A 72,089-nucleotide genomic window follows, 5' to 3' on the forward strand; every position below is an offset into this window, starting at 1 on the left:
CCGGGTCTTCAAAGCGCTGCTGGTCCTTCTCTTCTCGGCGCTGCTGCGGGAGGAAGTGTGTGTGCCCCTGCAGCAGTGCCTCCTCCTTCCTCCTCCTCTCCTCTCGCAGAATTATAGAGGGGAGGTCAGGTGAGGGGGGTGGGGGGGGTGGGGAGTAAGATCCCAGATACACACATTGAATGAGTAACGTCAGTTGAATCCAGGATGTTGGCATTCAAGATGGCCGTCATATTGGTGGCATAGCCTAACAGCTTTCCCTCTTCCACTACAGCTTGTATGTAAAAATGAATTGCTTTTTCAGGCAATGTCTATGGAGGACCTGTGCTCAGGATAGACCATCAATAGCTAATTGGCTGGGGTCTGCCATTGGGGACACCGACCAATCCACTTTCACGTGCAAAACACAAAGGGTATGGAATGGAAGCAGATTTCTCTAAAACCCTGATGCACGAGTAGCTAATTGTTTGGGATCTGAAGCGGCAGACAGCTGTGCACGGGCCGCAATATCTGCATCATCACCCAGCGACGGAGCTGCGTTTTCGGTACGGTGAACTGGATGGATTCCATTGACTCCAATAGAAGCCGTCAATGTAGAATTCATGCTAGAACAAACATGCTGCGATTTCCCTCCACGAGTGGAAAATTGCAATAGATTTCTGATCATGAACAGGAAAAAGTGATTACGCATAGCATGTCTATGGACAGTATTGCTGCGGAATCCGAAAGTGGACGTCCACTCTGGATTCCGCAATGTAAATACTCCCGTGTACATTGGGCCTCAGTCACTTTAGACAATGCTGCACTTACTGCTACAACAATTCTTATTTCCACATTTCAGTAGTTATTGTCGGTTTCCCGGATATTAAACAGTAAGGTCCCCTATACACAGGTGTTGCGGTATCCCACCGCCGGGGAGCAGGAGCCGGCAGATGGATCTCTGCCGTCAGCCTATCTAACAGATAGGCTGACCGCGAGAATCACGGCAATTCACAGCATGCTGCAAATTGCTGTCCGCAAGCAGAGAATCGCAATAATTATCTGCTTGTGGACAGGAGGCCGGCGCTTTCCATAGCAACGCTATGAAAAGCTTCAGACGGCGTGATTCGCCGGTGATTTACCACCGGCGAAATCACGCCCCTAGACAGGGGGCCTTACTTTCCTGCCTTGCGCACTTGTTTGGTTTGCAGTAATGTGACCTTGTTTCCAGATCCTACATGTTTATTTAAGACTTTTTACTAGCAATTTCAGACTTGGTAGCTGAAGAAAGGCTCAACAATGAGGAGAGGAATCAGTGGCCAAGAAAGAGTAAGCCATCATAGAAGAGAGCGGCCACTTTAATCACAGAATCATAGAATGGTACAGTTGGAAGGGACCTCCAGGGTCATCGGGTCCAACCCCCTGCTCAGCGCAGGATCACTAAATCATCCCAGACAGATATTTGTCCAGCCTTTGTTTGAACACTTCCATTGAAGGAGAACTCACCACCTCCCGTGGTAACCTGTTCCACTCATTGATCACCCTCACTGTCAGAAAGTTTTTTCTAATATCTAATCTGTGTCCGCTCCCTTTCAGTTTCATCGCATTGCTTCTAGTCTTTCCTTGTACAAATGAGAATAGGGCTGGTCCCTTTGCAGTTTGACAGCCATTCAGATATTTGTAGACAGCTATTAAGTCTGTCTACAAATATCTGTAGAGTTGTCACACTGCAGAGGGATCAGCCCTCTGCAGCTGTGCCGTAGAACATGATGAGGCAGCACGTTTGTGAACGCATGGAATAAAGGAAAATGTCCTCAAAAAGAGCACAAAGCACCTCAATCCGAATGTTGTGGCTATATGTTTCAACATATAATAAAGAATTTTCACCTCATTTATCGGGTGTTATGTCTCCTTATATTTGAGGTTGTTTATATATGATGTCCTTGATAATTGGGGTCGTCATCTATAGGAACCCATTTTCTTCCAAATGTTGTACAATTGTGAATATTAATGGGGTACCCAGAAATGAAACGCCATGCTGCTTCATCCAAAACGAGACCTAAGAAAGACCATCTGGGAGACAAGAACCTAGAGAAAAAATATAGAGCCAGGGCGTGGCGGGAAGAAGACCTGATATTGGGACGACAGGCACGTGGTAAGTACATATGTGCTCAGAGGAAGCTACAACAGATTCAACTGCTTTTTGGTCTATTAAAACTTTTAGGCCGCTTTCACATACACCGCCAGCAAAAGACTGCGATTTCGATTGTGGCGTTTTGTCGAGATTTCACTATCATTTTTGACAGTCGGTTTTAACGCAAGCATGTCATTGTGATGGGTGATGAGGTTGCCTAAGCGTTGAAAAATAGCTCTGCCCCTGGTTACCCATGTGAATAAGGGATTAACCCACTCCTAGTGTACTATGACTAAAAGAAGTGTCATTTCTGCATGTGCACTGTATATATTATGGCAGCCTATAAAGGACTGTGACTTGCTGGGCTGAACAGAATACAGGATCACCTATATTGCAATGGAGCTATTCATAACACTTTTCTCCAATAACTAGTGAATTTGGGATATATGGAATGACCATCACTTTCTCTGTAGTAGGAAACACACTGTAGGCCTATACAAAAATTAGAAAGAGTGACTGGCAGGAAAAAGGCAAGGGAAGAGAGGAATGATTATCAGTCTCCCTGAGAGAGAAAAATCACCCAAGCAGTCAGTACCATAAGTCAATACTGCTGTCCATGAGTGACTAAATGCGTGGCAGGAAGGCCCCGCCCATTTATAAAGGCTGGAGCGGGCCGCAAACACCAAGACAACTGGGGAGCATGCAGAATCATACACATAAATGAATGATACCAGACATACCGATCACACATACTGTGGCATTGTGAAAATGTGCATGAATAAACTACTGTATTTTTAAGCTAGACATATATATATAGTGAATGAATAAATTAATTATGCATAAAAGACTTTGCATTTGTATGAGAGCATCAGACAATGAGAGCAGTTTGTACCTCCCTTTACTTTACCACCAGCACATTACTTGAACATGTAAATGTTGCATAAACTTTTACAATAATAAACTTTCACTATATTATGAAAAGAGAAAATAAATTACTGTAGAATCTTCTGGGATAACCGGGAAAACACAAAACAGTTCAGTAAATGTCTCTGGCATAGAGAGTCATTATGGGGGAACGCTAACCTTCCCATCTCATACCATGGGTTACTCCCACCATCTGCACGAGATGTAGACGGTTCCTCATCATCCTCAAGCCGTGAGGGACTTGTAGACGGGGACGCTAACAATGTACTTCCTTCTGACATTGGCATATGGAAGAGGAGATATGGCAGGACTCATCAGAGGGGGCTGCAGAAACATTCCCAGTGCGGCTTGTCTCTACCTCATAGAATGGAAGCTGACATTGGCATTCCCATAAGTTAATACAAATAGCTGCAATAGCTCCGGAATGTACTCCCGGATGACTCCATTACCCCGGTGTATCAAAATCCAGACCGGGTTTCTCGCTTGGGCCATCACTCCAACTTTTTTGAAGAAATAAGAGTGCTGCGCAAGCCTTGCAATGTCCTCTGGCATTGGACTAGTAGGCAGCCAAGTGATTTGTGGGTCTTCCTCCCGGTATATTGGCAGCCTCCTAGGAGTCAGCCCCACAACTGGGACTTGGCGTAGCCTCTGTCACCTCCGCGTAACATCCATTTTCTCCATAGGGCAGTTTAATATATTATGGCCTAAGGAGTCTATTGCTATATGGGACTCTGACCCTTTTGGGTCAGTCCAACTTAGTCTATTGGGGGGTCCTCCCCCCTACTTTGAGTTAGTCCTTTTGGCGCAAATTGTTTGGTGGGAGTGAGCAGCTTGGAAAAGAGCATAAACATTTAGGCGCCATCTTGATTCACCCCACTGAAAATACACATCAACATGATACATTGTTCTTTTGATAATAATGGTGTGACAGTCTCTATCTTATTCTTAGTGATGCCAGGAAAAGCTGGGTTAGGGCTCACACGCACTTGCGTTTTTTTAACGCTTTCTAAAGTTAAAAACGCATCCCAAGTTGGTGCTTTGCGATTTTTGTGTGAAGCGTTTTTAACATTAGAAAGTCCCATTGCAATCGCATGAAAAAAATGCAGTGATATCAAGTGAAAAAAATGCACAAGAAAAACGCAAGTGTGCAGGAGCCCTTACTGCAGCGTCCCAGAGGGAGACCCATGATACCTGATTTACGTGGGGAGCTGGGAGGGTATAGTGCTGGTCAGTCACAGTGGCACTTACTAGACTCCACATCCCGGAGGGACACATGTAGCCAAGGCCTGAGCATCGCTGGCCCCATGCCATGGACCGCCCTAAGATAGGAATGGCCAATAAAGGTGCAATCCATACACCCTTGTTGTCACACATGACGTCATCCAATCCAATATGTATCCTGGTTTTCCTAGGGGGCTTACTCTTTTTCTGCCATTATACAATGGCGCTATCTGCTGGCTAAAACCAGTACTGCATGAGCTGACACATTGAATAGGCTCAGCAGAGAGGCTGGCAATATACAGTAAGAGAACCCCGACGGATGTCTTCCAACATCGGAGCTGTACAGCCTTAAATCATAATGTCTTCAGAGGTCAGACAGTGGATTGAAAAGGGTTAACTTTTAACTATTAATAACATGAAAATATATGAAAGTTACAAATGAAACTAAAAAATGACAGATGAGACATATAAATAAAATGAGGTGTATGAAAAGAGGTTGTTTATCATTGGCCCCAATAATCGTTATCTAATGAGCCAAGAAGTATTAATTAGCTCGCATGCTCTCCCTTCACAATGCTCCTTTGAGCAGACATGACCGGGAGTGCAGAAAGATGATTGGAGGTGAACACACTGAAGCAAGGTCCTGCCAGCTGCAAGGAAACCAGAAGCTGGCCGCTGGACCTGACGGATGTGAGCGTGATCTCTGTGTGTTTGTGGGGCTGCGTGTCCTGCATTTTTTCAAGTTGCCGCTGAAGGACCAACGGTCTCCATGGCAACTTGTAAACAATGCAGGGCCTTTTAACGCGAACGCAGTGCCCCGAACACAATTGTAATTGCGTTAGATGGGTCTCCTATCTTTTCTATGGGCCCTGCGTTCACGTTAGACGCTGAATGCCAACATGTCGCTTCTCCTTTTCTGTGCACAACTTTCGTGCATTCAGTGCAGCCCTCCATCTGCATGAGGAAATGCTTTCATTTAGAAAGCATTGTCCACAGCCATCGCGTTAGATGCAAGTGTTCAGAGCCTCGTCTAACACAATGAACAAACACATGTGGAGAAGGGGCCTAAGATCCCACTTTTTGTGAGAGTTGTTTTCCCTGGAGCAAACCTTATTGGTGACAAAGAGTCAAAGTATCGCCAAAGCATTAGCGATATATCGATATTTCGATATATCGGCTTTCAATGTCCCAACCTTACACTACAGGCATCTATGAGTGACGGTTGTGGATTTATCAGTGTTATAATCACTAGAAATGACTATAACATTACACTCTATAGAAATCAGGACATTATTGTCCATTGAACAAAGTTTTGGGGGCTGGGGGTAAATTTAGAGACCATTTTATCTATATGGAATTTGATTGGCTGCTCGGCCTCATCTGGTGGCTAACAGCTGCAGCATGTGATGTCACGGAATGTTGCAGTTGCTGGCTCCTCCCCCTCTTGTTATGAGATCATCCAGGTTATATAAGGAGCTGCAGCGCCAACATTCCGCAGAGCGTTGTAGTTGGAGTTGGAGGTAAGGACGCTGCTTTGTCCCCTCGCTATCCTCTATCATGTCTCCTGCTCTTCAGTTCTGATCTCTTCTTTACTCCTGCAGTAATATGTGATGTAAATGTATAATGTGATGTGATGGGGTGCTGGTACAAGATGGTTGTAGGGATGGCACAAGTGGCATCATGTCACCTGGCAGCACAGTACTGGGGCTTCTAGTTTAGGTGACATGGAGTCCCGGGAGCCTTTTTTCATACTTACCCATTCCCCCTCTGTGATGGGTGATGGGGTGCATTAACCCCTTAAGGACATGGCCTATTTTGGGCTTTAGGATGCAACGATTTTTGGCGGATTTTCATCTCCATTTTTCAAAAGCCATAACTTTTTTACCTTTCTGTCAACCGGGCCGTATAAGGGCTTGTTTTTTGCGTGGCGAACTGTAGTTTTTGATGATGCCATATTTTGATGCATAGACTATATTTTAGAACTTTTAGTATTTTTTATGATAACAGGGAGAGAAAACACATCAATTCTGCCATAGATTTGTTTTTTTTTTACAGAGTTAATCATGCAGAATAAATGACACAATCTATTTTTTCTGCGGGCCGTTACAATTACAACGATACCAAAATTCTTATTTTTTTAGGTTTTTCCACTTTTCTGCAATAAAAACCCTTTTTTTGGAAATTTCTTTTTTCTAAATCGCTGCATTCAAAATCCTGTAACATTTTTATTTTTCTATGTATGGAGCTCTGTGCGAGCTTATTTTTTGCAAGATGAGTTGTACTTTTTATTGTTAGCATTTTGGGGTACATTTGGCATTTTTGATCACTTTTATTGCGTTTTTAGAGAGGCAAAATGCTAAAAATTAGCAGTTTGCCCCAGCTTTTTAGTGCTTTTTTTAACGCTTTTTTCCAAGCAGTATAAAAAGCATGTGCATCTTATTGTACACATCATTACGGACACGCCGATACCAAATATGTGGGATTTAAATTTTTTTTTACCTTTTTTATGCTAATATGGGAAAAAGCACAAAAAAGGTTTTTTAAATTTTTCTTTTTTGTACATTTTTATTGTCTTTTTTGTGATGTGATATGAGCTTTAGCGGCCATCTCCAACCGAGAGAGACCCGGACAGATATATTTGTATATCTTTGTCAAGCTCACTATACATCACATTTTCCGCCATTATATAGCAACATGCAGCTATCACAGAACATAACAAACAATTAAAAACATAAGACACCCGTGTCAATGTCTCTCTCCTCCTCCGGTCTGGACTGCTTTCCTCCTTCTCCTCATGCCACCATGCATCCGGTGACTCAGCATCCAAAGTGACCCAATGTACATGCATGATAGTGTAATTTACCTAGGCTGGTGTGTAAATTCTTTGCTGTGCTGCGCAGGCGTCAAACTGCGGGATAGGTAGCGAGATAACACACCGCTGTCCATTGACCTCTACAAGGGAACAGTGAGGGTCTTGTATAAGGCTATTCTCATCTACCGCGCATGCGTGGGATCACGGACTTCACACAAAAGTTCGTGAAATCCTCCCTTACTATTTAAAACATATCCTGAGCGTCAGAGCTCCATAGTAACCATAGAGGAACCCCTCCCAGAGGTGCATCGGTAATGACCAGATATCAAACATTATGAATGGGTAGATGGTATATATCCAAAATGAATGGACCAGTCAAATTTGCGGTCCATAACAGCATACTGATGCAATCCATATGTGTCACTCCATATGTTGATCTCTATTGAGGATGATCATGCAAAGAAATAAAGAAAGACCTACATGTATCCATATGTACTAAATGATCGCTCCACCACTGTTTCTATCCTATGTTTGACTCATATAGATGTATTAAACACCTTTTACCCCCTTCACTTAAAATTATATATATTCAATGGAAACATTTACACATACAAATATGCATATAAATATATATACACATAGAGAGGGGTAAACATATATATCTAAAAATGTCCAATGGTCGTTCAGCTATATATAGCGCAGGGCTGTAACCATCCAGGTCCCTGCGCTGTAAAGAGGAGAGAAAGAAAACAGGGGAGAGATAGTGTAGAAGGTTTACTTATTAATCAAGGATACAGATCTACCTAGATGGTCACAGGCTCTTCTGTAAGCAAAGTCTGAGATGAGAGGCATCAAATTCATTAAAAGACGATTCAGCAGACATCGATGTCAAACATCATATTTAACCTTTATTCAGATATAAATATGTAAAAAACATTTCCATCACTTTGTGTCTCTTCTCAGTAATATACACAGCCGAAAGAACATATGTACCATCTGATAAGGGAGAGTCAAATATGTCAATATCCACAGTTTACAGCATATCGCATGGGATAACAGGAGAGCAATCCATCCGAATTCATACCGACCTATAGAGACATCACAAAAATATCAATCAGTAAAAATTGTACATGACTCTAGAACATACAATAACTCCTAGAATAAAATGGACATGAACAATGGGGTTTCACAGAGACTGAAGATAACAGAATCCTATATGTATGGAAGGATGTTGTACTCAATATTAAGGCTATTGGGAGTCAACATATCTAGATCGTATATCCACCTAGCTTCCTTCTTTTTCAGCAGGTGCACACGATCGTCCCCCCTGATGTCAGTAGGCACATGATCAATTACCCTGTAATTAGGTTGGCATATACTGTGTCCCTTCTCTACAAAATGTTTGGGAATAGGGAGGTCTGTTTTACGTGTCCTCATTGTGCATTTATTATTCGTAATTCTGGAAGTATCTCCATTGTGGTCTCCCCCACATAGAGGAGACCACAAGGGCACAAGATTACATAGATCACAAAGCTGGGTTTACAAGTGTATCTTGCCCTAACTTTGAAGAGGAAAAGTTTGATATGGTTTGCAACATGGAAGAGCTGTCTAGTTGGGCGAGGGGTACTCACGAAAGTTTTATACAGACCTAGTACCCCTGGCGAAAACTGAGACAAAGACCTTAAGTGTCCGTACTGGGCTGGTGGAAAATCTATCTATTTTGCCAGAGACTAATGTGCTGTAATGCTTGGGCTATGGGACAGTCTCTCCTGGAGCGACTGGGACTAAAGCACACTAGGCATTGGACCGAGGCATGCTTGGTGGCATCTGGGACAAACTGGATGAGGGTGTGAATCGTGATGGCATAGTCTGGTTAAGCGGCTTCTCGTCCCCCTTCCCTCCCCTCCTCCGTGCCCCACCACCCTTGCCTTTACCCCCTCCTTTTCCATCCCCCCTCCTCGTTTTACACTTCTTCTTGACTATCAGAAGGCTGGAGAAGGTCGAACTCTCGCTTGGAGATGTGATATGTGCTTTAGCAGCCATTTCCAACCGAGAGAGACCCCGATAGATATATATTGAACCTATTTTTTGCTTGTTGAAGATTTAAGACTCTAACTTCTTTAATATGTTTTGTATGGAAAAAAAAAATTTTTTAATTTTTTAATTAAATTTTTTAAAAATTGTCAATAAAAAGCTGATTTTTTTTTTAAAAAAAGGGAAAATGCTGAAAAATAAGACCGACAGCACTTAAAAATCTTAGTGTTACAATGCTGTGTACAAGCGCAGGTCTGAGAGAATTCCCACTTTTACCATGCGGTAAAGAGCGGTGTGTGTGAGAGCGGCTTTAGGTTAAGTTTGAGCGCGGCAGATTTAGTGCTAATTTTCCACACCATCCACATCAAAATCTATGTCAGAATCCATTCTTTATGGCGGATCGGAGATCTGCAGCAGATTTCATCCCTTGAACTGGATGGAATTGAAGGGGCTGAACTGCACTAAATTGGCCAGATTGCGATGTGGATTGTGATGCAGATTTCCTGCTAAACCTCGCTGTATAAGGCAAAACAATGGCTTCATTTTAGCTGATAGAACTGAATGAAGCCTCAATGGAAGCAACAGGTTTAATTTTGTAGTTATTAACATATCACATATTAATGATCATATGCAACATTTGTCTTCAGCATCTCTAATGCTCACTACCCAGTGGGTAATTACACGACTCATCAGTCCACTTGGTTATTAGGTTTTCATATATAAAGTGAGTTACGATGACCAAATATAAGAAAAACAGATAGACTTGATCCCTTATTGCCGGAACCCATAAAAACAAATGCTTTCTTCTCCTTGATTACTGTTTAGTTGATGGTAATCTATAGTTGGACTGTAGGACGAGCATTTGACTCCATCTGCTATTGTGGTGGAAGTGGGATATCACACCTGATTAGAGATGAGCGAGCATACTCGCTATGGACAATTGCTCGATCGAGCACTGTCCTTAGCGAGTATCTCCCCGCTCGGCAGAGAAAGTTCGGCTGCCGGCGCGGGTGACAGGTGAGTTGCGGCGGTGAGCAACAGGGAGCTGGGGGAGAGAGATCTCCCCTCTGATCCTTCCCGCTCTCCTCCGCCGCTCCCTGCCCGCCGCTGGCAGCCGAAGCTTTTCTCTCGAGCGGGCAGGTACTCGCTAAGGGCAATGCTTGATCGAGCAATTGTCCATAGCGAGTATGCTCGCTCATCACTACACCTCATCCATTCTTTTTAATGCATTGTGATATTTTCCCTTACTGAGTCTGAGCGTCGGGTTAATATGTTAAGTCAAGTATGTTAATGCTTGCGCTATCTGTGTTTGGGGACTATAAAGGTCCTCAACATCTGGAAGGGGCAACACAAAAACGATTAGAGACCAACATGAATGAGTATACAATAGTATTATGTATATTGTCCAGTTCTGTATATAATAATGGCTGACCCAGACACTAGAGTCTCACTAACCTATTTACTCTTTAATAGTGCGGAGAGTGATTTCACGAAATACAAAAGATTTTACTATGGCAGTGTTTGAGGCTGTGATGTAAGTATCCTTTTATATGACCCCTGATAATATTTAGATAGTTAGAAGGATATCATGGAAAGAAATGTAACAAGGAGAAACCAACTTATTTCAAATAATAGGATAATGGAGCCCAAAGCACAGAGTCCATGAGGATGATCCTGTCACTCAAAAGTGACAGACATAACAAAAGTTATGAGTCATACAGAATTAACAGAAAAATGGTATTTAGACATGTTGGACTGGAGCACCTCGGGCCCTCCAGTGAGATTGATTCTAAGGGCCTACCCATAGCTACATGGAGATAATAACACATAGGTAGTGCAAAGTATTGTAGAAATGATCAAATGCTCTGCAAGTCCCTATTTGGGATTATCCGAGAGGATTTAAAAAAATAGGTAGAGGGTAGAAAAATCCCATCTGGTTACGGTGCCACTCTTTAATCATTACTCAAACTACCAAAGAAAGGAAAAAGAAGTTATCCACAGGGGCTCAAACCGACATTTAAAAAATACATTTTAATAATCTAAGATTAAAAGCTCCTATGGGATATCTTGAAAAATTATGTCACCACAGAACACACAAAATATTACATATATCCCTGGTAATGTGCAATGTGTCCTTGAATTCTACATCTTATAATAGACAATGTCCTAGATTGTAACTGTCTTCTTTACTCTCTGTTAGGACTTGGGAGGACATCCCACAGTTTAAATATGAGCATGAAGAACATGTATATTTCTTGCAGAGCATGTAAGTATCTGACTGCAGGACCTCCATAATAGTGACTGTTACCCCAACATCTGGTGCTAGTCCTCACAGACATGACTCCCACAATCATCAGGAGACTAGACCTCAGGGACAAGGGGACATATATAACACCACAGTAACGGTGGGAATGCAGAAGGCAATAGAATACAAATATTCCTGACCCCCAGCAGGCCCTATTATTAAGGGACTCACCGTCATTACCCTCTTAGACAGGGGTGGGCAATTAATTTTCCCATGGGGCCACATGAGAAATTGGAATGGTTTTAGAGGGCCAGACACACAAATTCCCCGCTATGTCTTCGACCCGTCTCGTTATAGTTCGCCTGGAGAGGGGCACATTTGCGAATGCTTCTTTTTTCTCAGGACAAATTAGCGCTGCAGAGTCCACCAAACATTCTTTGACAAACTCCCCATCAGAGAATGGCTTACTGTTTCTTGCAATTTTGTAGGATACTACAAAGCAGGTCTTTACGGCTGCATCCCTGGATGAGTGAAGCTTTTTAAAAAATCCTTGCTGACTTTGCAGTTTTGCTAGCAAATCTTCAGATACCCGTGCCCGCTCTGCCTCCGTCAAGTTCTTGTATTTCTCTCCGTGTTTAGTCTCATAATGGCGATGCAAATTGTAATCTTTAAATACAGCTATCTGCTCTCCACAAACTAAACACACAGCTTTACCTTTGGTTTCAGTAAATAGATATTTAGAAGTCCATTCTTTGTTAAAAACTCGGCATTCTGCATCAATTTTTCTTTTTTTAATGTTAGCCGCCATATTTAAGGGTTAACAGCTAACCTTGGAAAATAGATTTTTTTAATACACAGTAGTATGCTCCTAGGAGAGGGCACAGAGAGCTGCCCCAAGAAGAGAGATTAAAAAGTGAATATTATTAGTATTATTATTCTAATTACAATGCAAAGGGAAAAGTCCTGACACTTACCAATGACGAGCGTGGAACGATTGTCCTGGCACTCCCCAAGGTCCGCAACGAGCATCCTGGCACTCAGAAGTTACAGTGGCATCACTTACTCAGCATCGGGAAGCAGTGAAACTACAAACTCCGAAGCCTTGTCCATTTTGTTAACTTATGTGCTGTTTAATAAAGTTATTCAAGCCTACGTCATTGGTAGAGGTGCTTGAATAAGTAAGGCCTGAATAACTATTAGCACAGCACAGAAGTGAACAAAATGGACAAGGCTTCGGAGTGCATAGTTTCGCTGCTTCCCGTTGCTGACACCGGACTCATTGGTGAGTCACCAGGACACTCTTTGCGGGCCGGTCCGAGCTATTCAGCGGGCCGGATGTGGCCCGCGGGCCGTGCTTTGCCCAGGTCTGCTCTTAGAGGTTGAGAGAAGCCAACAGCCGTCTCCGGCCAGGACAGGCAAAGAATACAAAGAAACCCTTCATATAATTAGCAGAATTTCTTAGCTACAATCTCATTGGTTATTGCAGGAAATTCCTTGTTTGGTCTGTTCTAGATTTATACAAATATCGTTTTTCTGACCATTTTATAACCTGTAAATTTCATATTTATAATTCTTTCTTCTTTTCCTCCTTCCGCAGGTGGCATCAGACTACTGACTGGGGCAACTGCTGCTATTACCAGTAATTATCTTCCAGTATAATCACCTATTTCTCTATATTTTGTATGTAGGTAGTGCAGAGTATTGCAGAAATGATCGAATGGTCTGCAGGTCCCTATTTGGGATTATCCAAGAGGATTAAAAAAGTCCTTCTGGTTATGGTGCCACCCTTCAATCATTACTCAAACTACCAAAAGAAAGAAAAAAGAAGGTATCCCCAGGGGCTCAAACGGACATTTAAAAAATACATTTTAATATTCTAAGGTTAAAAGCTCCTATGGGATATCCTGAATTATGATGTCACCATAGAACACCCAAAATATTACATATATCCCTGGTAATATGTGATCTGTCCCTGAATTCTACATTTTATAATTAAGAGAGACAATGTCTTAGATTCTAACCATCTTCTTTACTCTTTGTTAGGACCTTGGAGGACGTCCCACAGTCTAGGGATGAGCAGGAAGAACATCTATACGTCTTGCAGAGCATGTAAGTATCTGACTGCGGGACCTTTATGATAGTGACTGTTACCCCAATATCTGGTGACCCCTGTGTCCCTATTTGGTCTGCAAGTCACTATTTGGGATTAGCCAAGAGGATTAAAAAAGGTTAAGGGAAAAAAGTCCCTTCTGGTTACGATGCCACCTTTAATCATTACTCAAACTACCAAAAGAATGGAAAAAGAAGGTATCCACAGGAGCTCAAACCGACATTTAAAAAATACATTTTAATAATCTAAGATTAAAAGCCTCTGTAATATATCAAGAACACCCAAAATATTACATATATCCCTGGTAATATGCGATGTGTCCCTGAATTCTACATCTTATAATAGAGAGACAATGTCCTAGATTGTAACCATCTTTTTTACTCCCTGTTAGGACTTGGGAGGACGTCCCACAGTTTAGCAATGAGAGTGAAGAACATCTATTCTTCTTGCAGAGCATGTAAGTATCTGACTGCAGGACCTCCATAATAGTGATTGTTACTCCAATATCTGGTGCTAGCCCTCACAGACATGACCCCACACTCATCAGGAGACTAGACTTCAGGGACAAAGGGAAGTATATAGCATTATAGTAATAGTAGGAATGTAAAAGAAGATAGAATACAAATATCCCTGACCCCAGCAGGCCCTATTATTAGGTGACTCATTCGCATTACCCTCTTAGAGGTCGAGAGAAGCCGATAGCCGATTCTAGCCATGACAGGCAAAGAATACAAAATAACCCTTCATATAATAAGCAGAAATTCTCAGCTGCAATCTGATTGGTTATTGCAGGAAATTCCTTGTTTTGTCTGTTCTAGATTTTTGTATACAAATATCGTTTTTCTGACCATTTTATAACCTGTAAATGTCATATTTATAATTCTTTCTTCTTTTCCTTCTTCCGCAGGTGGCATCAGACTACTGATTGGAGCGATTGCTTCTATTACCAGTAATTATCTTCTAGTATAATCGCCTATTTCTCTATATGTTATGTGTAGGTAGTGCTGAGTATTGTAGAAATGATCAAATGGTCTGCAAACCCCTATTTGGGATTATCTAAGAGGATTAAAAAAGAGGTAGAGGGAAGAAAAATTCCTTCTGGCTATGGTGCCACCCTTCAATCATTACTCAAACTCCCAAAAGAAAGGAAAAAGAACATATCAACAGGGGCTCAAACCGACATTTAAAAAATACATTTTAATATTCTAAGATTAAAAGCTCCTATGGGATATCCTGAATAATGATGTCACCACAGAACACACAAAATATTACATATATCTCTGGTAATAAGTGATGTGTCCCTGAATTCTACATCTTATAATTGAGAGAGACAATGTCTTAGATTCTAACCATCTTCTTTACTCTCTGTTAGGACCTTGGAGGACGTCCCACAGTCTAGGGATGAGCAGGAAGAACATCTATACGTCTTGCAGAGCATGTAAGTATCTGACTGCGGGACCTTTATGATAGTGACTGTTACCCCAATATCTGGTGACCCCTGTGTCCCTATTTGGTCTGCAAGTCACTATTTGGGATTAGCCAAGAGGATTAAAAAAGATTAAGGGAAAAAAGTCCCTTCTGGTTACGATGCCACCTTTAATCATTACTCAAACTACCAAAAGAATGGAAAAAGAAGGTATTCACAGGAGCTCAAACCGACATTTAAAAAATACATTTTAATAATCTAAGATTAAAAGCCTCTGTAACATAGCAAGAACACCCAAAATATTACATATATCCCTGGTAATATGCGATGTGTCCCTGAATTCTACATCTTATAATAGAGAGACAATGTCCTAGATTGTAACCATCTTTTTTACTCCCTGTTAGGACTTGGGAAGACGTCCCACAGTTTAGCAATGAGAGTGAAGAACATCTATTCTTCTTGCAGAGCATGTAAGTATCTGACTGCAGGACCTCCATAATAGTGATTGTTACTCCAATATCTGGTGCTAGCCCTCACAGACATGACCCCACACTCATCAGGAGACTAGACTTCAGGGACAAAGGGAAGTATATAACATTATAGTAATAGTAGGAATGTAAAAGAAGATAGAATACAAATATCCCTGACCCCAGCAGGCACTATTATTAGGTGACTCATTCGCATTACCCTCTTAGAGGTCGAGAGAAGCCGATAGCCGATTCTAGCCATGACAGGCAAAGAATACAAAATAACCCTTCATATAATAAGCAGAAATTCTCAGCTGCAATCTGATTGGTTATTGCAGGAAATTCCTTGTTTTGTCTGTTCTAGATTTTTGTATACAAATATTGTTTTTCTTACCATTTTATAACCTGTAAATGTCATATTTATAATTCTTTCTTCTTTTCCTTCTTCCGCAGGTGGCATCAGACTACTGATTGGAGTGATTGCTTCTATTACCAGTAATTATCTTCTAGTATAATCGCCTATTTCTCTATATGTTATGTGTAGGTAGTGCCGAGTATTGTAGAAATGATCAAATGGTCTGCAAACCCCTATTTGGGATTATCTAAGAGGATTTAAAAAGAGGTAGAGGGAAGAAAAATCCCTTCTGGTTACGGTGCCACCCTTCAATCATTACTCAAACTCCCAAAAGAAAGGAAAAAGAACATATCCACAGGGGCTCAAACCGACATTTAAAAAATACATTTTAATATTCTAAGATTAAAAGCTCCTATGGGATATCCTGAATAATGATGTCACCACAGAACACACAAAATATTTCATATATCTCTGGTAATATGGGATGTGTCCCTGAATTCTACATCTTATAATTGAGAGAGACAATGTCTTAGATTCTAACCATCTTATTTACTCTCTGTTAGGACCTGGGAGGACGTCCCACAGTCTTGGGATGAGGATGAAGAACATCTATACGTCTTGCAGAGCATGTAAGTATCTGACTGTGGGACCTCTATGATAGTGACTATTACCCGAATATCTGGTGACCCTCTTGTCCCTATTTGGTCTGCAAGTCCGTTTTTGGGATTAGCCAAGAGGATTAAAAAATGGTCGAGGGAAGAAAAGTCCCTTCTGGTTATGATGCCACCCTTTAATCATTACTAAAACTACCAAAAGAATGGGAAAAGAAGGTATCCACAGGGGCTCAAACCAGCATTTAAAAATACATTTTAATAATCTAAGATTAAAAGCCTCTGTAACATATCAAGAACACCCAAAATATTACATATATCTCTGGTAATATGTGATGTGTCCCTGAATTCTACATCTTATAATAGACAGACAATGTCCTAGATTGTAATCATTTTCTTTACTCCCTGTTAGGACCTGGGAGGACATCCCACTGTTTAGGGATGAGTATGAAGAACATCTATTCTTCTTGCAGAGCATGTAAGTATCTGACTGCAAGATCTCCAAAAAAAGTTACTATTACCCCAATATCTGGTGCTAGCCCTCACAGACATGACCCCCACACTCATCAGGAGACTAGACCTCAGGGACAAGGGGGCATATTTAACACCACAGTAACAGTGGGAATGTAGAAGAAGATAGAATACAAATGTCCCCAGCCCCAGCAGGCCCTATTATTAAGTGACTCTTCCGCATTACCCTCTTAGAGGTGGATAGAGGCTCGAGATGAGCGAGCATACTCGCTAAGGACAATTACTCGATCGAGCATTTACCTTAGCGAGTACCTGCCCGCTCGGAAGAAAAGGTTCGACTGCCAGCGCAAGTGAGAGGTGAGTTGCGGCAGTGAGCAGGGGGGAGCGGGGGGGAGAGAGGGAGAGAGAGATCTCCCTTCCGTTCCTCCCCGCTCTCCTCCGCCGCTCCCCACCTGCCGCCGGCAGCCGAACCGTTTCTTCCTCGCTAAGGGAAATGCTCGATCGAGTAATTGCCCTTAGCGAGTAAGCTCGCTCATCTCTATTAGAAGACAATAGCTATCTCCGGCCATGACAGGAAAAGAATACAATGTAACCCCTTCATCTAATTAGCAGAAATTCTCAGCTGCAATCTCATTGGTTATTGCAAGAAATTCCTTGTTTTGTCTGTTCTAGATTTTTGTATACAAATATCGTTTTTCTGACCATTTTATAACCTGTAAATGTCATATTTATAATTCTTTCCTCTTTTCCTTCTTCCGCAGGTGGCATCAGACTACTGACTGGAGCGATTGCTTCTATTACCAGTAATTATCTTCTAGTATAATCACCTATTTCTCTACTGTTTTTACAATTGCTGTTTCTATTGTTACTTCTCTTCCTATAAAAGTAAACCCCCATCTACCCCAAAATGGTGCACACAAAAACAAAATTATCCCACAAAACTCTGCCCTCATATGGTGCCGCTGATGGCAAAATCAGAAAGTTATAGTTATTAGAACATGGAGATGCAAAAATATAAAGTATTGTTGCATCTTTAAAGCCAAAAAAAGACAGGGTTCTTAAAGGGTTAACCCGACCACCTATAGGTTTTTATTTTTAAACTTCTATATAACATATATTATCCTTTGGTTACATTAGCTGTCAACAGTAAATTTCTATATATGTGATGTTTTGCTTCACAGAGAGGAAGATAAAGATGGAGGTGCCAATGCACCAACTGATGTTGGCACCGAGACCGGACACATCAGAGAGTCTATCAAGAACGAATCCGATAACATCAATGTGTAAGTACAGAATCACCTACAATGTGCTTATTGTTTACGTACACCATATATTACACTGCATAAGGACTTAGTCACATGTGCGTTTTTTTGCGCGATTTTTTGTGTGCAAAACTGATGCGCACAAAAAATCGTGTGACATAAGCCAGCGTCACGGCTTAAAAAAATGCTGCTAGCAGCGTTTATCAGTCCAAAGGGCTTGGTTACACGGGCGCTGCCCGCTATCCTCTGCCACAGCTGTGCCACAGCTGTGGCAGAGGAGAACGATGTTCGCCCATTAAATTCAATGGAGCTGGCAATATAGCATTGAAAGCAATGGGCTGCCGGCAAGCACCGTATTAATTTTCGAGGAATGGCTTCAAATATAAGCCCTTCCCTGTAAAGCATCCAAAAAAAGTGTAAAAAAATATATATATTCACCTTTTTGCAGCTGCCGGAGATCAGCCACATCCAGCCGGCTCTTCTCCTGAACTGCTTTCCGTAGTATTCAGCAGGCGGGGATTAAAAATCCCCGCCTGCTGAATGGGCTGCCTCTGAATGGTCCCAGCCCTCAGCCAATCAGAGGCAGCACTGACTCACCCATTCATGAATTAATACAGCGCTTGCCGGCAGCTCATTGCTTTCAATGGGAGAACATCGTTCTCCTCTGTCACAGCTGGAGAACAATCTTTAGTATATGTTCTCAATGGGGTTGGCGCTGCTGCCGATGACCCCATTGAGCACATATATGAGAACAATGATTTGCGCAGAACGCAATCACATACGTTCTGCGAATCGTTGTGTCATATAATTTTCGGCACATCCTCATAAAAAACAGACACGTGACCGATCCCATTGCAAAGCATTGGGTATATATAGACGCAGATAGCAAGCGCATCTGCAAATCAGTCAAAAAAACGCCTGTGTGACTGAGCCCTTATAGATATTTATAACTGTAATATATATGTTATGTGTAGGAAGTGCTGAGCGGGGAGCAAGAAGCAAACAGTAAATTTCTATATATGTGATGTTTTGCTTCACAGAGAGGAAGATAAGGATGGAGGTGCCAATGCACCAACTGATGTTGGCACCGAGACTGGACATATCAGTGAGTCCATCAAGACTGAATCCAGTACTATCATTATGTAAGTACAGAATGACCTACAATGTGCTTATTGTTTACCTACACCATATATTACACTGCATAAGGACTTAGTCACATGTGCGTTTTTTTGCGCGATTTTTTGTGTGCAAAACTGATGCGCACAAAAAATCGTGTGACATAAGCCAGCGTCACGGCTTAAAAAAATGCTGCTAGCAGCGTTTATCAGTCCAAAGGGCTTGGTTACACGGGCGCTGCCCGCTATCCTCTGCCACAGCTGTGCCACAGCTGTGGCAGAGGAGAACGATGTTCGCCCATTAAATTCAATGGAGCTGGCAATATAGCATTGAAAGCAATGGGCTGCCGGCAAGCACCGTATTAATTTTCGAGGAATGGCTTCAAATATAAGCCCTTCCCTGTAAAGCATCCAAAAAAAGTGTAAAAAAATATATATATTCACCTTTTTGCAGCTGCCGGAGATCAGCCACATCCAGCCGGCTCTTCTCCTGAACTGCTTTCCGTAGTATTCAGCAGGCGGGGATTAAAAATCCCCGCCTGCTGAATGGGCTGCCTCTGAGTGGTCCCAGCCCTCAGCCAATCAGAGGCAGCACTGACTCACCCATTCATGAATTAATACAGCGCTTGCCGGCAGCTCATTGCTTTCAATGGGAGAACATCGTTCTCCTCTGTCACAGCTGGAGAACAATCTTTAGTATATGTTCTCAATGGGGTTGGCGCTGCTGCCGATGACCCCATTGAGCACATATATGAGAACAATGATTTGCGCAGAACGCAGTCACATACGTTCTGCGAATCGTTGTGTCATATAATTTTCGGCACATCCTCATAAAAAACAGACATGTGACCGATCCCATTGCAAAGCATTGGGTATATATAGACGCAGATAGCAAGCGCATCTGCAAATCGGTCTAAAAAACGCCTGTGTGACTGAGCCCTTATAGATATTTATAACTGTAATATATATGTTATGTGTAGGAAGTGCTGAGCGGGGAGCAAGAAGCAAACAGTAAATTTCTATATATGTGATGTTTTGCTTCACAGAGAGGAAAATAAGGATGGAGGTGCCAATGCACCAACTGATGTTGGTACCGAGACTGGACATATCAGTGAGTCTATCAAGACTGGATCCAGTACTATCATTGTGTAAGTACAGAATGACCTACAATGTGCTTATTGTTTACGTACACCATATATTACACTGCATAAGGACTTAGTCACATGGGCATTTTTTTTGCGCGATTTTTTGTGCGCAAAACTGATGCGCACAAAAAATCGTGTGACATAAGCCAGCGTCACGGCTTAAAAAAATGCTGCTAGCAGTGTTTATCAGCCCAAAGGGCTTGGTTACACGGGCGCTGCCCGCTATCCTCTGCCACAGCATCCTTAAAAGCATCCAAAAAAAGTGTAAAAAATAATATATACTCACCTTTTTGCAGCTGCCGGAGATCAGCCACGTCCAGCCGACTCTTCTCCTGAACTGCTTTCCGTAGTATTCAGCAGGCGGGGATTAAAAATCCTCGCCTGCTGAATGGGCTGCCTCTGAATGGTCCCAGCCCTCAGCCAATCAGAGGCAGCACTGACTCACCCATTCATGAATTAATACAGCGCTTGCTGGCAGCTCATTGCTTTCAATGGGAGAACATCGTTCTCCTCTGTCACAGTTGTGACAGCTGTGGCAGAGGAGAACAATCTTTAGTATAAGTTATCAATGGGGTTGGCGCTGCTGCCGATGGCCCCATTGAGCACATATATGAGAACAATGATTTGCGCAGAACGCAGTTACATGCGTTCTGCGAATCGTTGTGTCATATAATTTTCGGCACATCCTCATAAAAAACAGACATGTGACCGATCCCATTGCAAAGCATTGGGTATATATAGAAGCAGATAGCAAGCGCATCTGCAAATCGGTCAAAAAAACACCTGTGTGACTGAGCCCTTATAGATATTTATAACTGTAATATATATGTTATGTGTAGGAAGTGCTGAGCGGGGAGCAAGAAGCAAACAGTAACTTTCTATATATGTGATGTTTTGCTTCACAGAGAGGAAGATAAGGATGGAGGTGCCAATGCACCAACTGATGTTGGCACCGAGACTGGACATATCAGTGAGTCCATCAAGACTGGATCCAGTACTATCATTGTGTAAGTACAGAATCACCTACAATGTGCTTATTGTTTACGTACACCATATATTACACTGCATAAGGACTTAGTCACATGGGCATTTTTTTGCGCGATTTTTTGTGCGCAAAACTGATGTGCACAAAAAATCGTGTGACATAAGCCAGCGTCACGGCTTAAAAGACGCTGCTAGCAGCGTTTATCAGCCCAAAGGGCTTAAATTCAATGGAGCTGGCAATATAGCATTGAAAGCAATGGGCTGCCGGCAAGCACTGTATTAATTTTCGAGGAATGGCTTCAAATATAAGCCCTTCCCTGTAAAGCATCCAAAAAAAGTGTAAAAAATAATATATACTCACCTTTTTGCAGCTGCCGGAGATCAGCCACATCCAGCCGACTCTTCTCCTGAACTGCTTTCCGTAGTATTCAGCAGGCGGGGATTAAAAATCCTCGCCTGCTGAATGGGCTGCCTCTGAATGGTCCCAGCCCTCAGCCAATCAGAGGCAGCACTGACTCACCCATTCATGAATTAATACAGCGCTTACCGGCAGCTCATTGCTTTCAATGGGAGAACATCGTTCTCCTCTGTCACAGCTGTGACAGCTGTGGCAGAGGAGAACAATCTTTAGTATAAGTTCTCAATGGGGTTGGCACTGACTCACCCATTCATACAGCGCTTGCCGGCAGCCCATTGCTTTCAATGGGAGAACATCGTTCTCCTCTGTCACAGCTGTGACAGCTGTGGCAGAGGAGAACAATCCTTAGTATATGTTCTCAATGGGGTTGGCGCTGCTGCCGCTGGCCCCATTGAGCACATATATGAGAACAACGATTTGTGCAGAATGCAGTTACATGCGTTCTGCGAATCGTTGTGTCATATAATTTTCGGCACATCCTCATAAAAAACAGACATGTGACCGATCCCATTGCAAAGCATTGGGTACATATAGACGCAGATAGCAAGCGCATCTGCAAATCGGTCAAAAAAACGCCTGTGTGACTGAGCCCTTATAGATATTTATAACTGTAATATATATGTTATGTGTAGGAAGTGCTGAGCGGGGAGCAAGAAGCAAACAGTAAATTTCTATATATGTGATGTTTTGCTTCACAGAGAGGAAGATAAGGATGGAGGTGCCAATGCACCAACTGATGTTGGCACCGAGACTGGACATATCAGTGAGTCCATCAAGACTGAATCCAGTACTATCATTGTGTAAGTACAGAATGACCTACAATGTGCTTATTGTTTACGTACACCATATATTACACTGCATAAGGACTTAGTCATATGGGCATTTTTTTGCGCGATTTTTTGTGCGCAAAACTGATGTGCACAAAAAATCGTGTGACATAAGCCAGTGTCACGGCTTAAAAAAACGCTGCTAGCAGCGTTTATCAGCCCAAAGGGCTTAAATTCAATGGAGCTGGCAATATAGCATTGAAAGCAATGGGCTGCCGGCAAGCACTGTATTAATTTTCGAGGAATGGCTTCAAATATAAGCCCTTCCCTGTAAAGCATCCAAAAAAAGTGTAAAAAATAATATATACTCACCTTTCTGCAGCTGCCGGAGATCAGCCACATCCAGCCAGCTCTTCTCCTGAACTGCTTTCCGTTATATTCAGCAGGCGGGGATTAAAAATCCCCGCCTGCTGAATGGGCTGCCTCTGAATGGTCCCAGCCCTCAGCCAATCAGAGGCAGCACTGACTCACCCATTCATGAATTAATACAGCGCTTGCCGGCAGCTCATTGCTTTCAATGGGAGAACATCGTTCTCCTCTGTCACAGCTGGAGAACAATCTTTAGTATATGTTCTCAATGGGGTTGGCGCTGCTGCCGATGACCCCATTGAGCACATATATGAGAACAATGATTTGCGCAGAACGCAATCACATACGTTCTGCGAATCGTTGTGTCATATAATTTTCGGCACATCCTCATAAAAAACAGACACGTGACCGATCCCATTGCAAAGCATTGGGTATATATAGACGCAGATAGCAAGCGCATCTGCAAATCAGTCAAAAAAACGCCTGTGTGACTGAGCCCTTATAGATATTTATAACTGTAATATATATGTTATGTGTAGGAAGTGCTGAGCGGGGAGCAAGAAGCAAACAGTAAATTTCTATATATGTGATGTTTTGCTTCACAGAGAGGAAGATAAGGATGGAGGTGCCAATGCACCAACTGATGTTGGCACCGAGACTGGACATATCAGTGAGTCCATCAAGACTGAATCCAGTACTATCATTATGTAAGTACAGAATGACCTACAATGTGCTTATTGTTTACCTACACCATATATTACACTGCATAAGGACTTAGTCACATGGGCATTTTTTTTGCGCGATTTTTTGTGCGCAAAACTGATGCGCACAAAAAATCGTGTGACATAAGCCAGCGTCACGGCTTAAAAAAATGCTGCTAGCAGCGTTTATCAGCCCAAAGGGCTTGGTTACACGGGCGCTGCCCGCTATCCTCTGCCACAGCATCCTTAAAAGCATCCAAAAAAAGTGTAAAAAATAATATATACTCACCTTTTTGCAGCTGCCGGAGATCAGCCACGTCCAGCCGACTCTTCTCCTGAACTGCTTTCCGTAGTATTCAGCAGGCGGGGATTAAAAATCCTCGCCTGCTGAATGGGCTGCCTCTGAATGGTCCCAGCCCTCAGCCAATCAGAGGCAGCACTGACTCACCCATTCATGAATTAATACAGCGCTTGCTGGCAGCTCATTGCTTTCAATGGGAGAACATCGTTCTCCTCTGTCACAGCTGTGACAGCTGTGGCAGAGGAAAACAATCTTTAGTATAAGTTATCAATGGGGTTGGCGCTGCTGCCGCTGGCCCCATTGAGCACATATATGAGAACAACGATTTGTGCAGAATGCAGTTACATGCGTTCTGCGAATCGTTGTGTCATATAATTTTCGGCACATCCTCATAAAAAACAGACATGTGACCGATCCCATTGCAAAGCATTGGGTATATATAGACGCAGATAGCAAGCGCATCTGCAAATCGGTCAAAAAAACGCCTGTGTGACTGAGCCCTTATAGATATTTATAACTGTAATATATATGTTATGTGTAGGAAGTGCTGAGCGGGGAGCAAGAAGAAAACAGTAAATTTCTATATATGTGATGTTTTGCTTCACAGAGAGGAAGATAAGGATGGAGGTGCCAATGCACCAACTGATGTTGGCACCGAGACTGGACATATCAGTGAGTCCATCAAGACTGAATCCAGTACTATCATTGTGTAAGTACAGAATGACCTACAATGTGCTTATTGTTTACGTACACCATATATTACACTGCATAAGGACTTAGTCATATGGGCATTTTTTTGCGCGATTTTTTGTGCGCAAAACTGATGTGCACAAAAAATCGTGTGACATAAGCCAGTGTCACGGCTTAAAAAAACGCTGCTAGCAGCGTTTATCAGCCCAAAGGGCTTAAATTCAATGGAGCTGGCAATATAGCATTGAAAGCAATGGGCTGCCGGCAAGCACTGTATTGATTTTCGAGTAATGGCTTCAAATATAAGCCCTTCCCTGTAAAGCATCCAAAAAAAGTGTAAAAAATAATATATACTCACCTTTTTGCAGCTGCCGGAGATCAGCCACGTCCAGCCGGCTCTTCTCCTGAACTGCTTTCCATAGTATTCAGCAGGCGGGGATTAAAAATCCTCGCCTGCTGAATGGGCTGCCTCTGAATGGTCCCAGCCCTCAGCCAATCAGAGGCAGCACTGACTCACCCATTCATGAATTAATACAGCGCTTACCGGCAGCTCATTGCTTTCAATGGGAGAACATCGTTCTCCTCTGTCACAGCTGTGACAGCTGTGGCAGAGGAGAACAATCTTTAGTATAAGTTCTCAATGGGGTTGGCACTGACTCACCCATTCATACAGCGCTTGCCGGCAGCCCATTGCTTTCAATGGGAGAACATCGTTCTCCTCTGTCACAGCTGTGACAGCTGTGGCAGAGGAGAACAATCCTTAGTATATGTTCTCAATGGGGTTGGCGCTGCTGCCGCTGGCCCCATTGAGCACATATATGAGAACAACGATTTGTGCAGAATGCAGTTACATGCGTTCTGCGAATCGTTGTGTCATATAATTTTCGGCACATCCTCATAAAAAACAGACATGTGACCGATCCCATTGCAAAGCATTGGGTACATATAGACGCAGATAGCAAGCGCATCTGCAAATCGGTCAAAAAAACGCCTGTGTGACTGAGCCCTTATAGATATTTATAACTGTAATATATATGTTATGTGTAGGAAGTGCTGAGCGGGGAGCAAGAAGCAAACAGTAAATTTCTATATATGTGATGTTTTGCTTCACAGAGAGGAAGATAAGGATGGAGGTGCCAATGCACCAACTGATGTTGGCACCGAGACTGGACATATCAGTGAGTCCATCAAGACTGAATCCAGTACTATCATTGTGTAAGTACAGAATGACCTACAATGTGCTTATTGTTTACGTACACCATATATTACACTGCATAAGGACTTAGTCATATGGGCATTTTTTTGCGCGATTTTTTGTGCGCAAAACTGATGTGCACAAAAAATCGTGTGACATAAGCCAGTGTCACGGCTTAAAAAAACGCTGCTAGCAGCGTTTATCAGCCCAAAGGGCTTAAATTCAATGGAGCTGGCAATATAGCATTGAAAGCAATGGGCTGCCGGCAAGCACTGTATTAATTTTCGAGGAATGGCTTCAAATATAAGCCCTTCCCTGTAAAGCATCCAAAAAAAGTGTAAAAAATAATATATACTCACCTTTCTGCAGCTGCCGGAGATCAGCCACATCCAGCCAGCTCTTCTCCTGAACTGCTTTCCGTTATATTCAGCAGGCGGGGATTAAAAATCCCCGCCTACTGAATGGGCTGCCTCTGAATGGTCCCAGCCCTCAGCCAATCAGAGACAGCACTGACTCACCCATTCATGAATTAATACAGCGCTTACCGGCAGCTCATTGCTTTCAATGGGAGAACATCGTTCTCCTCTGTCACAGCTGTGACAGCTGTGGCAGAGGAGAACAGTCTTTAGTATAAGTTCTCAATGGGGTTGGCGCTGACTCACCCATTCATACAGCGCTTGCCGGCAGCCCATTGCTTTCAATGGGAGAACATCGTTCTCCTCTGTCACAGCTGGAGAACAATCTTTAGTATATGTTCTCAATGGGGTTGGCGCTGCTGCCGATGGCCCCATTGAGCACATATATGAGAACAATGATTTGCGCAGAACGCAGTTACATGCGTTCTGCGAATCGTTGTGTCATATAATTTTCGGCACATCCTCATAAAAAAGAGACGTGACCTATCCCATTGCAAAGCATTGGGTATATATAGACGCAGATAGCAAGCGCATCTGCAAATCGGTCTAAAAAACGCCTGTGTGACTGAGCCCTTATAGATATTTATAACTGTAATATATATGTTATGTGTAGGAAGTGCTGAGCGGGGAGCAAGAAGCAAACAGTAAATTTCTATATATGTGATGTTTTGCTTCACAGAGAGGAAGATAAGGATGGAGGTGCCAATGCACCAACTGATGTTGGCACCGAGACTGGACATATCAGTGAGTCCATCAAGACTGAATCCAGTACTATCATTGTGTAAGTACAGAATGACCTACAATGTGCTTATTGTTTACGTACACCATATATTACACTGCATAAGGACTTAGTCACATGGGCATTTTTTTTGCGCGATTTTTTGTGCGCAAAACTGATGCGCACAAAAAATCGTGTGACATAAGCCAGCGTCACGGCTTAAAAAAATGCTGCTAGCAGCGTTTATCAGCCCAAAGGGCTTGGTTACACGGGCGCTGCCCGCTATCCTCTGCCACAGCATCCTTAAAAGCATCCAAAAAAAGTGTAAAAAATAATATATACTCACCTTTTTGCAGCTGCCGGAGATCAGCCACGTCCAGCCGACTCTTCTCCTGAACTGCTTTCCGTAGTATTCAGCAGGCGGGGATTAAAAATCCTCGCCTGCTGAATGGGCTGCCTCTGAATGGTCCCAGCCCTCAGCCAATCAGAGGCAGCACTGACTCACCCATTCATGAATTAATACAGCGCTTGCTGGCAGCTCATTGCTTTCAATGGGAGAACATCGTTCTCCTCTGTCACAGCTGTGACAGCTGTGGCAGAGGAAAACAATCTTTAGTATAAGTTATCAATGGGGTTGGCGCTGCTGCCGCTGGCCCCATTGAGCACATATATGAGAACAACGATTTGTGCAGAATGCAGTTACATGCGTTCTGCGAATCGTTGTGTCATATAATTTTCGGCACATCCTCATAAAAAACAGACATGTGACCGATCCCATTGCAAAGCATTGGGTATATATAGACGCAGATAGCAAGCGCATCTGCAAATCGGTCAAAAAAACGCCTGTGTGACTGAGCCCTTATAGATATTTATAACTGTAATATATATGTTATGTGTAGGAAGTGCTGAGCGGGGAGCAAGAAGAAAACAGTAAATTTATATATATGTGATGTTTTGCTTCACAGAGAGGAAGATAAGGATGGAGGTGCCAATGCACCAACTGATGTTGGCACCGAGACTGGACATATCAGTGAGTCCATCAAGACTGAATCCAGTACTATCATTGTGTAAGTACAGAATGACCTACAATGTGCTTATTGTTTACGTACACCATATATTACACTGCATAAGGACTTAGTCATATGGGCATTTTTTTGCGCGATTTTTTGTGCGCAAAACTGATGTGCACAAAAAATCGTGTGACATAAGCCAGCGTCACGGCTTAAAAAACGCTGCTAGCAGCGTTTATCAGCCCAAAGGGCTTAAATTCAATGGAGCTGGCAATATAGCATTGAAAGCAATGGGCTGCCGGCAAGCACTGTATTAATTTTCGAGGAAGGGCTTCAAATATGAGCCCTTCCCTGAAAAGCATCCAAAAAAAGTGTAAAAAATAATATATACTCACCTTTTTGCAGCTGCCGGAGATCAGCCACATCCAGCCGGCTCTTCTCCTGAACTGCTTTCCGTAGTATTCAGCAGGCGGGGATTAAAAATCCCCGCCTACTGAATGGGCTGCCTCTGAATGGTCCCAGCCCTCAGCCAATCAGAGGCAGCACTGACTCACCCATTCATGAATTAATACAGCGCTTACCGGCAGCTCATTGCTTTCAATGGGAGAACATCGTTCTCCTCTGTCACAGCTGTGACAGCTGTGGCAGAGGAGAACAGTCTTTAGTATAAGTTCTCAATGGGGTTGGCGCTGACTCACCCATTCATACAGCGCTTGCCGGCAGCCCATTGCTTTCAATGGGAGAACATCGTTCTCCTCTGTCACAGCTGGAGAACAATCTTTAGTATATGTTCTCAATGGGGTTGGCGCTGCTGCCGATGGCCCCATTGAGCACATATATGAGAACAATGATTTGCGCAGAACGCAGTTACATGCGTTCTGCGAATCGTTGTGTCATATAATTTTCGGCACATCCTCATAAAAAAGAGACGTGACCTATCCCATTGCAAAGCATTGGGTATATATAGACGCAGATAGCAAGCGCATCTGCAAATCGGTCTAAAAAACGCCTGTGTGACTGAGCCCTTATAGATATTTATTACTGTAATATATATGTTATGTGTAGGAAGTGCTGAGCGGGGAGCAAAAAGCAAACAGTAAATTTCTATATATGTGATGTTTTGCTTCACAGAGAGGAAGATAAGGATGGAGGTGCCAATGCACCAACTGATGTTGGCACCGAGACTGGACATATCAGTGAGTCCATCAAGACTGAATCCAGTACTATCATTGTGTAAGTACAGAATGACCTACAATGTGCTTATTGTTTACATACACCATATATTACACTGCATAAGGACTTAGTCACATGGGCATTTTTTTTGCGCGATTTTTTGTGCGCAAAACTGATGCGCACAAAAAATCGTGTGACATAAGCCAGCGTCACGGCTTAAAAAAATGCTGCTAGCAGCGTTTATCAGCCCAAAGGGCTTGGTTACACGGGCGCTGCCCGCTATCCTCTGCCACAGCATCCTTAAAAGCATCCAAAAAAAGTGTAAAAAATAATATATACTCACCTTTTTGCAGCTGCCGGAGATCAGCCACGTCCAGCCGACTCTTCTCCTGAACTGCTTTCCGTAGTATTCAGCAGGCGGGGATTAAAAATCCTCGCCTGCTGAATGGGCTGCCTCTGAATGGTCCCAGCCCTCAGCCAATCAGAGGCAGCACTGACTCACCCATTCATGAATTAATACAGCGCTTGCTGGCAGCTCATTGCTTTCAATGGGAGAACATCGTTCTCCTCTGTCACAGCTGTGACAGCTGTGGCAGAGGAAAACAATCTTTAGTATAAGTTATCAATGGGGTTGGCGCTGCTGCCGCTGGCCCCATTGAGCACATATATGAGAACAACGATTTGTGCAGAATGCAGTTACATGCGTTCTGCGAATCGTTGTGTCATATAATTTTCGGCACATCCTCATAAAAAACAGACATGTGACCGATCCCATTGCAAAGCATTGGGTATATATAGACGCAGATAGCAAGCGCATCTGCAAATCGGTCAAAAAAACGCCTGTGTGACTGAGCCCTTATAGATATTTATAACTGTAATATATATGTTATGTGTAGGAAGTGCTGAGCGGGGAGCAAGAAGAAAACAGTAAATTTATATATATGTGATGTTTTGCTTCACAGAGAGGAAGATAAGGATGGAGGTGCCAATGCACCAACTGATGTTGGCACCGAGACTGGACATATCAGTGAGTCCATCAAGACTGAATCCAGTACTATCATTGTGTAAGTACAGAATGACCTACAATGTGCTTATTGTTTACGTACACCATATATTACACTGCATAAGGACTTAGTCATATGGGCATTTTTTTGCGCGATTTTTTGTGCGCAAAACTGATGTGCACAAAAAATCGTGTGACATAAGCCAGTGTCACGGCTTAAAAAAACGCTGCTAGCAGCGTTTATCAGCCCAAAGGGCTTAAATTCAATGGAGCTGGCAATATAGCATTGAAAGCAATGGGCTGCCGGCAAGCACTGTATTGATTTTCGAGGAATGGCTTCAAATATAAGCCCTTCCCTGTAAAGCATCCAAAAAAAGTGTAAAAAATAATATATACTCACCTTTTTGCAGCTGCCGGAGATCAGCCACGTCCAGCCGGCTCTTCTCCTGAACTGCTTTCCGTAGTATTCAGCAGGCGGGGATTAAAAATCCTCGCCTGCTGAATGGGCTGCCTCTGAATGGTCCCAGCCCTCAGCCAATCAGAGGCAGCACTGACTCACCCATTCATGAATTAATACAGCGCTTACCGGCAGCTCATTGCTTTCAATGGGAGAACATCGTTCTCCTCTGTCACAGCTGTGACAGCTGTGGCAGAGGAGAACAATCTTTAGTATAAGTTCTCAATGGGGTTGGCACTGACTCACCCATTCATACAGCGCTTGCCGGCAGCCCATTGCTTTCAATGGGAGAACATCGTTCTCCTCTGTCACAGCTGTGACAGCTGTGGCAGAGGAGAACAATCCTTAGTATATGTTCTCAATGGGGTTGGCGCTGCTGCCGCTGGCCCCATTGAGCACATATATGAGAACAACGATTTGTGCAGAATGCAGTTACATGCGTTCTGCGAATCGTTGTGTCATATAATTTTCGGCACATCCTCATAAAAAACAGACATGTGACCGATCCCATTGCAAAGCATTGGGTACATATAGACGCAGATAGCAAGCGCATCTGCAAATCGGTCAAAAAAACGCCTGTGTGACTGAGCCCTTATAGATATTTATAACTGTAATATATATGTTATGTGTAGGAAGTGCTGAGCGGGGAGCAAGAAGCAAACAGTAAATTTCTATATATGTGATGTTTTGCTTCACAGAGAGGAAGATAAGGATGGAGGTGCCAATGCACCAACTGATGTTGGCACCGAGACTGGACATATCAGTGAGTCCATCAAGACTGAATCCAGTACTATCATTGTGTAAGTACAGAATGACCTACAATGTGCTTATTGTTTACGTACACCATATATTACACTGCATAAGGACTTAGTCATATGGGCATTTTTTTGCGCGATTTTTTGTGCGCAAAACTGATGTGCACAAAAAATCGTGTGACATAAGCCAGTGTCACGGCCTAAAAGAACGCTGCTAGCAGCGTTTATCAGCCCAAAGGGCTTAAATTCAATGGAGCTGGCAATATAGCATTGAAAGCAATGGGCTGCCGGCAAGCACTGTATTAATTTTCGAGGAATGGCTTCAAATATAAGCCCTTCCCTGTAAAGCATCCATAAAAAGTGTAAAAAATAATATATACTCACCTTTTTGCAGCTGCCGGAGATCAGCCACTCAGAGGCAGCACTGACTCACCCATTCATGAATTAATACAGCGCTTGCTGGCAGCTCATTGCTTTCAATGGAAGAACATCGTTCTCCTCTGTCACAGCTGTGACAGCTGTGGCAGAGGAGAACAATCTTTAGTATAAGTTCTCAATGGGGTTCGCGCTGACTCACCCATTCATACAGCGCTTGCCGGCAGCCCATTGCTTTCAATGGGAGAACATCGTTCTCCTCTGTCACAGCTGGAGAACAATCTTTAGTATATGTTCTCAATGGGGTTGGCGCTGCTGCCGATGGCCCCATTGAGCACATATATGAGAACAATGATTTGCGCAGAACGCAGTCACATGCGTTCTGCGAATTGTTGTGTCATATAATTTTCGGCACATCCTCATAAAAAAGAGACGTGACCTATCCCATTGCAAAGCATTGGGTATATATAGACGCAGATAGCAAGCGCATCTGCAAATCGGTCAAAAAAACGCCTGTGTGACTGAGCCCTTATAGATATTTATAACTGTAATATATATGTTATGTGTAGGAAGTGCTGAGCGGGGAGCAAGAAGCAAACAATAAGCCCGCGAGCGGTCTCAAGTCTTTCAGTGTGAAAGCACTGCATGAGCGCTAGCGATCTTAGCAGTGACTTCAGCGCTTGTGCAGTCGTTTCAAAGACTGTCGGTTCGTGTAAAAGGGGCTTTAGACACCACATATTACAGATGGATAATTGATGATTTATAATGGCTTAGTTTTGTTTGTGGACATTTGGTTTCTCATCATGTATATTTTTCTCCAACAGCAAAACACCGGGCAGACGGAAAAGATTTTGCAGGTGAATACAAGATTCATTTATTATGTCTTCAAGGTTTCTTTCTTTGTTGTTCATGAAAGTCAGGCTTTGGCTCTGTTCACATTTGTGTTGTGGATTCTGTTTTCCTTCTATATTATGGGGGCAGGAAGACAGAATCTCCTGGCCAAAAGCTTCCACTGTATGGCACTAAACAGACCCCATTGACTATTATGAGTCTGTTTGGTTCCCATTATCCTGTCTAGCATTTTACTGGACATAAATGTTCTGCATGGAGGACTTTTTTGTCCATTTCATGCATGAGCTGCAGCGGGAGCTCCGGACAGAACCTATGGCACTGATGTCAGCAAAGCCTTATTTTCTCACCTACATCCCCCTGTATACAGATTAGAGGTAATGGTGATCTGTACAGAGAACAATGCCCCAAACACACAGCTTGTGCCCCCCTGACATCTCTCCTATCCATCCAAGACAGGGAGACACCCAATGCCATCAGTAGCCACACTTCTCTACCGCCCAAGTCTTCATTGGCCACCTGAATTGTTCTCAGAGTATACTACTGTATACTGTGAGTTACATGTTGTGCGGTATAGGACTGTAAAATTACCAGATTCATGGTCAGTAGATAAAACCCCAACCATCTGAGACAATACCAAGTACATTTGGTCCATGTAAAGAAGGATAATGGGGGGCAAGCCCCCGCTAAACCCTCACATTGGTTTATTGCATTGCCGGGAGTTGAAACCTTATATATATCACCACTTCTCTGACCCCAAACTTCTGGCTTCTGCTCCATTAGACCCCTCCCCTTACCCTCCGTCCTCCAGTATTCCTCAGTAACTCACACTTGTTTTCTTCTTTATTTAGAGCCTTCAGACGTCTTTTCTCCTGTGGCGGCTGCAAAACATCTGATGACAGCTGAAACTACCTGCCTCCCCTAATCCCCCTCCCCTTCCTCCCCCCACCTACAAAACCCTCTCCTACCCAATAAATCTTTCCCTTCCCCAATCGCCTCCACTCCCCCATCCCCAAATCCCAGTGCTTAACATCTATAGCCATTTCAAAAAAGATAGATAGGGACATGAAAAAGATAGATAGGGACATGAAAAAGATAGATAGGGATATGAAAAAGATAGATAGGGACACGAAAAAGATAGATAGGGACACGAAACAGATAGCTAGGGACACGAAAAAGATAGATAGGGACATGAAAAAGATAGTTAGGGACATGAAAAAGATAGGTAGGGACATGAAAAAGATAGATAGGGACATGAAAAAGATAGGTAGGGACACGAAAAAGATAGATAGGGACATGAAAAAGATAGATAGGGATATGAAAAAGATAGGTAGGGACATAAAAAGATAGATAGGGATATGAAAAAGATAGATAGGGACATGAAAAAGATAGATAGGGACACGAAAAAGATAGATAGGGACATGAAAAAGTTAGATAGGGATATGAAAAAGATAGATAGGGACATGAAAAAGATAGATAGGGATATGAAAAAGATAGGTAGGGACATAAAAAGATAGCTAGGGATATGAAAAAGATAGATAGGGACATGAAAAAGATAGATAGGGACACGAAAAAGATAGATAGGGACATGAAAAAGTTAGATAGGGATATGAAAAAGATAGATAGGGACATGAAAAAGATAGATAAGGATATTAAAAAGATAGATAGGCATATTACCCCATAACCCTCCTCCAATCCTCTCCACTCCCCCACCCTTCCTCATCAGAAATCACATTTAAGAGGCAAGGGGCAGTCATGACAGAGAAATAACATTGAACAGATGTTAATCCATTAATTGCAGAGCACGCCTCCATTCCCCAATCTTCCTCCTGTCCCCCACCCCAATAACTCCTTACCAATAAAAACATTTTAAAAACTGGATGGACTTGTACTTGACTCTTGCAGCATGAGTGCACAAGAAAGAAGTGAACCAGGCCCTTGGTCAGGGCTGGCTCTAGGTTTACATGGGCCTTTGGGCAACAAAGTCTCAGTGGGCCACCTTAGTAATTTATAGACCCCCTTCTGTAACCTGATCTATGTAGATCTCGGGATGGGAAGGGTTCACAGAGGGAGAGCACTCCCTTTGTGACCTTGCCGGACTCTTGCGATATAATCGCACAGAGCCCGGCTGGTTGACATGCCAACAGAACGCCAGATTCCGGCGTCCTGTATTGCCATTGCCTATGATTGCTGTAATAAGGGAAAAGGCATTGCAGGACAGAAGTCCTTGGTGATTAGAGCTGGTATGGTGTAAGTCCCTCTTCACAAATGGTGTAAAAAAAAGAAAAATAAATGTACAAAAACCAAAATTTTAAAAAAAACCTTCTTTGGGGCTTTTCTCATACCATGTTTCCCCAAAAATAAGACAGTGTCTTATATTAATTTTTGTTCAAAAAAGTTTAACTTTTTTACATGTATAGCTGCCTGGACACTATTTAAATTGACTTTTTTAATTAAGTGTTAGCAGGGCTTAATTTTGGAGTAGGGCTTATATTTCAAGCATCCTCAAAAAGCCTGAAAAATCATTTAGCATCCTCAAAAATTCTGGAAATTCATGCTATGTCTTATTTTCAGGGTATGTCTTATTTTCAGGGAAACAGGGTATTAGCATAAAAAAGTCCACATATTTGGTATCATCGTGTCCGCAACGACACGTACAATAAGTTGAACATGCTTTTTATGCTACACAGTACTGCTACACAGTAAAAAGCATTTAACAATGGAGGCAAAATGCTAATTTTTAGCATTTTTCCTCCCAAAAATCGCCATAAAAGACGTATGTACACCAAAATGGTAGCAATAAAAACTACAGCTTGTCTCGCAAAAAATAAGCCCTTCCAAAGCTCTGCCAATGAAAAATAAAAAAGTTATAGGTCTTTGAATGCAGTGATTTAGAAAAAAAAAAGATTTCCAAAAAAAAAGGTTTTTATTGCAAAAAAGTGGAAAAACTTAAAAAAAATAAGAATTTTGGTATCCTTGTAATCGTACTGACACGCAGAAAAAATGCATTGTGTCATTTATGCTGTATAATTAACGCTTTAAACCCCCTCAAAAAACGATGGCAGAATTTATGCGTTTTCTCTCCCTGCGGTCGTAAAAAAACTTACAATATAGTCTATGTATCCAAAAATGGCACCGATATAAACTACAGTTCGCCCCGCAATAAAAAAAAGCCCTTATACGGCTGCGTCGACCAAAAAGTAAAAAAGTTATGGCTTTTGAAATCTTGAGATAAAAATCCCCCAAAAATCGTTGCATCCCTAAGCCCAAAATAGGCCATGTCCTTAAGGGGTTAAAACTATTTTAGTTGTTTAGCTTAAACAGACATATCTCATAGCGAAAAGATTTTTCTTTTCAGAATGCCCCTTTATAGTTGGAATCTAGTTAGGTTAAAGGGGTTGTGCCAGGAGAGACTTTTAAGATAGGTGATAAAAGTCTGATTGGTGGGGGGTCTCAACACTGAGACCACCACAATTCTGAAGAACTGGTTTCCCACATCCCCCTCTTCTGTCACTGTGGGGATGCTTCTTCCACCTGCAGTGACGTCAGATTGAATGCAATGATGGCCGCAAACTCTCATAGATATAAATGGGAATGCACATACAGCCCTCTAAAAATAGTCAAAGTGGCTATGTGCACAGTCAGAGGCGTAACTAGAAGCTTCTGGGCCCCAATGTAAAACCTGTAACAGGGCCCCCAACTATAATGCTTTATTAATAGTACTGGACTTACTATATGGGGAAGAGAGGCCTTATGGGCCGCCTAAGGCTCCTGGTACGGGGTGCAACCGCATCCCCTGCACCCTCTATAGTTACACCAGTGTGCACAGTGACTTCCCCAGAGGACACCCCAGGAATGGGGGACCAGGTGAGTAGGAAAAGCGGGTGCCCAGACTCCATGTTGTAAGCACCATAGCATGCTTATCGTAGTCATAGTCGATGACAGCTTCCCTATAAGGTTCATCAAAAGAGAGTGGAGGGGAAAACAGACACCAGACCTTTCTGTCCTAGATGTCAAAATCCAGCACTTTAATAACAGGCCCATTTTGATCTTTGCTATAGGACTCAATTTTTTGGCAAGACTTATATTCATTAAAAATATAGGTATAGACATTCCCACAACAGGGACTAACATTGATTCACATTCTACAGGAATTCTCTATTTCAGAAACACTCATTAGAAATCACCACTTTCTGACCACTAGGTGGCGCACACACTCTATACATCATCTTTTAACTCTCTGGATTTGTTTGCTTTTCCAAATAAATAAAACAATTGTTACAATTTCACAGCTTTCTTTATTTTCCATACTGGATACAAGCCGTAACAGCCTGAGGCTCTCTGGTAATAGGGGACCACAGTAGTAGCAATGGGAAGAGTAGAGTAGGGGGCTGTATAGCGTTACTGATCAGAAGGATCAGCACACTTGGGGGAAGATTAGCACACAGCAGATAGGAGCTGAGCCCATCACTGACTCACACACCTCCGTAGACAAGTAGTTCACCTGCTGTCCAGGACCTGAGCGGGGCGAGTCTGCACTGATTCCAGGATGGATGCTCTGGAGATGTCTTCTCCTTCCAGGACTGACTCTTCAGAAGAGATCAGCTCATTCCTGCACATGACTAAAGGCATGTCCATCTTTCTGGATGTAAGTATGAATGGAGTTCTGTGTCCGAATCCTCATTTATCTAGAAGAGACCGGGATGCAAGGAATTGTCCATTTATTGGAATAATACAACTTTTATCTGCAGGAGTTACTGTAAGGTGTCATTCCAGCATCTCGTGGAGAGAAGTCCTCACTTACTAATAGGAAGGACTAATCGATCAGGATAGATAGATAGATAGATATGAGATAAATAGATAGATAGATAGATAGATAGATAGATAGATATGAGATAAATAGATAGATAGATAGATAGATAGATAGATAGATAGAGACAGACAGGCAATATCTTTTTATGTCTATTCTGTTATATATTATGTTGTGTTTTTGAGAAGTACAGATGCTAACAATTTTAGCAGAAACTATCACTGGACAGTTTATATAAATACTAGAGATGAGCGAGCGTACTCGGAAAAGCACTACTCGCTCGAGTAATGTGCTTTATCCGAGTATCGCTGTGCTCATCCCTGAAGATTCGGGTGCCGCTGCGGCTGACAGGTGAGTCGCAGCGGGGAGCAGGGGAGAGCGGGCGGGAGAGAGGGAGAGAAAGATCTTACCTCCGTTCCTCCCCGCTCTCCCCTGCAGCTCCCCGCTCCGTGCCGGCACCCGAATCTTCAGGGACGAGCACAGTGATACTCGGATAAAGCAAATTACTCGAGCGAGTAGTGCTTATCTGAGTACGCTCGCTCATCTCTAATAAATACCAATGAGAAATATTATAAAACTCAGAAACACCTCATAAAAGTAAAATATGACTATGTTAGGGATTTCATTCTTGGTCATATGATCCAATATTCTCCATCCTATTCTATTAACTATTACAGTGAAGTCAGGCTGCGAAATCCCCGTGTTCAATCTCTATAGCCATTCCTTCTAAATTAAGAATACAGTCATGGCGGGGTTAATTATAGGTTTGTTACTGAAAATGGTGATAGGATATATGGTAATTACAAATATATGTGTATTGAGCTTTGGTCTCAGGGGGACACCCCTCTAGAAGACCCTTTATCAATACAATTTTAAGTGGTCATTTCTAAGGTTTCACTGCTTATATGGATATATGATAGATAGATAGATAGATAGATAGATAGATAGATAGATAGATAGATAGATAGATAGATAGATAGATAGGAGATATATAGATAGATAGATAAATATGAGAGATAGATATGAGATGGATAGATAGATAGATAGGAGATAGATAGATAGATAGATAGATAGATAGATAGATATGGGAGATAGATATGAGATGGATAGATAGATAGATAGATAGAGAGATAGAGAGATAGGAGATAGATAGATATGAGATAGATAGATAGATAGATAGATAGAAGATAGATAGATAATAGATAGATAGATAGATAGATAGATAGATATGAGATAGATAGATAGATAGATAGAGAGATAGAGAGATAGGAGATAGATAGATATGAGATAGATAGATAGATAGATAGATAGAAGATAGATAGATAGATAGGAGATAGATAGATAGATAGATAGATAGATAGATAGATAGATAGATAGATAGATAGTGTAGCAAAGCTGTGGGTCACTTGCCACTGGATGACCAACCTCTCGGACTGGAATGGCCACCAACCATGCAGAAACTCTTAGCAAACGTTGATTCTCTTTATCTGGTGCCTTCCAGCATTGATTCATCAGCATAAATGTAGACACCGCATACAACAGTCTAACATAAAGTCCTTACTGTCCGCACCCCACCAGGGTGGTCGTCGCTGTCCGACTCGGGGCCTTTTGCTGGTCCTCAATGGACCGTAGCTTGCAGCCTGCCCAGCACTGCCAAGCTGTCACTTCTCCCCCTGTTTCCTGCAAGAACTGGCTTATATGCAACCAATACCTGCTACACTCATCAGGTATTAACCCTCTCTATTGTTTTGCAGGTTTCAGAATGCCTGTGTAGCACCCTCTGTAGGCCATTCTGATACTACACTGCTACAATAGATAAATGGATATGAGATAAATAGATAGAAACTTTTGCCTCCAATACCAACAACCCTTTAACGTAGAAGCATGGTTAACCATCCAGTATACGGTATAAGAAATTAGGAAATGCAGCTATAAACAGCTTAACGCTCAATTCCCACCAAGTCTGGGTGCATAGTTGTCATTGTCATGTATATACTGAATATGAATCCTGACTTAATACATTATAATCACCGAACATATGCCAGAAGAGTGTCCTTTTGGCAAACACTTGGCCAGTATAGCTCTATATACAGTTACCTCTACTCCATGGAAATGTGTAGTGATTAGTGAACTGTGCCTTTGAGTCCAACTGAGTCCATACAGAGATTGTACCACAATTACAAGTTATACCCTATCTACAAGATAAGAGATAACTTATTGATCGGTGGGGGGGTCTCATGGCTAACACATGTGACAAGCAGGACTACAGGTAATCACAGTTACCCTCTTGCGATCTCACCTTGCGGTAACGAGGTCGGGTCCCAAGCGACCCTTAGGGAAGAGAAGACGGTAGAGCCCCGTGACAAGGTTATCTCTGTACCATGCTGTCTCCTCAGCTGAGGGTCTGCTCCTCAGACGCTGTGCCAGGGCATTACCATCAACCCCTTTGAAACTAACGCAGCTCCAACCGCGTATGATTGGTCAGCGCTCCTTTCACAATGACTTCACTGAGCGGATGGGGGGGTTGGGGGAGAAGAAATCCCCACAGTGACAGGTAGAGCAGGAAACAGGAGTCCCATTTTCATTCCGGGGTGGGGGAGGGGGGTGTTCAGCATTGAGATACTCACTCATCAGCAAGTTATCCCCTATGCTGTTGATAGGGGATCACATGTAAGACCAGCTTCATATGGGCGTATTTACTCTGTGTATTTGCACGATGCATGTAGCATTTTTGCGCACGCCTGTGCGTGTTGTACTGTATTCTGCATGCGCGCATGCCCTGCATAATTACATGCGCGATAAGCAAGCAAGCATGCCCCCTTTGATTTTAAAGGTCAATTAAGATTAATATTTAATACTCACCATAATAGGTCATGGAGTGGGATTCTCTTCCAGGACTGACATGCACATGTGAGTGAAGCCACGGAAATCAATGGGTTATATTTACTTCGTGTTGATCATGCAAATTTTGAACGTGTAATACACAGTGCAAATGTGTTTGTGTGAATAAGCCCTAATTGTGGTACAACCCCTTTAAAAGTATATTGTAGGGTATGCATTTATTTAACTGGGAACTCCAGGGGAACACAGTTAGGGCAAAAACACATGGGTGCATATACTAATACGCTCAGTGCTATGGAGCGCATTCGCGCACGAACCGTTGTTTGCCTATTCAAACTCTGTGCTAGTTTCCGATAGTGAAAACAAAACTGTTGAAATCAATGGTTTTGTTTCAGCCCGTTATAGGGTTGTGATTTTCACTCCAACCTATTTAAGCCCTTACATATACACGTATGTTGTGGACATACATTCAGCACATGACATCATTTTCAATGAGCTTTCAGAATGAGATGTGAAGCGAGCCTAGATCCATCATCAGCATTAAAACACCCATCCTACAGACCCCACTACTGATGGACAAGACAGTAGATAACTGTAGCAAACATTACCTTGATACCTGATGCCTTCGAAAACTAAAGTAAAATCATGGCAGAACGCCGTGCTTTCAATTGCGGCGCTTTGTAGGGGCCATTGTGAGAAACACACAGATGTGAAAGTGTGCTGACGCCAGAACCAGAACTCTACCATGTAGATGACTAACTGGCGCCCATTCAGAGGAGGGGCCTAAATAAATATACTTTCACACTTGCTGATTGGTCGGGTAGGGAGCAAGGGGAAGGCAGGAGAAATGAGCACTATAAAAGGCTTCTTACATGATTAGATGATCGGAACCTTTGTTTGTGTGTGGAGGTGCCGCCAATAACGTGATAAATAAGTGAATGCTTGTTTGTCAGGTGATTACATCTTTCATGTGGCCTAAAAATCATCATTGTTCGCAGCACATTTACCCGTGTAAACAGGAGAGGTGCTGCTCATAGTGATGAACAGAATGCGGGACTAAAGAACGTCCGTCCTCCATATTGTGTATATTGGTCTGTGTAAAAAGACCAGGTCTGAAGAAAAACCTTAAGTAAGTTCGAAAGCTCGCAATAACATCATGTATTTTTGTTAGCCATTAAAAGCTATCATATCTACAAGATTACTTGGTTTCTCTTACTGAGAACAATCACACAAAAGACCACGTAAACAAGCTTCAGTCTTCTTGATCGGCGCTCATTGCCACATTCAGATATGGCAAACGCATGAATATTTGGCGCGTCACAGTACAATACATGAAAAAGACAACGCAAGATGTGTATGTATAGCAAATAGGCACACTACACTCTATGATCCAGAAGGGAGGGCCAAACCAGGAGAGGAACTGAAACAGAGAAAAGGTATAACGGAAAGACTTGCCTTCTTGGATTTCCTCCCGGTTTAGGCTTACGAATATTGATGCAAAAGATTAACCAAATACTACAGTTTACTAAAGCCAGTTGTGCATTACAAACATGGCCGTTTGTCTAAATGTCCACCATGTTCTGTACTATGTAATGATACATATTTATCATGTTACATAATCTACTTTGTGTCCTTTAGGAAAATTCTGAATCTTCATTATTCCTCATTTGCTGCATTGTCTTAGTGGAGTTGTAGATGTTTCCTGAAGTTGTGGTGGGAAAAGTGCAGCTCAGGGATTTGTTTGAAGTTGGAAAGTCCCCATAATAATACTAAATGGTATTTTGGGTTATTTTTGCAATACGTTCTTTACAGGGGTTTTATCATGAAAGCAACTTATCCCCTATCAATGAGGATAACTTATTGAGGATATAAGGCAGGGGTGTCAAACCAATTTTTACCGAGGCTACATCAGCATTTGTAAGGACTCATTCACATGGGCGTATTTGCAAATCATATTACGTTCATATTTTTTACACGCGCAAGACGGACAGCTTAAACACCATTGATTTGCATTGGGGTATTGAGACATGCTCCCTCCCCCCTTAAAAGAAAAAAAAAACTCAACATGTACTATTTTAGTCCATATTACGGACCGAAATTGCACATTAAAGTCAATGGCATTGTGTAAATACTCACCTTACATGCGTATTCACTGCATATTTATGAATGAATGCAAGAGGAATCTATGAGACCTTCTTGTGTTTTTTTTTTTGCACATGTAAAAAAAAATAATAATAATAAATCTTGTTATTTATATAACGCCAACTTATTCTGCAGCACTTTCAAGTCATTTATTTCCTCCCACCAAGCTGGGTACTCAGAAGGATGGAAGGCTGAGTTGACCTTGAACCTGCTACCTGAACCATGCAGGGATTGAACTCGCAACCCCTATGTGACTTTAAAGTACTTCCTATGGTTTGCAGTACCCTTATAAGGGAGCATTAGCTCCAATTACTCAGGCCTCGTTCACGTGAGCACTGTTTGCATTAGAGTTGCGCACAGAATGTGCTTCTATAGCACCAATGGTTTCCTATAGAACCGTTCAAATGAATGAATTTTAGATGCACAAAGTTCTTGTACCTAACAAAGATAGGACTGCAGGCCGCATCTGAGCTCCGAGGTGCGCACAAAGAAAGGGCCTGGATTGTCTTTAGTGCGTGGTTTCCATAGACTCTTATGGGAGCTAGAAAGCACACACCTCAGATCATGTGAACGGGCTAATTCAAATAGCTGGAATTCCCCCGTTCACGTAATCTTTAGTGCAGTATAGCCGCCATCTTTTCACGCGCTTATACTGCACTAAAACAGCGCTCGTCTGAACGAGGCCTTACAGTGACTGCAACTGCACAGGTTGCAAACATAGTAAATTCATCCACACAGTCACTTGTAGGAGAGAAGCGCTGCTTGATTGGACAAGCCACGTGGGATTCCTGCTGTCAAATAAAGGAGTTTTGTCATTGCCCTAAAATAAAAAAAGTCACACTTACCTGTCCTGAAGGCCTAGGACCAGTATCAACATCCGGATAGACAGCCTGCCGAAAATCAGGTGTCTACTACAGCCAAACAGAGGCCGCAGTGTCATGGTACATGCTTCTGGCATATACATACGTGTGTGTGTATGTGTGTGTGTGTATATATATGTCTAATATATGAATCTCTCATATCTATCTATCTATCTATCTCTATCATATCTATCTCTCTCTTTCTCTCATATCTATCTCTCTATCTCATATCTATCTATCTATCTATCTATCTCTGAATCTCTCTCATATCTATCTATCTATCTATCTATCTATCTATCTATCTATCTATCTATCTATCCATCTATCTATCTGTCTGTCTATCTATCTCTCATATCAATCTATCTATCTATCTATTTCTGAATCTCTCTCATCTATGTATATCTATCTATCTCATGTCTATCTATCTATCTATCTATCTATCTATCTATCTGTCTGTCTATCTCACTCTCCTATCTCTCTCTGGCCTCATGCTCACTTGCACACATAGATTTCACTGCTGAATCCCGCTGTGAAATCCGTGCATGCCCGCGGACATGGAGAGGGAAAATACATTATACTCACCTCTCCGGACGCTGCGGTTCTCCCTTCTGTGCAGGCGCACCAATATTTTAAAAAATCTCCTGTTTTCCCGCATATCCGCGGCACAGCACTGAAACAGCTGCGTCTGTGCCGCAGATACGAACGGCTTCCTTAGGCTTCAATAGAAGCCGCGGGAGCCGTCCGTGTGGCAGATGCGCAGGAAAATGGAACATGCTGCGATTTCTTCCTGTGCGTCTGACCCACACCCTGGGAAGGAATCCCATCTGCATGCTTTTAGCTACCCTACCAATGCCAATGCATCCCTATGGGCAGCAAGATGCACGGATCTCCCGTGCGGGGGCCATGTGCGGATTTTATAAATAAAATCTGCACGTGGACATTGGCCCTCAGGCTTAGGTACGGGGCGAGGGGGAAAAAGGGCCCGGGGGGGAGGGGGGCTGAGCTGAACTTTTGCACCCGGGCCCCTGAGCCTTTAGGTACGCCCCTGGGGCTAAGGCCAGGTTATTAAGATGAAGGGCGACCAGGAAACAGGTTTACCGTAGTCCTCTTTTGTCACGGGTGACACCAGCATTCCTTCCTCCGTGGTGATCTCTCGGTGAAAGAAATAAGAGTACGCACACAGGTGAAGTTTAAAGGCCAAACCCAGAATGGGTGGTGAAGACGTTTATGAAAATAACTTGTAACAACTTCAAATACATTTCACTTTTACATCCACGGCAGGGTAGGCAGTGCAGAAGAATACGTGATGAGATGAGGAAGAAAACACGGGAGAACAGAGTGACTAACACAGGCCAAGTTATCTGTGGTTCTCTGGTCCTGGACATCTTCTTATGAACACCCTTGACAACCCTCTACCGATCCACCTTCACGGAATTGCAGACTTGCACTCCACACTACACAGCTGGAAACTCGCACAACCTGCGGCTTGTCACGCTTTACATAGTAACATAGTATGTAAGGCTGAATGAAGACAATGTCCATCTAGTCCAGCCTGTCTATCCTCCTGTGTTGATCCAGAGGAAGGCAAAAAAAACCCATGGCCAGAAGCCAATTAGCCCTTTTGGGGAAAAAATTCCTTCCCGACTCCCTAATGGCAATCAGACTGTTCCCTGGATCAACCCCTAATAGTTCCTACCTGCCTGTAAACCCGGATTGACACTTAACCTAATATTTATATCCTGTAATATCCTTCTTCTCCAGAAAGACATCAAGTCCCCTTTTAAACTCCTCTATGGATTTTGCCATCACCACTTCCTCCGGTAGAGAGTTCCACAGTCTAACTGCTCTTACAGTAAAGAATCCCCTTCTATGTTGGTGATGAAACCTACTTTCCTCTAATCGTAGCGGATGTCCTCTTGTTACCGTCGTGGTCCTGGGTGTAAACAGATCGCGGGAGAGATCCATGTGTTGTCCCCTCATGTACTTATACATGGTTATTTGGTCGCCTCTTAACCTTCTTTTTTCTAGAGTAAATAGTCCCAGTTTGGATAGCCGCTCTGGGTATTCCAGTCCCGTCATTCCATGTATTAGTTTAGTTGCCCTTCTTTGAACCCCCTCAAGCACTGTGACATCTTTCCTGAGCACCGGTGACCAGAATTGTACGCAGTATTCCATGTGAGGCCTGACCAGTGCCTTATACAGTGGGAGGGTAATGTTCTCGTCCTTCGCCCCTATACCTCTTTTAATACATCCCAAAACTTTATTTGCCTTTGCAGCAGTTGACTGGCATTGGTTACTCCAGTTTAGTCTATTATCCACTAATACCCCCAGATCCTTTTCCATATTACTTTTCCCTAGTGGTACCCCATTAAGTGAATATTGGTGACATCCGTTTCTCCTGCCCATGTGCATTGTCTTACATTTTTCAACATTGACCTTCATTTGCCATTTTCCTGCCCAAGCCCCCAGCTTGTCCAGGTCCGTTTGTAGCCGCACATTGTCCTCCGTTGCATTAATTATATTGTATAATTTTGTGTCATCTGCAAATATTGATATTTTGCTGTACAGCCCCTCTATCAGGTCGTTGATAAATATGTTGAACAGAGTGGGGCCTAATACTGAACCCTGTGGCACCCCGCTAGCGACTGTGGTCCAATCAGAGTACACACCATTTATTACCACCCTCTGCTTTCTATCATTGAGCCAATTTTTTACCCACTGACACACGTTTTCACCCAATCCGAGCTGCCTCATTTTGTATATTAGCCTATTATGTGGCACGGTGTCAAAGGCTTTAGAGAAGTCCAGATATACAAGATCAATAGATTCTCCCAGGTCCAGCTTAGAGCTTACTTCATCGTAGAAACTGATCAGATTTGTCTGACATGAGCGACCCTTCATGAATCCATGCTGGTGAGGAGTTATTCCCTTAATCTCCTTGAGGTACTCATCGATGGCGTCTCTCAGAATCCCCTCGAAGATTTTTCCCGTTACTGAAGTGAGACTTACTGGCCTGTAGTTTCCAGGCTCACTTTTGCTCCCTTTTTTGTAAATTGGAACCACGTTGGCAATGCGCCAATCCAATGGTACTACACCGGTCTTGATAGTGTCTAGAAATATTAGGTATAGCGGCCTAGCTATCTCGTCACTTAGTTCCCTTAGTATCCTTGGGTGTAATCCATCTGGGCCTGGCGATTTATCAATTTTAGTTTTCTTTAGACGCTTCCGCACCTCCTCCTGTGTTAGGTATGAGATGTTTTGTGAGGGGTTCGTTTTATTCCCCTGCATCTCGTGTGGCATTTCCTTTTCTTTGGTGAATACACTTGAGAAGAAACTGTTTAGTAGATTTGCTTTCCCTTCGTCATCATCAATGATTTCTCCTGCATTGTTTTTTAAAGGGCCATCGCTCTCCCTGCAAATCCTTTTGCTGTTAATGTAGTCGAAAAATAGCTTCGGGTTGTTTTTGCTCTCTTTGGCGATCCATCTTTCTGCTTCCTCCTTGGCAGTTTTGATCGTATCTTTGCATATTTTGTTTTTTTCCCTGTATGATTTTAGCGCTTCTTCGCTGCCTTGTTGCTTTAGTAGTTTGAACACTTTATTTTTTTCGTTTATTGCCCCTCTTACCGTCTTGTCGAGCCACATTGGTTTCCTTTTACTTGAGTTTCTTTTATTTTTAAAGGGAATGAACTGCTCACATGAGGCGATTAGGATCCTTTTGAACTTTTCCCATTTGTCCTCTGTTCTGATATTTTTGAGGATGTTGTCCCAATTAATGTTACCGATAGTAGTTCTAAGCTCATCAAATTTTGCTTTACTAAAGTTTAGTTTCTTTGTCACTCCCTGATAAGGCTTCCTATTGATTGATAGCTGGAAGTTGATTATATTATGGTCACTATTCCCCAAGTGCCCCTCAACCTGCACCCCCTTTATACGTTCCGGTTTGTTAGTTAGCACTAGGTCCAGAATGGCCCTCCCTCTTGTTGGTTCCTGCAAAAGTTGGTTCAGGTAATTATCTTTAATTACTCTCAAGAACTTATCACCCCTATGAGATTTGCAGGTTTCCTTCTCCCATGTTATATCTGGATAATTAAAGTCCCCCATGATAATTACTTCGTTTCGCTTTGACACCTCTTCTATCTGCCTTAGTAGTAAGTTCTCAGTTTCTTCTGTTGCTTTTGGTGGTTTATAGAAGACCCCTATCAGGATTTTGTTATTTTTTCCTCCCTGTATTTCTACCCACAGAGATTCCACCTGTTCGTCTACTACCCCTATATCCTCCCGTAGCCTCGGTTTCAAGTTTGATTTGACGTACAGACATACCCCTCCCCCTTTCTGGTTCCTTCGGTCTCTTCTGAAGAGATTGTACCCCTGCAAATTCGCCGCCCAATCGCACTTATCATCAAGCCATGTTTTCATAATTCCGACTATATCATAGTTTTCATCAGTCATTCTCGCTTCAAGCTCACCCACTTTACCAATCAGACTTCTTGCATTCGTGGTCATACAATTTATATAATTTTTTTTGTTTTTTAAATTTGTTTTGTTGCTATTCGTACTTATGGCTGATCTGTCAGTTCTAACTGTACTAACCCCACCCCCTGCTCGACCCCCATTCCCTTTGCTTGGACCCGGATCGCTAGTTACACTGGCTACCCCACTATGTCTCATTTTACCCTCCCCCCAGTCCCTAGTTTAAACACTCCTCCAGCCTTCTAGCCATCTTATCCCCCAGCACAGCTGCACTCTCCCCATTAAGATGCAGCCCGTCCCTACGGTAGAGCCTATAGCCGACAGCAAAGTGACGCTCCACGAGGGGAAAATGAAGAAGGGGGTTCACAGCACTAATAGTCTATCCGTTCAGCCTTCTCCTTCACTTTACACTCAGACCAAAGGTATCTGCGTGTAGGCCAACAACAGTCTTTTGCTCTTCCCTCTCAGCATCCAAATCTCCAATTGCACCCTCATGCACCTTGCATCCACATGTATATAACAAAGTCACATGACAGACAAATAGATACATTTCCAGACATGACCCAGACTGTAACCCATTCAGTGCTGCAGCTATGCAATACACATCAAATTCACTCATATAGAACACATTGACAATACACATAAGAACAAGACTACATAGACCATTCAGAAAAATCCAGAAGCTTCCACACATTAACTTCTGTACACTACAACGGTATATAGATTAATTTAGGCAAAAAATGCAATATATCATACTTTTATCACTAGGTGACAATATTGTGGGTTATGTTGCGGTGTGAATAATGTATTCACTGGGAAAGTCTAAAATTTAAACTATCAGCCTTATTATTTTGTTAGTCAAGTGTTTCAGTAAATGCAGCCTTAATTGTTAGTAGTCCTTGAGGAAATCTCTGTTCCTCCCAATAACATGTCTCAGGATCACATGATGTCCCCGCCTGACTGTAAAAGAACAGTTACATTTGTACATAAACAAGTCACTAATATTTTTCATCGTCTTTGATGAGCTGCTTGACGCTTCCTTTCAGTGACACAATTAGAACATATTAAAAGGGAGGCAGAAATGTCATACGAACAAAACAGGGATAATAGATTTGCTTTCCTAGACCGGCAATAAATATATCGCTACTTGGTAATGATATAATTTACATGCTGTCAGTCTATCTGCTTTTTGCAAGTTGGAATTCTGCAGTGGGAACAAATGTGCAGCAGAATTCGATTCAGTAACAGATAAATAGGAATGAACCATCCTAAATATGGCTACATTTTTGTTATATATTGTATATTTGAAGATCCATACAGGGTGATTACAACATCATCCTGCTCTTCGGTAGTTATCGGAGCTTTATGTTGTATTCATTTCTACTGGGTTTAGTTTGTTGAAATAGTGTTGAAGTGCACAGATTGGGTATACAATGAGCAGAAGGCAACCAATAGGTAATGTGACCATTCACCTACAACACTAAAGGTGCGTTTACACACACAGATGATCACTCAAAATTTGTCAGAAAGTGACAGTTCTGAGCGAACATTTTGCATAGGTACTAATGGGCTAAATCAGCCCTTTAGTACTTCATTGCATGTATTTAGAGAACAGCGGGTGGTCTGTTCTCTAAATACGTCACTATTGTTCTCCAGTGGGACAGCGGCTGTTAACAGCTGTTAAAGAATGTTATCAGCGCTGGAGAACTCAGCGTGTGGTCTGTCTTATCTTATCATCCTGAGGGATGAGGATTTCATGTGGACCTCAAGTCAGCGATGGACGAAAAGTGCATGGTAAGTACACAATGAGCGCACATTTACACACAATGATTATCGCTCAAAAGATGGCTTTTGAGCGCATTTTAAGCAATAATTGTTGGGTGTAAAAGGGCCTTTTAGAGAGGGCCCAGTGCTTCTTCACTGTGAAGAATGCGGGAAAGAGGTAACCGCCCAATGGGCACAAACTCCTCACTAAAAGGGACTTGGTCAAGATAAACTTCATAAGTTGCTGATTTTAACTTAAAAACCCTCAACGGATGCTGCCACTTCCTCTTTGCTGTTGATAGACTTCATAGACTGATGCCTACTCGTTCTTCTACGTCACTATTGACCACGATTGTTTGTCAGAAAAGAAAGACTCAACCCTGGTGACTGGGTAAAAACTTTGTAGAGCTCAATACATACATACAGGAATTACGAAGAGTAGCGCTAATGTGCAATTATCATAATAGTTAACCAACATAAGGATGTGTGTGACCCGGGAATAGGACTTAAACGCTTTACTCATTTCTACTGTTCATTAAAGTTCATTCTTAAAAGCACATATGTTGGTTTCCAGGTCTTCTGCGAGTTATCCCCGGAGCCAACAGGCTACTGCCACCAGTCTAGCTTATGTCCAGACCCAACACTCTCCTGAACTGTTGTGGCCAGAGCTTGGATACAAGGCCTTGTTTACACCTTTGTCCATATACAAGGACAAGAGTACCATGGTGGTCTTAAAGAAACTGGGCCTGGCAGCACAGATCCTGAAGCCTGGCCTGCTGTGTACATGCCATACCGACACCATCCCGGATTAGCGAGGAGACCCCCAGGCCCCCTATGGATCGTCCATCCTTTGTGTGCAAATACTGTAAGCTCATTTGCCTCTGTATATGGCTAATAGTAACCCAACAAATCATCTTTTGATCACTGCTGGTGTCATTCCTTTCTGGCGGTCTTGTGTTTATAGACAAGAGTCAATTGGACCCCACAGATAACACAGTGATACCTCTGTGAGTACAGCTAAAGTAGTATATGTTCCCTGCAGTCCCATGTAACATCACAGATAGCACAGTGATAACTCTGAGTACAGATAACATAGTAAATGTTCCCTGCAGCCCCATGTAACATCACAGATAACACAGTGATAACTCTGAGTACAGATAACATAGTAAATGTTCCCTGCAGTCCAGTGTAACACCACAGATAACACAGTGATAACTCTCTGAGTATAGATAACATAGTAAGTGTTCTCTGCAGTCCCATGTAACACCACAGATAACACAGTGATAACTCTCTGAGTACAGATAGCATTGAAAGGCCCCCTGTGGATGACTCTACTTGCTGGCTTTCCCTGAGCTCAGTGTGTACAGGACTGTGGAGGGAGACAGGCACAAGCAGGAGCAGTGAGTGATAAGACCATACTCTATCTATTGATGATAATGGCAGGCTGATACAAACGTGTTTGCAAAGCTCGGATCCTCATAAGGTTTGCGCTAGGTCAACCCAAAATCACAATCATGTGTACATCCTCGCCTTACACCTCAAATATCACAGATCCATAACTTTGTGGCGCAATAATGCAAAAACGAATCAGCAGTTTTACTGTGCGGGCAACGTTCTGTACAGAGAACTTTCCATGTGGGCACATTTCCCTGTGGGCAATGTTCTTGTGGGCATTCATGGCCGTGCGCCTTTGTGTGTGAGCATGTTTCCCGTGGACATTTTTACTTTGGGAATTCTTCACCGAACCAGTTTTCCTGCATTTACAAGTCAAACGACACTTCCTAGCGTGAGGGAGATTCTGTGTATTCATGAGGTGTCCACCCACCTGTGATGATCGACATCTTTCTCAGTATACAGTATAAGGATATGATAACATATCACAGGCTGTGGATTTTTCCCCATGGAATTCACTTATTGCATTGGAATGAATGAATTCTACCATGAAAATGTGTGTCATTTCTGCCACGAATTGCGCATGTTGAGATTTAGAAGATCAGCAGGATGACTGTCTTTCACTGCATACTTCTTCTGCTGTAAGTGAATGGGGTTTTGGTAAAACCCATTCACTTACATTGTGCTGTACATTGCTGTGGAATTTCAGCTCGCATTCCACAGTCAAAATTCTGCAGCGACTCACCTGTGTGAGATCTCACCTTTAGGCCGCGTTCCCACAGGCGACAAAGTCTCACGATTTTGTTGCGTTTTTACAAATTGTGTGTTCGTTCAGCCCATGCTTTCCAATGGGTTAATTCACATGTGCAATGTTTTGGAGTGTGCGACATCCTGACACAAAAACCTTGCTGGTCTCGTGATATGCACGAGACTTGTGAGCTTTTGTAGCCCATGTTTCCCTATGGAGCCTTCCTCTCTGTTGCATCACACCGCTCAAATACATGATTTTCGTGTGGTGTGGTGAAACTTTGGCAGTAGGAAATCCTACTCTCAAAGCCATAACCTAAGCCTTAACTGCAGGGAAAAAAAGTATACATCACCTTAGAAGCGCTCTCCGGCTCCGCTGCATCTTCTCCCCAGGTCCCTGGCACTGTTCTCCTTCATCTCTTCTGGCTGGGGATTAAAAATCCCCGCCTCCTTGAAGCGCTGCCTCTGATTGGCTGACACTCAGCAACATAAAATACCATCGTTTTTACATGGTCCGATGATCGAGCATGCATGTTCACTTCCCTGATCATCAGCCTGCCTGAATATGCCAGCAAACGCTTGTTCATTAGCATAAAAAGTCATCCATTGCCAGCACATCTCCCTGTGTGAACACAAGGCTGCATCGCCGAGGAATGTACTTTGTATGGGGACAAATGGTCGTATTAAAGGGCCACTCAGGGGAAAACACATTTTCCCATGCCTGCCCCTCTCACCTGTCACATTCTGGAGGTGTCCTCTATGTATTCCAGCCACTTCCCTGCAGTGTAGCCCCTGTCTGATGCTTATCAGTCACCCTCTAGAGCCTGAGATTTTTTAACTTTCAATTTCCCATCTATCCCATGAGGCGTCAGCATAGCATTAGCTGAAGCTATACCATTTTTGCCTGCTGGGCGGGTGAAGCCTAATTCTCATTACCTTCTATATTATTCTAAATAAGCTTTAGACCATAAGTATCCAGTCAGGAGGATGAGCTGTGATCTCCTCTATTATAACTGCATGACAGGCGCTGTGTGATCATCATCCGTAACTGTGACAAGAGTAACCGTGTCTTCCATTAAGCAGTTTCAGTGGTCGGTCCATGTAACAGCATCACACAAACTGTAAATTTTGAGTAGAAAATGAACACATAACCCCAAGCAGATCTGAGCTGGTCAGAATTGGGATCACATGACTATTGGAGGGGAAAAAAAGAGCCTGGGAGATTCAGATAGAAAGAGATAACTAATGTAAGGTAAACTAGCTTACTTATATATATAATGGTTGGGCTAGCTACACAATGAATGAATACAAATTCACCGGAGTGGCCCTTTAACAGTAGTTTGCCCTCATATTGCCTTTTCTCTATTGGTATGAAAAACAGAACAAGCGTCGATCAACATACTATGATATTGAATGACTCAGAATGGCGGAGGATCGGGTTGTGTAAAAGAGCCCTAAATCTCTAATGAGTTGGATTTCTACCTACCTCCGACTTCCTGCAGGCAAAAACTTCAGTCATTGATACAATCTGTGCTCTAATGGAGCAATGTTGCCAACACTGAAGAAAATAAAGAGTAGTTAGGCACAACCCATGCTGGTTTATAAACCCTCCGCTATACGTTCACTTTATATTTGCCGTCAGAAGAAATGATTAGGCGCAGCGGCTGGGCGGTGATGTAGTATTTCACTCTTCCAGACTGTTTATTTGTACAGAACTGTTTGAATAATCCACTTTGTTTGGTTTCACAGGGTTATGATAAAGCAGATTATAATCCGGCAATTCAGGTTAAGATGGTAACAAAAACATTAATTTGATCACTGCACCCTTAATAGTTACACTAAAATGCTGCTATAAAAACGAGTATGATTCAACATTCTCTCATTGTGCACAAGCTGCTTTGTAACTACAGTACAATGAAGTACTTCAGAACATCAAAGGCTAGACCACAAAGCTTTTCAGCAATTGCTAAAAGGCTGCTGATACGGAGTAAAAGCTATGCATTTCAAAGGATATATTTTTGTGCCATTAATTTATACAGAGCTTTTTTGTTACCTAGGAAACAGTAAAGGTGTCATAGTAACATAGTTTGGGAGGTTGAAAAAAAAGGACATATGTCCGTCCCGTTAGGCCTATTTTATCCTGCAACATTGATCCAGAGGAAGGCAAAATCCTGCATAAGGCAGAAGCCAATTTTCTTCATCTCACACAAAAATAAAAATGCTTCCTGACTCCGAATCTGGCAATCAGAATATCCCCCTGCTGGATCAATAATCTAGTGATATTTACTATTATTACACTCAAGAAAAGGAGTCCAGGCAACTTTTGAACTCTTTCATTGAATTCACTGTCAGCCCTTGCTCTGAGTTCCATAGTCTCAATGCTCTTACAGTAAAGAGCCCCGTTCTATGTTGGTATAAAAACTTTTTATGTTGGTGTAGAAATGTACGCTCCAACGCTAGGTGCTCTTTCTCTGGTTATCATCACTTTGCATGTTGTAGCATGTAATGAATGCATGCTTATGTTTCCATTGTTGAAGTCCAGATCCACTGGTCCAAGGATGAATACCTGGAAATCCTAAACACTATACACCCCAGTTTAGGCATCACCAAGCTGACTGTGGTCTGTGCCATCCTAACAGGTGAGCAAAATCCTAAGAACTGGTAAAAGATCTGAACTACAGGTCAACACTAAGTTTTGGGAGTATTCCTTAACTTAAAGCTGATTGACCTAAATACAGTTCGCCCGTGGGAGTCCACTCCGGGCCTGGGCTCAGGAAATCACCATTATTCTGGGCCTTCAAGCAATGGAGTCCAAACTGCATCTACATCACAGGTAGGCCCATTCTAATAGAGACAATGTCCTCCACCAGTTTCCAGGGGCCACTCAATGGAAAGGGGCAGTAGAGCTGGATCTGCAGTCAGTTATCTTCATCCTTTGTTTTATTGTATGTTTGTTTTATCATCATCATGATTTTAATTGTTTTTCTTCCACTATGCTTTCCAAAGCCGTACTTAAAGGGGTTGTCTCGCGAAATCAAGTGGGGTTATACACCTCTGTATGGCCATATTAATGCACTTTGTAATATACATCGTGCATTAAATATGAGCCATACAGAAGTTATTCACTTACCTGCTCCGTTGCTGGCGTCCTCGTCTCCATGGTTCCGTCTAAATTCGCTGGCGGCTTCCTTTTTTAGACGCGCTTGCGCAGTCCGGTCTTCTGCTCTGAGCACGAGCCGCTTCAGTGTGCTCGCCGCTACAGCTCTTCTGCGCATGCGCAGATGAGCTGTATCTTCTCGGGAGCGCGCTGGAGCGGCCATTCTGCTACCATCCTCTGTTAAAGGAAGGTGCAGAAACTGGAGCCGCCCAGCCCAGCAGCCCAGCCGAGAAGCCCAGCCCAGCAGCCCAGCAGAGCTGCCCAGCCCAGCCGCCCAGGTAAGTGATGGGTGATGGACTGACGGGGGTGACGCGTGACTGACTGCCGCTGTGGCCCCGGAGCCTACCGCTGTGGCCCCGGAGCCTACCGCTGGGCCCGGAGCCTACCGCTGGGCCCGGAGCCTACCGCTGGGCCCCGGGGCCTACCGCTGGTGAGCCGGGGCCTACCGCTGGGGAGGTCTGTTGAGCGACTTTTGAGCGATAATTGTTGTGCGCCTTTACAGCACAAGGTGATTGCTGAAACGTTGAGCGATCATTTCGAGCTCCAAGCGGGGGATGCAGAAGACGAGCGGGGCCGCTTGTCTTCTGCATCCAGCTGTTCTCTGCTCGGAGCGCTTGGCTGTTATACAGCTGAGCGCTCAGAGCGGGGTATGCAGAAGAAAAGCTGGGTGTCCCCCACTTGTCTTCTGCATTCTGTTGTTCTCTGCTCGGAACACCCAGCTCTTATACAGCTGAGCGCTCCAAGCGGGGGATGCAGGTGACAAGCGGGGCTTCTTGTCTTCTACATCCAGCTGTTCTCTGCTCGGAGCACCCAGCTGTTATACAGCTGAGCACTCAGAGCAGGGTATGCAGAAGAAAAGCGGGGTGTTCCCCGCTTGTCTTCTGCATTCTGCTGTTCTCTGCTCGGAGCACCCGGCTGTTATACAGACGAGCGCTCTGAGTCGGGTATGCAGAACACAGCTGGAGCACTGTGTTCTTCATACCCTGGATATTCACAGAGCACTCAGCTGGAATACCGTGTGGAGTATGAAGAACACAGCTGGAGCGCTGTGTTCTTCATACACTGGCTGTGTTCACGGTGCAGGATGCAGCTGAAAAAATAGTATCAGCTGTATCCCGTTGTGAATTTCTGATAACTGATCGCTGATCTTTCAGCATGCTGAAAGACAATGATCAGCAACTGGGTAACAAAAACTGCACATGTCAGTGCAGTTAGACACAACGATTATGGCTCAAAAGATGGCTTTTGGGTGAATTTTGGGTCTAAATGGGCCTTTACTTGTGGACAGTGAGCTTCTCTTCTAGACTTGGAAGATGTCCCTTGTTACAGTCCTAGACACTGGTGTAACTATAGGGGATGCAGTTGCACCCGGGCCCAGGAGCCTCAGTGAGCCCATAAGGCCTCTCTTCCCCATATAGGGAACCTAGTACTATGAATAAAGCATTATAGTTGGGTGTTCTGTTACAGGCTTTTCACCGGGCCCATGAGCCTTTAGTTACACCCCTGGTCCTAGGTATAAGTAGATCATGGGCGAGATCTCTGTGTTGCTCTCTGATATATTTGCACAGATATTAGTTCGCCCCTCCGCTGTCTTTTTTCTTAATTAAATCATTTTGATCATCTCTCTGGGTATTGTAGTCTGCCCGTTACATGTATTACTTTAGTTGACCCGACTTTGAGCCAGGTCAAAGCCTACTATGCTTTTCTCGTGCATTGGCGCCCAAAACTACACATAATGGGATTTATTTGCTTTTGAACATTCAACAGTTTTTTGGTGCAAATTGTACCAGAAAACTGTCAAATATACTTTGAGACACAATTACTATGTATTTTAGACACTTTCGGACAATGTTATTCCTATGTCCGACAAAGGGAGAAGGGTAACCTAAATGCGCCAAACTGCACCGTCTAACCAGTGATTTGTAAGGTGGAATAACAATGGGTCTCATTAATAAAATTGCTGAGGGCTCATGCACACAACCGTGATTTTGGCACATATTATGGCTGCGGTACACGGCCGCATGACAATAGACTTTCATTGATCTGTTCACATTAGCGTGTAGACACTGCGTTTCGTTACGCACCAGAAATAAAGTGCAGCATGCTTTATTTCTCTGGGTACCATGCAGAGTGAGCCCTATACATGTGTATATAGGGAGAATATGAAAGTGCTGTCCATACGCAATACATTGTGTGCATGCAACATTTTACACGTTTTTGCTTCCCATGTGAATAACCTTGCATTTATTAGTTTTAAACATAAATTTGTGCCATTTTTGCGCCTAAAAGATTGTCCGTGTGATGTCTGATATATATGGATACAGCTCATTTACTTGCATTGGTAAGTCCTAGTTCTTGACCATCTATGTGCATAGACTCCTAGATTATAATGGGGCTGTATGCTTTTTCTGGAATTACACGGGCAGCGCACAGCCTGAAAATACACTAGCATGCCTCTACTTTAGGGCGGCTTCATAAAACCATATGCGCAAAAACGCTTGCCCCAGCACCAGGTATTTGTACGTGTACCAATGCACAGTACTGTCCTTTGCGCAGCAGGGCCAGTTCACCAGCACATGTGACACAAAGCTCCAATGGATTAAAAGGCTATGTAGCCTAATGAGGTCCAGATGTGTTCTTTTCCTCGTGGTTTTGCGCAGCGTATTGTGCACCTCCCATAGACTTTTATCGGGCCTTTGGTGCGCAAATGCGCACAAAAATAGAGCAAGCTGCATTTTTTTGCATGTGCCAAATGCGTACGCAAAAAGGAGTAGTGAGAATGTGCACATTGAAATCCATGGATTCTATTCTCTGTGGGTTGCGTATGCACACAAATACAAACGCAAACACGGTCGTGTGAAGTCGCCTTTACTTGAGGAGTCTTTGCAGTTTGTTTCATGTAGTTTGTTTGGTACTTTTATTTCCACATCAGGAATTAGTGCCTGAGAATAATACTGCGTGTCTTACTGCTTCTTACTTCACTGGAGGAAGGAAGGAAATGCCTTTCACAAAGGGCTCACAATGTTCCAGCCGATACTTGGTTGCATCCTATTGCTTTTAGGAGCCGTACAGGAATGCCCTGCAAGCTACTGAGCCCGCAAACAGGCCTGCAAATCCTTCAGTTTCTATATAGTGTGTATTGTCATTTTTTGGCTATTGTTACAAGAAAACACTTTAAATGACTTTTCCAGGACATTAAAAAAAGTTATACAGCCTTAAAACAAAGAAAATTGAATACTCCCCTATCCCAGCAGCTCCCTATCCAGCACTGCAGCCCTGATTCCCGCCACACAGAACCTGGAAGAAGCGGCTGGTGGTCACATGACATTCATTGTGCACGTGAGTGGCTGAGCAGTCACATGCACAATGAACGTCATGTGACCACCAGCTCAACCGGGAGCCACCAGCATGGGTGACTATTCAATTTTTCTTTATTTTAAGGCCATACATATAACATTCTTTATGTCCACTAAGTTTCGTGGTTGTTTTAGTACCTAATTATGTATTCACATATTTTTAATTATCTTTTTTTTTTTTTGCAGCCAGATGTTATTTTACAGTCTATGGGTGCATTCAGACATATGTATATCGGCCAGGTTTTCACGCCCAGCTGATATACGGCGTCCCTCTATGCAGGGGGAAAAGGCAGGAAGAACCAGGAGCAGTGCTCTGAGCTCCCTCCCCCTCTCTGCCTTCTCTCCACCCCTCTGCACTATTTTCAATAAGGAGAGGCGGGAAGGGGCAGGGCTAATTACCGGCACTTAGCCCCACCCCCGTTCCGCCTCCTCTCATTGCAAATAGTGCAGAGGGGGCGGAGAGGGCGCGGGAGCTCAGAGCACTGCTCCCGGATCTTCCAGCCTCCTCCCCCTGCAGAGAGAGACGCCGTATATCGCTGGGCGTGAAAACCCAGCCGATGTACGGTCGTCTGAATGCACCCCATGGCCGCCTGCAGACGGCCGGGTCGGATTCCGCTGCAAGAATTCTGGCAGCAGGATGAGGACCAGTGCCCCTGCAGAGACCTGCGGCTCGCCCGTTCCCAGCATCTTCCGTCTCTGCTATATGCCGGCTGCCGGCGTATTCGCAGAGCGGATCCGGCCCGTCACCACTGACATTTCTGTGCGGGCCTCTGCGAGATCCGCACAGAAATAGAACATGCTGTGATTTTTTTCTGCGCGTGTTTACACACGGACAAATTGCGGCTGTGTGCATAAGAATGCGTTTTGTAATGCAATCCTATGCAGGCGAGCACGGGTAGAAATTCTGCGGGGGCCTATAGAAAATATAAGACAGTGCATTTTTTTTAACTTGTTTTTATTGCAATTTTCACATATTTAAGACAATACATTGTAATTTAATCAATAGCATATAATAGCACTCTTGCCACTTGAGGTCCCGCGAGATTTTGTGAGGTCAGCGCATGTGCATTAGGGCATGTGGCCATTTTTGATTGAGTAATCTATCCTGCTGGGTGAACCATGGCAGTGGGTTAGTGATACACCGGCTGTCTACATGTTGCTTTAGAGATCTTAATTGTGACGCTGGAGCTTAAACGGATGCACCTGATGTGGGACCCACAGGCCAACAGAGAGGTAATTAACATGGAGGCATGTTTTAATGCTATTGGTGTTTGGTATTTGTAATGTGTGTATATATGGGTGCTTTTAGATACATGCTCTTATGCTTAACAAAGACTGCTTTAACCCTTTCCAGTCCAATTTTTATCCTGCTTTCCTGGGGAGCTTACTCTTTTCTGCTGTTATACAACAGTGCTATCTGCTGGCTAAAGCCAGTACTGCATGAGGTGACACGTTGGATAGGCTCTGACAGCAGAGAGGCTGGCAATATACAGTAAGAGAAACCTGACAGATGTCTTCCAACATCAGAGCAGTACAGCCTTAAATCATAATGTCTTCAGAGGTCAGACAGTGGATTGGAAAGGGTTAAGGTCGAAATGGTCGCATGTTTCTGTGCATTGTGGAGTTAAAATAACGTCTTGGACTTTTTCAAACAACTTGGATCTGCAATGAGTTCCTGAGTGCTGCACCATTATATGCTATTGGATCTATTACTAATGACCGGGGGTCAGCGGTCGCTGTGGAGCAGGCACCATAGCTGCATTTCTTCCTCACTGTGTGATAACGATTGGAGTGCTGCTGGCTACTTTTTGGAAATACATTGTAATTTGTCGGTACGGTTAAATATGCTTAATGCAACATAACAAATTCTATAAACATAACATTCAATAAACAGTTTCCTGCATCATCTCAAGTATCTTATAGTATAGCGCTTTCGCATTTCAATGTATTTCCATTCAGCTGAAACCAACAATAAAAAAAGAAAAAAGAAAGAACACAAAACAAAAACATAAAAAAGGCAGCATTTATATCTATAACTATTCTCCAGCATGCTCTGGTTATGGTGTTTTTCTGATATTTTCCCACAGCCTTCTCTTTTGGACTTAAAAAAATAAAAGCATGTTTAAAATGTTATAATATTAAAAAAATGCAACCAAGAACACTTGAAACATGTGGAATTTTTTATAAGGCCTAGCGCCCATTGCCGTAGCGGGCTCCACAAGCGGAATTCCGCACCAGAGTTCGTCACAGCGCCCCCACAGAGACCCCATACTCACCTCCGGATCCGCTGCCCGAAGTCCCGCATCCTGCTGCCGGTGCGTCATATGACGGGGGTGTCGGTGGGCAGGAAGCATTTCACGCTATCTACCACTGTGCTACAGCGGAAGATAGCGTGACGGATGGCTTCCACTGACTGCAATGGAAGCCATCCGCGCGTATGCCCGCGGCAGATAGAATATGCCGCGGGTGATCATGGATGTTTTCATGGGGCGGAATTCCACGGGGGAATTCATTGTGAGCATTGTGCTATTAGGTTCAATAGAACCTAATAGCTGCGGGGCAACGCCGCGGATTTCCATCCGTGGGAATTGGGCCTAAGTAAAACGCTGTAGAAAGAGTATATGTGAAGACCTTAAAGGGGTTGTCCCGCGCCGAAACGGGTTTTTTTTTTTTTTAACCCCCCCCCCCGTTCGGCGCGAGACAACCCCGATGCAGGGGTTAAAAAAACAACCCGCACAGCGCTTACCTGAATCCCGGCGGTCCGGCGTCTTCATGATTACCTGCTGAAGATGGCCGCCGGGATCCTCTGTCTCCGTGGACCGCAGGGCTTCTGTGCGGTCCATTGCCGATTCCAGCCTCCTGATTGGCTGGAATCGGCACGTGACGGGGCGGAGCTACACGGAGCCGGCATTCTACACGAGCGGCCCCATAGAAGACTGCAGAAGACCCGGACTGCGCAAGCGCGGCTAATTTGGCCATCGGAGGGCGAAAATTAGTCGGCTCCATGGGAACGAGGACGCCAGCAACGGAGCAGGTAAGTATAAAACTTTTTATAACTTCTGTATGGCTCATAATTAATGCACAATGTACATTACAAAGTGCATTAATATGGCCATACAGAAGTGTATAGACCCACTTGCTGCCGCGGGACAACCCCTTTAAGGGAGTACAACCGTCTTAAATGGGTTGTACAAGGCTAGAGAAATGTGGCTGCTTTCTTCAATTATATTTCCATACTCGTCCATGGGTTGTGTGTAGTTTTGCTGTTAAGCTCTATTCACTTTAAGGCCCCCTTGTCCACGAGCGTTGCGGTATCTCCGCCGCGGGAGCCGCTGCTGAATCTCCGCCGGTCAGCCCTATCTGATAGATAGGCTGACCGTGGAGAATTGGGGCGATTCGCAGCATGCTGCGAATTGCCCGCCGTGAACGGAGAATCGCAATGATTCTCCGCTCGTGGACAGGTGCCGGCGCTTTCCATAGCAATGCTATTGAAAGCTTCAGAGGACAGGCACCCGAATAGAGCTGAGCTGCAATATAAGATACAACCCATAGTTGTTTCTAAAAGAAAGTAGCCATTTTTTTCTAATCATGCACAGGTCTTTAAGGCATTTATGGCATATCCACAAGACATCCACAAGATATCTCGTCCTTTCTGGCAATCAATACTCTGCTTAATAAAAGTGCTTTTCCCACTTAAAAAATGGTGGAGCATATGAATGTTGGAACTGGCAAAGTAGTGGGGAAAAACATGGTTGCGCCATTTTTTTTGCATAATATTTCTAGGACATGAGAAATAAAGAGTTCAAACTGTTTAGTTTACAGAGGAGAGATTTCATATACGCTGATATGCTAAAAGTCATGGGACAAGAACTAATATTGCGTTGGACCCTATCCAACAGAGTGCAGTAAGTCGAATTTGCATTGATTCCACAGTGAACAGAAGATGTCTGGAGGGATCCCAAGCCATGCTATTTGGATTGCCACCCACAGTCCATGGTATTTGTAGGTGCAGAGGTGCAGAGTCTCAGGTGCAAATGGGCCTCTCCACTATAAGGGCTCATGTCCACGGGGAAAATAGGATTTAGGATCCGCAGCGGATTTCGTGCATGCGGATCCGCACCCCATAGGGATGCATTGACCACCCGCGGGTACATAAATACCCGCGGATCGTCAATAAAAGTGATTTTAAAAAAAATGGAGCATGAAAAAATCTGGACCATGCTCCATTTTCATGCGGGTCTCCCGCGGGGACGGCTCCCGCGGGCTTCTATTGAAGCCTATGGAAGCCGTCCGGATCCGCGGGAGACCTAAAATAGGAATTTAAAGCATTTACTCACCCGCAGCGGACCGCGAAGCTCTGCTCTTCCTCACGGCCGCATCTCCCTTGCTTCGGCTCGGCGGATGTGCCCGGCGCATGCGCGCGGCACGTCGACGACGTGCCGGCGACGTGCCGCCGGCGTCAGGAATTCATCCGCCGGCCGAAAATGAAGATCCGGCCGTGAGGAACAGCTGACCTTCGTCGCCCGCGCCGGATAGGTAAATTCTTTTAAATTGCTATTTTCGGCGCTCATGTCCGCGGGGCAGGAGGGACCCGCTGCAGATTCTCCATGGAGAATCTGCAGCGGATCTGATTTTCCCCGTGGACATGAGGCCTAACAAGCAACAATGCTCTACTGGGCTCATGTCGGGCGAATATGCAGTCCACGTGATTCGTAGGAACTCTCCAGAACTTGGGCCCAATGACATGGTGCATTATCCTGCTGGAATATCCCATCACTGTGGGGGTATATGAAGACTATGAAGGGCTGTATATGGTCACCATGCAGTGAAACGTAATGGGCACTAGTCAATAACATGTTTAAGTGGACCAATGAATCCAACCCATGCCATGAGAATTCACCCCACACCTGTAGCTGGGGTCCGTGGCTTCATGATGTATGCTCCACATAAGAAACTTACCATCAACTCAAAATAATTGGTACTGTGGCTCATTGGATCATGCCATATGTTGCCAGTCCTCTAGGGTCTAGTTAGTAACCTCGCAATCCCAGGTAAGGAACTGTGTCCAGTGTCATGGTGTTAACAGAGGTGCTCTGATAGGGCTTCTGTATCCATATCGCATGGAAGGTAAAGAAAACTGCACTGACCTGCATTATATGTGTGTGAATCTTCCAACATTCCATATAGATGTGATATTTACCTGAGTCAATTGTCTGCTTGCAAGGACAATATCTGCCAGTCACAACCATTAAACACCCATGAGTGGCTACTTCCCTGTCCATTGTGAATGGTAATGCCTTCTTTTATGTATTAATGGTACACACATGACACTGTGGATCGAGGAATGTTAAACTCCTGCACATCTTCAGAAATGAAATGAAAGACGCCAGCAGCAGCAACCCAAAAGAGGATGCTGAAATAAATTCTGCAGTCTTGTGCTGCTGAGTAACGCTGACCCGCCAGTTGTTAGAAAGACAATCAGCTGCAGATAAGGGTGGAATCCAGGCTGCCACGGTGCTGGCGCAGGTGGCAGAAACTTGGTGGAAGCTGCTGAGTACCGCTGACCTGCCAGAAACATTTACTAACTTTGCAGGACAGTGCCTAGCAGAAGTAACTTAATGGCACTTCTGGGGAGTGGCTTCCTAATAGTGCAGGGCGGTGGCCATTTAAAAAAAAATATATAATTAAATCAAATTTCACAATTTTGTTAAAAAACTGAATTACTAGGTCCCAAAGGCAAATTATTTGAATTAATTTGATTAATCGCCCAGCCCTAATTCGAACCTTTTAATATAATTACTTCAGATATCAGGAAAAAGTATTTTCTCTGTATTTGTTGTAATAGACATGATGATTAGTTAGCGTAAAATGTCTATTGATTTGTATAAATTATATGTATTACCCAGCTGAAGTGATTTAACTCTGTAGAGGCTAATGGCCGCATAATTTCATTATGGTAATTGTTGGACAATGGCATGGTGAAAGATGTGTTCTATAACGTTAGCCTAATGTAAAGCTCCTCTGCAGCCTCTTAAAGTGTTAAAGTCCATTGCTATACTGCAAGACTGAAGAACTGTATCCACGTTGGGCGTTTTCCCAGCCCTCCCCCACCCTCAACTTCTGAGACAAAGAAGCTACTTTTGCCTGACCACTTGTTGAGGAGACAAAGACTGGCTCATACACTGGACTTGAGAGAGGTGTGGGGAGGGGCGGAGGATTCTATATGGCCCAACAAATGAAAACCTATATGATGTAATGTGTTACACGCCCATAAAGGGCAGGTATTATGTGTTTCAATAAACCTGAGGCTCTGAGCATTGTACGCCCAGATCCAGTTTAGACCTGAGACTTACATCTTGTGTCTGACTTGGTTGTTATAAGGCATGCGCATGCCATACTACACAATTAGGAAGCTACAGAATACCCTGAAAGCTGGTGGAGAAAATACCATCCAGTTCATTGTCTCTGCTTCTCTTCTCTTTCACATTTCCTCTCAAAAGACCTCTGTGGCCAGCATGACTGATCGCGCTCCTTCGCTTCCTCTTCTCCATGTTGTTATCACTGTTACTAGGGATGGGCATCCCTTGGCAGCACAGAGTACACAGCAAATTAGAAGGCAGGAAGACTCCTAGTGGCCAGCACTTTATATTGATTTTTGAGCACAAAAAAACCCCATAATTTTAGGTAAAGTTATTTGGACTTTGGCTAATTATCACATTGGCTATCATATTAGCACAAGTTGTTAAAAAAAACTCATAACCATTTAACATCCCTGGAAATGGCCTAAAGTCTACTTCTGGAGAGGCCATGACTTCAGAATTCCTATCTTCTCCATTTTGATTTGACATTGAAAAATATCTGAAGGACCAGAAAATCATCAAGTCCATCGTTTTACTGGCTCAGAGCATATTTACTGTACATGAATGATATCCATATAGTATTTATAACAATTGGTATTCAGATATTGACCATTACTTACCCTGCCAGTGGTTTGCTGCTCAAGTATTATTCCCTTCACATTTATAACACTGACATAACTTCTCACTGCAAGGAATCCAGCAGACTCCACGAAAATTGTCTAAGGAAACATATGTGTAATGTAGACACTGCGGTGAAATGTCTTAAACAGTAGAATTCTTTGTCACCCACTCAATATTAATCTCTGAAAAATGCAGGCGGGAGACTAGAATAACAGACAGGGTCCGAGTCTCCTTCACATAAACAAGATGGACAACGCCATCAAGAGACATTCAGAAGAAAACAAATCATCCCTCAGGTCAGCTCTCCTCCAGTGTCACAAAATTCCGTTGGTGGGGTAGCATGCGAGTCCTAACAATTGTTATGTATACCAACTTACCAACACAGAACATTGAGATGAGGAACCCTCCGCTTGCAATTTTAAGGTACTCCTCATAATTCAAAAGCCATATATACACAGAGACATGGGGATTTTGCGCAGTGTCACACTCTTCCCCTTATATATTTTCCCAATTGCCATAGACTTCTATGGCCCTTTTTCTATGCAAAACTCAGGAACATAGACCCAGTCCTATGCTTTTGCACATGCATGAAATGCGCATGCAAAACGTGCTTATGTGAACAAACCTATTGAAGTCAATGGGTTCTATTCTCTGTGTTTAGCACTCGCAGATATTGCATGCGCAAATACCTGCGCAAACACGGTTGTGTGACGGAGACCTAAAACAGAGATGTAAAGAGAGCTGACAGGTCTTCTACATGTGTAAAGGCTAGAGATGAGCGAGCACCAAAATGCTCGGGTGCTCGTTACTCGGGACGAAAATTTCGCGATGCTCGAGGGTTCGTTTCGAATAACGAACCACATTGAAGTCAATGGGCGACCCGAGCGTTTTTGTATATCACCGATGCTCGCTAAGGTTTCCATTTGTGAAAATCTGTGCAATTCAAGAAAGTGATGGGAACGACACAGCAACGGATAGGGCAGGCGAGGGGCTACATATTGGGCTGCACCTCAAGTTCCCAGGTCCCACTATTAAGCCACAATAGCGGCAAGAGTGCCCCCCCCCCTCCCAACAACTTTTACTTCTGAAAAGCCCTCATTAGCAATGCATACCTTAGCTAAGCACCACACTACCTCCAACAAAGCACAATCACTGCCTGCATGACACTCTGCTGCCACTTCTCCTGGGTTACATGCTGCCCCCCCCCCCCCCGCACAACCCAGTGTCCACAGCGCACACCAAAGTGTCCCTGCGCAGCCTTCAACTGCCCTCATGCCACACCACCCTCATGTCTATTTATAAGTGCGTATGCCATGAAGAGGAACCGCAGGCACACACTGCAGAGGGTTGGCACGGCTAGGCAGCGACCCTCTTTAAAAGGGGCGGGGCGATAGCCCACAATGCTGTACAGAAGCAATGAGAAATATAATCCTGTGCCACCGCCATCAGGAGCTGCACACGTGGGCATAGCAATGGGGAACCCATGTGCCACACACTATTCATTCTGTCAAGGTGTCTGCATGCCCCAGTCAGACCGCGGTTTTTTATAAATAGTCACAGGCAGGTACAACTCCGCAATGGGAATTCCGTGTGCCCCCTCAGCATGGGTGGCTCCCTGGAACCCACCAGCTGTACATAAATGTATCCCATTGCAGTGCCCTGGACCGCAGAGCTAACGTCAGATTAAATGCAGGTGGGCTTGGCCCCACACTGCATGCCCCAGTCACACTGGGGTTCTTTAGAAGTGGACACATACAGTTACAACTCCGTGTGGACCGACAGCATGGGTAGGTCCCAGGAAGCCACCGGCGGTACATAAATATATCCCATTGCAGTGCCCAGCACAGCAGAGGTAATGTCTGGTTTAATGCAGGTGGGCTAAAAATGACTAGGATTACACTGTAGGCGAGGGCCCAAAAAAATTGGTGTACCAACAGTACTAATGTACCTCAGAAAAATTGCCCATGCCCAACCAAGAGGGCAGGTGAAACCCATTAATCGCTTTGGTTAATGTGGCTTAATTGGTAACTAGGCCTGGAGGCAGCCCAGTTAAAATAAAAATTGGTTCAGGTGCAAGTTTCAACGCTTTAATGAGCATTGAAACGTATAAAAATTGTTTACAAAAATTATATGACTGAGCCTTGTGGGCCTAAGAAAAATTGCCCGTTCGGCGTGATTACATGAGGTTTCAGGAGGAGGAGCAGGAGGAGGAGGATGAATATAATACACAGATTGATGAAGCTAAAAGGTCCCCGTTTTTGATGGTGATAGAGAACGATGCTTCCATCCGCGGGTGCAGCCTACGTATTGTTTAGGTATCGCTGCTGTCCGCTGGTGGAGAAGAGAAGTCTGGGGAAATCCAGGCTTTGTTCATCTTTATGAGTGTAAGCCTGTCGGCACTGTCGGTTGACAGGCGGGTACGCTTATCTGTGATGATTCCCCCAGCCGCACTAAACACCCTCTCTGACAAGACGCTAGCCGCAGGACAAGCAAGCACCTCCAGGGCATACAGCGCGAGTTCAGGCCACGTGTCCAGCTTCGACACCCAGTAGTTGTAGGGGGCAGAGGCGTCACCGAGGACGGTCGTGTGATCGGCTACGTACTCCCTCACCATCCTTTTACAGTGCTCCTGCCGACTCAGCCTTGACTGGGAAGCGGTGACACAGTCTTGCTGGGGAGCCATAAAGCTGGCAAAGGCCTTGGAGAGTGTTCCCCTGCCTGTGCTGTACATGCTGCCTGATCTCCGCGCCTCCCCTGCTACCTGGCCCTCGGAACTGCGCCTTCTGCCACTAGCGCTGTCGGATGGGAATGTTACCATCAGTTTGTCCGCCAGGGTCCTGTGGTATAGCATCACTCTCGAACCCCTTTCCTCTTCGGGTATGAGAGTGGAAAGGTTCTCCTTATACCGTGGGTCGAGCAGTGTGTACACCCAGTAATCCGTAGTGGCCAGAATGCGTGTAACGCGAGGGTCACGAGAAAGGCATCCTAACATGAAGTCAGCCATGTGTGCCAGGGTACCTGTACGCAACACATGGCTGTCCTCACTAGGAAGATCACTTTCAGGATCCTCCTCCTCCTCCTCCGCCTCCTCAGGCCATACACGCTGAAAGGATGACAGGCAAGCAGCATGGGTACCCTCAGCAGTGGGCCAAGCTGTCTCTTCCCCCTCCTCCTCATGTTCCTCCCCCTCCTCCTCCTCCTTCTCCTCAACGCGCTGAGATATAGACATGAGGGTGCTCTGACTATCCAGCGACATACTGTCTTCACCCTGCAAAGTGTCTGCCTTTATGCTTTGCAGGGAACTTCTCAAGAGGCATACCAGGCCCACTCTTCTGTAAAGAATTGAGGAGGCTGACTCCCACTACGCCGCCCATGTTGGAGTTGGTATTCCACTATAGCTCTACGCTGCTCTTAGAGTCTGGCCAACATGTGGAGCGTAGAGTTCCACCGTGTGGGCACGTCGCACAGCAGTCGGTGCACTGGCAGATTAAACCGATGTTGCAGGGTGCGCAGGGTGGCAGCGTCCGTGTTGGACTTGCGGAAATGTGCGCTGAGCCGGCGCACCTTTCCAAGCAGGTCTGACAAGTGTGGGTAGCTTTTCAGAAAGCGCTGAACCACCAAATTAAAGACATGGGCCAGACATGGCACGTGCGTGAGGCTGCCAAGCTGCAGAGCCGCCACCAGGTTACGGCCGTTGTCACACACGACCATGCCCGGTTGGAGGCTCAGCGGCGAAAGCCAGCGGTCGGTCTGCTCTGTCAGACCCTGCAGCAGTTCGTGGGCCGTGGGCCTCTTCTCTCCTAAGCTGAGTAGTTTCAGCACGGCCTGCTGACGCTTGCCCACCGCTGTGCTGCCACGCCGCGCGACACCGACTGCTGGCGAGGTGCTGCTGCTGCTGACACATCTTGATTGCGAGACAGAGGTTGCGTTGGAGGAGGAGGAGGAGGGTGGTTTAGTGGAGGAAGCATACACCGCCGCAGATACCAGCACCGAGCTGGGGCCCACAATTCTGGGGGTGGGTAGGACGTGAGCGGTCCCAGGCTCTGACTCGGTCCCAGCCTCCACTAAATTCACCCAATGTGCCGTCAGGGAGATATAGTGGCCCTGCCCGCCTGTGCTTGTCCACGTGTCCGTTGTTAAGTGGACCTTGGCAGTAACCGCGTTGGTGAGGGCGCGTACAATGTTGCGGGAAACGTGGTCGTGCAGGGCTGGGACGGCACATTGGGAAAAGTAGTGGCGACTGGGAACCGAGTAGCGCGGGGCAGCCGCCGCCATCATGCTTTTGAAAGCCTCCGTTTCCACAAGCCTATACGGCAGCATCTCCAGGCTGATGAATTTGGCTATGTGCACGTTTAACGCTTGAGCGTGCGGGTGCGTGGCGGCGTACTTGCGCTCAAACACTTGCGCTAGCGACGGCTGGATGGTGCGCTGAGAGACATTGGTGGATGGGGCCGAGGACAGCGGAGATGAGGGTGTGGGTGCAGGCCAGGAGACGGTAGTGCCTGTGTCCTGAGAGGGGGGTTGGATCTCAGTGGCAGGTTGGGGCACAGGAGGAGAGGCAGTGGTGCAAACCAGAGGCGGTGAACGGCCTTCGTCCCACCTTGTAGGGTGCTTGGCCATCATATGCCTGCGCATGCTGGTGGTATTACGAGTAGAGCAGAAACAGAACGCTGTAATTAAATGTGCCGCTTATTGGTCTGTGGTTGGAGGCTGACTTCGCTTACGGAACGCACAGCAAAGCCAGGAAAGAATTTTGCGCAAGCCTGGTGTAACACTTAGCTGGCTGCGTATTAATTAGGACTACTACCCCCAGCAGAGACGCAGTACACTCAGGACGGTCACAGGCAGCCCAAATAGAATGTTTTTTCCCAAATTTTTTTGGAAAAGCCCACTGCCTATATAGACAGTATATCTCTTTCACTGTCCCTGCCTCACCACTACTGGCCCTGGACCATGTAAAATTACTGCAGACTGTTTCCCTCTGGACAGGATGACAGCGGTGATGTGACGGGCAACGCAGAGCCAGGAAAGAATTTTGCGCAAGCCTGCTTTAACACTTAGCTGGCTGCATATTAATTAGGACTACTACCCCCAGCAGAGACGCAGTACACTCAGGATGGTCACAGGCAGCCCAAATAGAATGTTTTTTCCCAAATTTTTTGGGAATAGCCCACTGCCTATATAGACAGTATATCTCTTTCACTGTCCCTGCCTCACCACTACTGGCCCTGGACTATGTAAAATTACTGCAGACTGAGGACGCAATGCTCTGCACGGCCGATATACAAAAAAAAAAAAAGGTGCAACACTGCAAAAAGCAGCCTCAACAGTACTGCACACGGTCAGATGTGGCCCTAAGAAGGACCGTTGGGGTTCCTGAAGCCTAAAATAACTCCTAACACTCTCCCTATAGCAACTCCAGCAAGACAGCACTTTCCCTGAACTATGTCAGAATGCATCTGTGGCGAGCCGCGGGAGGGGCCGATTTTTATACTCGGGTGACACCTGATCTCGCCAGCCACTCACTGCAGGGGGGTGGTATAGGGCTTGAACGTCGCAGGGGGAAGTTGTAATGCCTTCCCTGTCTTTCTATTGGCCAGAAAAGCGCGCTAACGTCTCAAAGATGAAAGTGAAAGTAACTCGAACATTGCGTGGTGCTCGCCTCTAGTAACGAGCATCTCGAACACGCTAATACTCGAACGAGTATCAAGCTCGGACGAGTACGTTCGCTCATCTCTAGTAAAGGCCCATTTAGACCCAATTACTCTCACTGAAAATTCGCTCAAAGCCATCTTTTGAGTGATAACCGTTGCATCTAAATGCACGGACATTGTGCAGTTTTCGTGCATGAGTCATTTCTCTCTTAATTCTAGTTTTCTTGAATTGAGTGATGAACTCTTATCAGCGGTGCACGCTGTTATCATAGTCGGCAGTGCTGATAAGATTCTTACAGCCTGTGTCCCGCTGGTAGTTCACAGCGGGATGCGAGCTGTAAGCGTGGAGAACAATACAGCTGTTTGCTTATGCAGAACAGAACACCTGTATTGTTCGCCGAGTGATAGCGGCGGTGTCCCGCTCCGTCTGCATAGCTCTTTAGTAGCTAATTAGCTACTATAGACTATGCAAAGATGATCGCTCAAAACTGTCACTCAAACTATAGTTTGAGCGACTTTTGAGTGATCATCTGTCAGCGTAAATAGGGTCTTAGAGCTTATTCACACTTGCCTATACAGATTAGATACAGATGTGCAATACCAATCTTTTTAATATTTGTTCAGTTTTGTTCCGGTATTATTTGGGGTTTATTAAGGTTTTAACTATTTTTAGGGTGCGTTCACACGTCGCTGATTTGCTGCAGATTTCAGCCTTTCAATTCAAATTGAAGGGGGTGAAATCTGTTGCAGATGTGCACCAGTATCTGCAACAAAATCAGCAGCTGTTTTTGTAATGTTGCAGAAATACAGATGATAAAAAGGTGGAACAAATATGGATATGTGAAGTATGTGTGTTGGAATTCGACCCACTGACTTCTAAGAACTATAAACCGTATTAATACTAATCCTTTGGAACATAATGTGTATTGAGAAAAAAGTCATGTGTTTAAAAAGACTGACATGTGACTAAAACCACTACAATGTATCGGCACTGTTCTTCTCAGTGAAAAAAAAATAATGAATTTAATCCAGATTTGAAATATGGAAGTGTGAATGAGCCCTAAATTAGAGGGATTCCTTCCTCAAAATGTATTTTTAGTAAACTCAAAATAAGACTGCAGACTGTGATGGAAAATTGTCTGGCGTTACTGCTGCCAAGATGATTTTCCCCTTCTCTGCTGACAGCGCAGTGCCAATCCAACTCCAAACCGGCTGAGTCATGTATGATAGTCTGGTCGCTCAATGTAAGGCCTAAAAGCCAGCACTTTTAGTGTGGTTGGTAGATCCTCACCTCCGACGACCACAGAACAAAAAGGGGCGTTTGTCACTCGTGACGCCAGTGCTATACAGCACAACAGTTTTTGGAGAGAAAAGCAATCAGGAGGAGACTGAGAGTAGCAGTGGGAGAGAAAATAAACAACTTTAAT

This window comes from Eleutherodactylus coqui, chromosome 3 (genome assembly GCF_035609145.1).
Source record: "Eleutherodactylus coqui strain aEleCoq1 chromosome 3, aEleCoq1.hap1, whole genome shotgun sequence".
In the NCBI taxonomy this organism is placed as follows: domain Eukaryota; kingdom Metazoa; phylum Chordata; class Amphibia; order Anura; family Eleutherodactylidae; genus Eleutherodactylus; species Eleutherodactylus coqui.